Source organism: Nicotiana tabacum, chromosome 5 (genome assembly GCF_000715075.1).
Source record: "Nicotiana tabacum cultivar K326 chromosome 5, ASM71507v2, whole genome shotgun sequence".
Taxonomy (NCBI): Eukaryota; Viridiplantae; Streptophyta; class Magnoliopsida; order Solanales; family Solanaceae; genus Nicotiana; species Nicotiana tabacum.
In genome coordinates, this window is record NC_134084.1 from 146821417 (window position 1) to 146893505 (window position 72089).

General features: G+C 39.9%; 2 long non-coding RNA genes across 2 annotated transcripts; one reads left to right on the forward strand and one right to left on the reverse strand.

The window, feature by feature from the left end:
- Positions 1–8389: 8389 nt before the first annotated feature.
- LOC142181263 (uncharacterized) lies at positions 8390–18593 on the forward strand. Its single transcript, XR_012709906.1, has 3 exons — positions 8390–8913; positions 10605–10733; positions 18359–18593. It is a non-coding gene; the product is annotated as an uncharacterized LOC142181263 (long non-coding RNA).
- On the reverse strand, positions 12003–59239 carry LOC142181264 (uncharacterized). Its single transcript, XR_012709907.1, has 3 exons — positions 58600–59239; positions 33255–33340; positions 12003–12480 (listed from the first exon to the last, which is right to left on the reverse strand). It is a non-coding gene; the product is annotated as an uncharacterized LOC142181264 (long non-coding RNA).
- Between the last annotated feature and the right edge of the window lie 12850 nt (positions 59240–72089).

The following is a 72089-nucleotide window of genomic DNA, read 5'->3' on the forward strand; positions in this document are numbered from 1 at the left end:
AGCCTATTTACAATTAGCTTGGTAATCAACTTATACAAAGTATTGCATAAGCTTATAGGACGATATTGTTGAATAGTAGCAGGGTTCTTTACCTTAGGAATAAGACATATAAAGGTTTGATTTAATTCGTAAGGCATTTCCTTAGTATTAAAAATGTCTTGGCAAAATAAAGTAACCTTATTGCCTACATCTGACCAAAATTTTTGATAGAAAAAAGGATGAAGTACGTCCGGACCAGGTGATTTATAGGGTTTAAAGCTGAATAAGGCACTTTTAATCTCATGTTGTCCAAGAGGCTCCTCCAACTGTTGATTATCATGTATAGAAAGATTAAAATTGTAAGAATCGTTGTAGTTTTTATTAGAAGTTAATTGCCTAATTGTGAATATAGAGTTTGATAAAAAGCAGTAATATGCTGCTTTAGGTCATCTTGATGGAAAATCCAATTGCCCACCAAGTCTCTTAGTCCAAAAATTCTATTTCGCCTACGTTTATGAATAGTAGTCATATGAAAAAATTTTGTATTCACATCACCCTCATTTAACCAATTGATACGGGATTTTAATTTCTAAAATCTCTCTTCTAAACGTAATATTTTACTATATTGCATAGAAAGGTCTAGTTCCAAATTTTGCAGGAATATACTAGTAGGATAATGCATCGAAGCTTGAATTCCTGCTAGTCTAGCTAATAAAGTTTTTTTTTGTTGAAAAATATTCCCAAATTGTTGTTTGTTCCAAAGGGTAGCAGCAGCCTAGAATAATTTTGTAGTCTGAGGCAAAGAATAAACCCCTGACCAAATGTTACGAACTAAAGCTGGAAACTGTGGGTGAGATGCCCACATTGTTTCAAAGCGAAATATTTTTTTGTGGTATCCTGGGAGTGGGATCTAGTGTAATTAGAAGGGGGCAATGATCCGAGTAAGTTCGTGGAAGATGCTTTACCACAGCTTCTGGATACAAATTTAATCATTCATAGTTTGCTAGAAAACGATCAAGCCTCTCTAGAATTATGTTACCATATCTACGCTTATTAGTCCAAGTGAAATGGCTACCATGAAAGCCGAGGTCTAATAATTTACAGTAATTTAAGCAATTAACAAACCTATCTACTCTACCATTTCTTATAAGAAGACCACCAAATTTCCCCCTAGAGTTCATAATTTCATTAAAATCACCTCCTAATAACCATGGCATATCAAGAGTATTTTGTAAATTAATTAAACTATCCCAAAGTAAATTTCTTAAATGAGAATGGCTACTAGCATAAATAGCAGATAACAACCATGGGGGTTTATTAGAATATACCTGGACCATACAATGTATATCTTGCTCAGAAATTCTCATCTCTGTGACCTTGATGCCCTCATCATTCCATAGTACCACTAGTCCCCCTATTAGCCCGTTAGCAGCAACTTGTGACATATGAGTGAAGTTAAAGTCATCACGAAGCCTTGAGTGGTCATGCATGTACGTTTCAAGTAAGATTGCTAGAACAGGTCTGTGATTATCTAACAAAGACCTAAAGTGACGACTAAACTCAGGATTATGCGATCCCCGGCAATTCCAAACTAAGAAATTCATATAGGAACTAGGATCGGAGATATGCTCTATTGGAACTGGAGTACTCGGAGGGGCAAGAGATGTCATCCGCTCCAGACTCACTGCCTGAGAGGTCTAATGAAGTGTGGGAATAATAACCATGGCATACTCTGACCTTTGTATGTTTCCCCATGTCCGCTTGCCAGCTGGCTTCAAGATGCCAAAATTTGAAAAGTACGATGGGTATGGAGACCCGGTCGCTCACCTGAAATGATACTGTAACCAGTTGAGAGGCGCTGGTGAAAAAAAGGAGTTGTTAATGGCCTATTTTGGGGAAAGCCTCACCGGAATCACTTCTAAGTGGTATACGAATCAAGAAATTACTCATTGGCACGTATGGGACGATATGGCCCGAGATTTTGTCCGCCAGTTCCAGTATAATATGGACATCGCTCCCGACAAAAATCTTTGTCCAATTTGAAAAAGAAAACCGCGGAAAGCTTCCGCGAATATGCTATCAAATGGCGTGAGCAAGCTACCAGGGTAAAGCCTCTAATGGACGAAATTGAAATGGTCGCGGTCTTTCTACAGGCCCAAGAGGCGGACTACTTCCAGAACATGATGTCCGCTATGAGAAAGTCGTTTGCTGAGACTATCAAAATTGGAGAAATGGTTGAAAACGGTTTAAAAAAAGTGGCGAATCTTAAGTCATGCTGCCTTTAAGGACACATCACAGGCTGCTCAGAATGGTTCAGAGAGTTTGATGAATAGAAATGGGGTTGAAGAGGGAGCCATGATGGCTTCAAGCTCGAAGGGGCCCGCAGGTCATTCAGCCAATCATATGTGCCAACTATGGTCCTACCACACTATTATCCCCATCAAGATGTTGCTTATGTCGTGGCATCGCCTCTCTCTATGCAGTGATGAACGCGCAACCTTACACGCGGCCACAACATTATACACAAAACCGAGCTCCACCACCCATAAATGCTCATCCTTACCAAGCTCCATATAATCCCCAACCAAATGTTTCCCAATACAATCCGCGCCCAAGAGAGCCTTTCAGAAAGAATCAGTTCACCCATATTGGTGAATCGTATTCAAGCTTGTTCCAAAGACTAATCAGGCTAAATCTATTGCAATCAGTGGCCCCGAACCGGTCGAACCCCGAGTCCCCATCGCACCGAACTGATGCTAGATGTGAATACCACTCTGGAGCAGTGGGACACAGTATAGAGTACTGTTTGACCCACAAAAGGGCAGTTGAAGACTTGATTGAAGCTGAAAGAATTGACTTTCGAGGTGAAGAAGCTCCTGATGTGATGAACAATCTGTTGCTTGCCCACAACATCGGACCAATAGTCGGAATGATTTGTAAATATGAGGAATTTGATCCGGCACTGAAGGTCATTGCAGCCATTGCCGAGACAGAAGAAAAGCCAAAAATAGGTCGCCAAGCATGAAAGTTCCCCATCAGACAGGAGTCTTAGTAGCCAGTCTTGCTATCCTTTATGCATTTGGATTATCTCAGGGTGTGATCCAGATGTTTTACCTTATTGTATTACTTTCCGATGTAAACCCTTCTATCTTCAAAGAATTGAAAAAAAAAACAAAAACCAAAAAATCAAATGAAATTAATATTTCATTGTCGAGGAATGTCTCTTTTCTTATTCTCTGTTTAGTTCAGTTAAATGCAGATTTCAATAACATGACATGCTTGCGGACTTCATGCCCAGATCCTAAAACATTGTCAGACTTCGAAATAACGAGTCAAGAATCAAAATGCAATGAAGATAAGTTTAAGGAAATAAAGCAAAGACTCGAAATAGCTGAAGGAAAATTGGCTCTAGATTGGAAAGGTCCATACATTGCAACAAGAGTACTGCCAAAAGAGAGCGTTGTACCTGGAAAACATCGAAGGAAATGTCCCTGTAATAACTGTCAATGCAAATACATCCAAAAGGTACTATGTTTGATCCTCCAAATAGTATTAATATTCTCCGGTTGGGATGACAAAGACTTTCATTCTCGCTACCCAAACACCATTAACCCTTTTGTACACCATTTGAGCCAATTATTCTTTTTTGATTACCCTCTTTGGAACCTGAAAGTGTTATTGAAAAAAAAATTGAAAAGTGACAAAAAAATGAAAATAGAAGAAAAAAGAAAGATACCAAAAAGGGAAGAAAAGACAAAGAAAATGAATTGAAAAAAAAACAAAAAAAAGAGAGGAAAAGGAAATAGAAAACAAAACAAAACAGAAAAACAAAAGAAAATCAAAAACAAAGTTTCCTGAACTACGTTCGACTTGATTCTAAAAGGATACGTAGGCAGCCTCTCTCTGGGGTTCAGTCACACCAAAATAAAAATTCAAATTTCCCCAAAAGTTGAAACTGGGGCAGAAGTTACAATGGTTCGACGATGTTTTCGCCTGAAAGGTTCCAAAGTTGTAATTAAATCCAAATCATTTTTACCCCAAACTATGTTCAAGTCCTTCCGACCAATCGGTAAGATGTTCAAAATTAGAGGATACAACTACTTGGATCCGATGCAACCAAATGAGAGAAATAAAATGAGAGAGTCTTATTGGTGAAAACTCACACGGGCACCATGAGGCGACAGTAAGCAGAGAAACTAAAATGAGAGAATTTGTTAGTGAAAACTCGCAAAGAGCATTATAAGGCGATGGTGAGAAGATAAATGAGAGTGGCCAGCTAGTGAAAACCCACAAAGGGCGCCACTGATCGAAAAGAAGATCCTCATAGCCATCGGCATCGACAGAGTCCTGGCAAGGTTTCTCGACTTTGAGGCAAAAGTTGTAATGAATTTTCGAGAGTCGGATAGTTTACACAGATCAGGCATCTAGTCCAAAAGGCATGTCATGTTCATATGAAGTCCGCATGTACTCCAGATAAGTCCTTCTTTCCTTTTCCCCAAAGGGACACTTCTTGTTTTAAACTCATTTTCCCTGCCATTGTTTATTTTCTTTGAATCCTTTTCGGTCTAACTCTGTTTTGAAACTAAGACAAAGAAAGGATGGTAAGACCGATTTACGGGGTTCTCATTTGATACAAGCTAATATGCAAAAAGGGGAACCCAGCATCGTCAGGGACATCAAGTCGACTTCGATCGGCCATGGTGGCTGATGTTTTGAAATTGAAAACTCTTGGAAGGAGAAAATCAAATTGAAGTGCCTATAAAGGCAAATGAAGTTGAAAAGGTTGAGTCCCACATGGATAACCGTCTAGGCAAAGATTTAAAAAGCCAAGGGACCCCAAATGCTCTGAAATTGAAGTTGGAAAGAAAGTAGCCAGAAATAAAAGGCCTATAAAGGCGAAATAAAGTTGGAAAAGGTTAAATCCCATGCTACTAGCCATTGCGAAAAAGTTTGAGGAGAAAAAAGTTCCCCAATGCTCCGAAGTTAAAAAAAGAAAAAACAACAAGTCGAAAGGGAAAGGCCTGCGAAGGCAAGATAAAGTCGAAAAGGTTGAGTTCCACCGACCAACCGTCATGGAAAAGTTTGGAAAAACCAGAGGCTCTCCAGGGCCTGAAATGAAATCGGTCCTTAGGGAACAAACAGTTGCAGTTGAGATCTTCATCAAAAAAGCGGGGCCAAGATCAAGCGATTGAAAAAATCAAGTCCACAAAACCAACCACCGTTTCAAACTAACAATTGTTTTTTGTTTGAAAACATGAAACAGATGAAATCCAAAGCAACCTTGCAAGAAGCAGGTGCAACAAAAAAGAAACTGCGCAAGGGCTAGAAACAACGTTGCAGTAATAATCAATCCAAAAGGGAAGTCTCCTCCAAATTTTTTCCTGCATTTTTACTCATTTTCTTAAAATAAAAAAAATGAAATGAAAAGAAAGAAGAAAATTCAAAATCATGGTAGCATAGGGTCCCACTCCCTAGCTGATGCCAACATAACCTGATAATCTTTCCAACATAGGGTCCCAGTCCCTAGTAGATGCCAGCATAACCTGGTAGTCTTTTTTCAGTATAGGGTCCCATTCCCTAGTCGATGCCAGCATAACCTGGTAATCTTTTTCCAACAAAGGGTCTCATTCCCTAGTCGCTGCCAGCATAACCTGGTAGTCTTTTTCCAGTATAGGGTCCCATTCCCTAATCGATGCCAGCATAACCTGATAATCTTTTTCCAACAAAGGGTCTCATTCCCTAGTCGCTGCCAGCATAACTTGGTAGTCCTTTTTCAGTATAAGGTTCCACTCCCTAGTTGATCCCTCGGTATAACCCGAGGATCTTTTTCGGCATAACCTGATGACTTACCCGGTATAACCTGTGGACCTCCCCGGTATAACCCGAGGACCTTTTTCCTATATAACCCGATGACTTTTCCGGCATAACCCGTGGACCTCCCCGGTATAATCCGATGACCTTTTTCCAACATAACCCAATGACTTTTCCGGCATAACCTATGGACCTCCCCGGCATAACCCGAGGACCTTTTCCGGCAAAACCCGTGGATCTCCCCGGCATAATCCGAGGATCTTTTTCCGGCATAACCCGATGACTTTCCCGACATAACCCGTGGACCTCCCCGGCATAACCCGATGACTTTCCCGGCATAACATGTGGACCTCCCCGTCATAACCCGAGGACCTTTCCGGTATAACCCGATGACTTCTCCGGCATAACCCAGTGATTTTTTTCAGCATAACCTGGTAATCTTTTCCAATATAAGGTCCTTTTCCCTAGCTGATGCCATCATAACCTGGTAATCTTTTCCAACATAGGGTTCCACTCCCTAGCTTTGCCAGCATAACCTAGTAATCTTTTCTGGCACAAGGTCTCATTCTTTAGTTGATGCCAGCATAACCTGGTAATCTTTCCAATTTAGGACCTCCGATCCCCATTTGATTTCATTTTAGATATAGAGCTCCACTCCCTAATCTCTTTTTTCCCAAGAATACACAATACTGATTTTATTGCTTTCAATAAAGAAGTAGTTTAGATTTTTGTTGTAATAACTCATGAAATTTTCCTAGTGAAAACTGGGGCAGAAAAATTTCGTTCGTTTATTTGTTTTGGTGCCTCAATAGGTTTTTACCTTGAGGCACAAGTTTAGAGACAACCAAAAAAAGGCTCAATCCAGAATAAAAGAAAAAGAACAAAAGAAAAGAAGTGAAACAAAGTGCAAAGGCAAAAAAGATATGAACTGCTCAAGATATGATTGAAGTTGCAAGCCTTGCAAGTCCCGTTTTGTTTCAAAAACTGAAGAAGAATAAACTAGCACCTACAGCTAATGAGCATCAAGATTCATATCAGAGTCCGCATCTAGTCAAGACTTAAGATCGAGCTCCAGAAGATTTATAGATAGGAATCTTGTAACTCGTAGCTGATAGGCTAGTTTACTTTTTGATTTTCATTTTGGTGTAATAAGGAGCTCAGCAAGCAGAAACAGCAGCAACAACAGTGAAATCACAGCTTCCCGGTAATCCCAACTACCAAAACTTCCAAAACTACACCGACCTGATTCCTTTATAGCCAAGGATATGTAGGCAACCTCCGAAGCAAGGTTCGGTCAAACTTTTTCAAAATGCTTCCAAATGGAGTTTCAAACGGGCAAAAATTGCTCACTTTATCTTTGCCCGAAAACTCTTCATGTTTCCAAGCAAAGAGGGGCAGCTGTGAGCACCTAATTTTTTCCCTACTTGAAATAACTCCTAAAAATAGACCAAAAATAATTTTTATGGGATTTTAGAAGTTTTTCTTTACTTAGTTGCATTTCATGCATTTTTAATATTTTAAAATTATAAAAAAATCATAAAAAATTATAACTTTTTAATTTCATGCCATCTTAGGTTCAATTTGCATGTAGAAATTAATTTTATTAAGAAAAATCACGAAAATGGTCATTTTTACATATTTAGCTTTTAGTCATTAGAAAATAGTGTTTTTATTTAGTTTTAAGTTAATTAATTATTTTAATAAATAAACAATTTTAACTTTTATAAATTAGATTGATTTAGGATTATTTTAGGATTTTATTAGATTTTAAAATCAAAGAAAAAGAAACTGGGAAAAAAGATTTTGATTTAGTCTTATTGTATTGGGCCAAAATTAATTAGCCCAAATTCATGACCCAAATCCCTTTAAGCCCAAAGCTCAATACTCATTTCCCTTCCCTTTTAATTAAGACCAAAAGCTAGACCTAAAGACATCAGATCTTAGACAAAAAAAAAATTGGATCTCTCCTCCTCCAAAAAATCAAAAAATGGTGCTCCCCTCAACAAAAATAAGAACCCCCCCCCCCCCCCACCTTCCTTTTTAGCTTTTCCAGGTTACAAAAAGAAGCTCATTTTCCTTTTCCTGACAGTCTTTTGTCCTTTCTGTAGACATGTGATTTTTGATCCTCCCCAAGATTTCTCACATTTTTAGCGTAAAATATTTAATTTAGGTCTAATAGAGCTATTTCAACTCATTTTTACTCTTTTATTTTATTTTATTACAAGAAATCAAAATTATAAAAATAAGTTCATTAATGTTTTGTAGTCATTTTTAATATTAAAAAATACAAAAATAGTACCGTATTTTTATTTTAATATGATATTTGAAAATACCAAAAATAGGTTTGTATTAACGGTTAGTTTTATTTCAATAATTATTTTAATAGTAGGATTAATTAATAAATGAGATCGTATTTTTAATCTCGTTCGCAAGGAAAGAGTAAATCTTGGGCTCAAGCAACCCATTTATAGGCCTAATTTTGGACCTAGCCCATAATTCTCAAGCTCATAATTCCTAGGCCCATACCCCTTAACCTAAAAACTCTTCTATATAACCAAAACTAGTCTAAAAATAACTCTAGAATATACTTAGAGGATCAACCGTTTTATCAAGGGGAACAAAAAGGAAAACCTAAGGACCTCCATTTCTCCTCTTCTTTAATAAAGAGATAACCTAAAAATCCCGAAGGGAACGAAAAATTCCAAAATAACGAAAAGAGGACCTATACACCAAGAGCTGAAATCAGTTGTTTCCGTCGACCACCTCACAAACAGAAATCTTCTTTACCTCAAACCTAGGCAGCCATAACCTGCACAAAACAAAGACCAAGAAGACATGACAATCAAAAAGAAATAAACGAAGAGTAGAGGGGAACGGTAACAGAGAGATAAAGAGGTTTCAGGACAGTCCGTTTTGATGCTTGAGTTTTCTTCCGGTTCCGGCTTCCTGTTTTGTCGTTGTAATTACTTGAAGAATCCGCTTGATTCGAGGTTGTAGCTGCTGAAATTTTGTTAATCAAAGAGCTATAATTCATGTTCATCTCTTTCCCTTTAATTCCCTTCATTCTGAAAACAACGATGGATTGAAGTATGCTGGAACCGTGGGATTTGTTCATAGCATGAGGTATTTTGATCAATTTTGTTTTCCCCGTAAAATCTGAGTTGGAGTTATTTTTGATGATTTGCGTTTAAGATGGAAGATGTGTTACATAATTATTTTACAGTTTTAGCCAATATTCAGAAGTTGATTGCTGCTTCTCAATGTCAAATTTGCCTCTTCATTATTTTGTCCACTTGACATACATGATGTTTTCCCTGGAATATGGGTCTGTAAGAAATTAATTTGGAACTTTAATTGAAGGTGTTCGAGAGTAGAGGTTAGCTTTTAAAAATGTAAAGCAATTGCTTGTTTTCGCTGTACATAATCAAGAGCTTTCCATTAAGCAGATAGTTAAAAGAGGAAGAGGAAAACCTTAAGGATCATGTCGACATTATAATCCCCGCTCGAATCCGATTGATTAATGTGTTTGTTGTTCTGATTTGCTCTAATAGCTTTCTGCCAAATTTTCTATTTTATTTCTATATGTAGGTGAATGTTCCCTGGTTTTGTTTATTTATTTGAGTTGAGGCCATTTTAATTATTTACTAAATGTTAGTGCATAATCTTCTTAGTGTAATTTTGTTTAGATTCAAAGACTATATGGGCAACTGTTTGGTCTTGCATATTTTTGTAAAATTAATGAGCCGATGGACTGTGCACAATGAACATATGTAGAAATGTTTCTTTAGGCACGCATTTAATCTACCATCGTGATTGTGTATACGTTCGCGTAACATAATTATGATTCTAAAAAACAAAACCGGAGTATGCGTTCGCGCAACTTCGATCAAACCTTTTCTTAATAGTAAAATGAGTTTTAATAGGCCGCTAATTAAATTTAGTTAAATGGAATCGAGGTGTACCATGCCGAATAAAATCTTCAAATGCATGACCCTCATTTAATTAATACTTGAATTCTTAGAATTCGAGGCGCACCATTTAGTAAATTTTCATGGCCCTCGCAAAGTTGCAAACGCGTAATTTGCTTTAGTCGCGCTATTGAAAAATTACCTTCCTAAACTCGGGTGCGCATTTATGTGACCCAAATCCAAATCTCAACAATGTTAGATAAAATATGTCGAGAGCCGCGGGTGCATTGACGTTGCAATTTTTCCTTAAAAATAATTAAAAGCGGTTATAAAGTTTAAAATGACATCATAAGTTAAAACGTGTTTCTAAAATCAGATAATTAAGCCAAATACAACAGTTGAGCGACCGTGCTAGAACCACGGAATCCGGGAATGCTTAACACCTTCTCCCGGGTTAACAGAATTGTTTACCCGGATTTCAGGTTCGCAGACTGTAATACAGAGTCAATCTTTTCCTCGATTCGGGATTTGAACCGGTGACTTGGGACACCATAAATTATTCCAAGTTGTGACTCTGAATCTTTTAATAAATAAATCACGTTTCGATTGATCCCTATATACCCCTTCTCGGGGGCATAATGAAAAAGGAGGTGTGACACTTTCCCTAGGATTTTATTGGCAAAAAGAATCAAAATTCAGATACCCATTAAGCACATATACTTTCCACATTTCAATTTTCAAAACTTCCATGGAGGAACAAAAAGTTTGAATTCTTTCCTAAATCGTTGGTTTAAAATCAACAGTCTTCTTTATCAGTTTTGTATGACATTTTGAAGAAAGAAAAGGAGATGAAGATTTTCATCCTGCTGATACCCATTTGGGTTTTTACTACTCCATTGTTGTCAGCTCCAGTGGATATAGAGCTATTAAAGGACTGTTGTTGCTGAAAATCAATGTTGCTACTGCTTTGCCGGATCCCGTCGTCTTCATTTCTCCTTGATTTTTGGCCATTTCAGCTTTTGATTCAGGCATTAGGTACTCCTCTTGGCTTCCCTGCTTCGTGTAATATTTGTGGTTAATGGAAGGTCATCCGTAAGTTATAACAACATATTTGTCTTCAAATCTGAGACATCTCTGCTTCTTACCTGTTATCGTTTGGGTTCATTATTAGAATAATTTATTGCAATGTGTACGAACATATAGCTGCTGAGATTTAGTGGTAAAATCATGACTTAAAAAATTAATTAGTAAATTTGTTGATTTTAGAGATGTGATTTCGTTGTCCATTTGCAAGTGTTATTGCCGGAGATCTGGTTTCGTTTGTCCATTTGTAAATGCTATACCAACTCTTCATCTCTATACTTCCTTCCACAAATTCCATTTTCCATAACTCGTTGCCGGAGATCTGATTTCTGCATTGTTTTGTTTTTCTCCTTCTTTTGTTCTTTTATATTTCAAGCTGAGCTGCTAGCAGCTGACTTGGAATTTATGGTTTTATAAGCTTTCTAATTTCATGAACCTTATATGTTGTTTCTCCTTTAAATTTGTTGGTTTGATGTATCTATTGCTTCATAGTTAATTTGTGGAGAGAGAGAAGAGGAAAGATTAATTTTCATGCCAATATGGGTTGGTTTCTGTAAGTTTGTTAATGCAGTATGTGAGTTTCTTGCTAGTTCTTCATGCACCTTTTATTAGACCATAGGTGGAATTAAATTGCAGAATTGGAAAATGGAGTTAATAATATTTAGGAACTTGGGTTCAAAGTAGATGCATTTATTTGGTGGCGAGTACTGTGATAGGTTTTTTGTTACTGCTTTGCATCTATTCTATCATTTTAACTGCTTTGTCGGTTCCTTTGATTTGGCTTCCCTTAAAACCTGTAATTTAGGGATAGGTTTTAATATTCGGTTTATATCAATCATTGACTAGATAAAGCAAAAGTTTTTTGGAATTCATAAATAGGAAAGATATCTCGTGCAATGTAGTCTTAACAGATGTGGTATTAACGTCTCTTCTGCCTTAATTCATACGCGCCCGTAATAAAGTTTTCCTTGAACACTTAATCTCCTCAATAGTAAAAATTGAGTACCCTCGAATATCGTAGTTTGCTTTATGCGCGTAATTAAATTATTGTGATTATGGGCACGATTCTCGTGACATAGTTATAATACCTAATTCCAAAACTCAAACTCGGTTGTACATTTCATGTAACTCGATCATAACAACTTCGAACAATAATAAAATAAACATGTCGCAAATTGCGGGTGCATTTCATGTAGCGTGATTTGCGGTGTGTTCCAAAATAAACGAGTATACGACAATCGTAACTTGTTTATGTCACGACCCGGATTTCCCACCCTCGGGAGTCGTGATGGCGCCTACTCGTAAAAGCTAGGCAAGCTACTAAACATAGAAATTTTTTAACGCTTCCATTTTTAACCCTTTTTAACAATCTGATTTAACAGGTATCCAACATTTAGATATTAACGATAAATGAGATCAAGCGGAAGACTTAATCTAATATAATAACCAAGACCAGTATGATAATGACAATACACATCTCTACCCGGAATACGGTGTCACAATATCATGGACGTACTAAGATTACTACAATAAATGTCTGAAAGAAATACAATCTGTCTCGAAATCTAATGAAAACAAAGTACATAATAAAGTAGAAGAGAACGACGGGTCTGCGGATGCCTGCAGGACTATCTCGAGATCTCTGGCTGGACTGAAGGCAGGCTCCCCAAGTGCTACTGTCCAAAAGCTGCTCCGGAATCTGCACATAGTGCAGAGTGTAGCATTAGCACAACCAACCCCATGTGCTGGTAAGTGCCTGACCTAACCCCGGTGAGGTAGTGACGAGGCTAGGACCAGACTCCAGATGAACCTGTGCAGTTATATAATATACAGCGGAAAATAAACAGGAATAAACAATTAACATGGGAGGGGTACACGCTACGGGGGAAATATCGAATCCAGCAGAAACTTAAGAGAAATATGAGAGAACAATTCAAGATTTACAACAAAATCATAATAACACTATTGCGGTGCACAACCCGATCCCTATCATTTAATACTGTTGCGGCGTGCAACCCGATCCATTTATATCACTGTTGCGGCGTGCAACCCGATCCAACATAACATTGTTGCGGCGTGCAACCCGTTCCATATATAGTATTATTGCGGCGTGCAACCCAATCCAACATAACATTGTTACGGCGTGCAACCCGATCCATATATAGTATTGTTGCGGCGTATAACTCATTCCATATATAGTATTGTTGCGGCGTGCAACCCGATCCAACATAACATTTATATACCTTTAGCAACAACCATACCAAGAGTCCCGGCAAGGGACCAACAATAAGCTACACTATCCCGGCAAGGGATTCGATAGTAAAAGTAAATACGTCCCGGCAAGGGAGAAACAACTATAACCAATCTTAACCCAACTTCTACTCATGTCAGCTAACACCAATACTCAATCAGAAGTAATTTCCACGAAAACAAACTTAATCCTTGCCTAATATCGAGAATCATCAATTAAAGCATCCGTAGTACTATTTAAGAACACAAAATAAATTACAATTTAAGACTCACGGTCATGCTCGACACCAATGTATAGATACTCGTCACCATGCCTATACGTCGTACTCAACAAGAAGCAAATAGGACACAACTCCTAATCCATCAAGCTAAGGTTAGACCGAACACTTACCTCGAACTTCCACGGCCAACTCAAGCCTCAAACACCGTCTTTCCTTTTGAATTTGACTCCAAATCAATTGTATCTATGAAGCTATGGTGAAGTTCCTCTTCAAAACTCGCCCAAGAGGTGTGGAGAAGATGAAGTTTATGAAAAATGGTGGAATTCCCGTAATACATTCTGTTTTTGGAACTTAAAATAATTGGGCGAATTTGCTCTATGCGTTCGCGATGAGCTAGGCCTGAGAGGCCTTCGCGCTCACAGAAATAGGCTCGCGTTCATGGAGAACTAACTCCTCGAGCTTTCGCGTTCGCGTCCAGGTGGTCACATTCGCGTAGGTATAATACTCCCCTGCCCAGGCTCATAAGTCATCGCGTTCGCATATGCTGGGTCGCGTTCGCAAAGGGTATCCCCCCTTAGCCTCGCGTTCGCGAAGAAAAAATTTGGCACCTGGGAGATTTGCCTTACGCGTTCGCGAGTGTGCCCACGCGAACGCGAAGAGAAAAATCCTTGGGCACTGAACATCAAAAACCTGCAACTTTTATGAGTTCAAAAACCTTCTGAAACACACCCGAGCCCTCGGGGCTCCAAACCAAACATACATACTAACTCAAAAACATCATATGAACTTATCTATGCGGTCAAATCGCCAAATTAACCCCTTAAAGAACGAATTAGACCTCAAAATCAATGAAATATTTCAAAACATCTTAAAACATCAAATTTTGCACTCAAGGTCCGAATCACGTCAAACGGATTCCGTTTCTTACCAAACTTCGCAGAATTATCTTAAATCATATATAAGACATGTACCCGGCGTCGGAACCAAAATACGGGTCCGATACCAATATGTTCTAATCAAAATTCATTTCCAAATCCTTTAAACAATTTCAGAAAATAATTTTCTTTAAAAATTCATATCTCGGGCTTGGGACCTCGGAATTCGATTCCGGACATACGCCCAAGTCCCATATTTTTTCACGGACCCTCCGGGACCGTCAAATCATGGGTCTGGGTCCATTTACCCAAAACGTTGACCGAAGTCAAATTAATTCATTTTATAGTCAAAATTTATTATTTTTCACAGATTTTCACATATAAACTTTTTGGCTACGCGTTCGGACTGTGCACGCAAATCAAGGTGATGCTAAAAGAGGTTTTTAAGGCCTCGAAATGCAAAATTCATTTTAAAAACAAGTGATGACCTTTTGGGTCATTACAGTGCAAGAGATAAATTCCATAAATCCTAAAAAGCGATTTTAAATAAATAAAAGTGGTTATAAAGTTAAAAATGTACAGTAGGTTTAAAAAATATAATAAATCAGATTATAGGCAAATTATTAATAGTTAAGCGACCGTGCTCGAACCACGGAACTCGGGAATGCCTAATACCTTCTCCCGGGTTAACAGAATTCCTTACCTAGAATTTCTGGTTTCGCATATTTTAAAAAAAAGTCAAATTTTCCTTGATTTGAGATTTTAAAATAAACCGGTGACTTGGGACACCATAAATTATTCCAAGTGGCGACTCTGAAAAATAAATAAAATAATCTCATTTTGAATAATATCACTTTAATTGAAAAAACTCCCTTATATATCAGAACTTTAGAAGATCATTGAATTTAAATTTGTAACATTGCGACTTGAATTGTGAATTATTACAACAATAGCAGCAACAATACATATAATCGATTAGCTCATAGAAACCATAATCCCAGCTATAGTAAAAGAAAAAAAAGAAATATGGTAGTGGAGAAAACATGAAAAACAAAACATTAATAATAACAACAGAATTAAGATAACTAACGCAAGAAAATAGCAAATAGTAATGAAAACTACAAATAAGAAAATACAGGGGTTATACTAATACTACTGGTACAAAGAAGAAAAATGTGTGACTATCTACTAACGCACTATCTTAAGACATGTTTTCATAGCCTGTTTGGCTAAGCTTCTTATTTTGAGAAGTATTTTTCTTAAAATTACTTTTCAAAAAAACATTTTTGGTGAGAAGTAGTTTGTGTTTGACTAATTAATTTGCAAAAGACTTTTGAGCAACAATTAGTGTTTGGCCAAGCTTTTAAAATGTGCTTCTAAGGAAAAAAAATTCTCAAAAGTACTTTTCAAAAATGTGCTTATGGAGAGAAACTACTTTTTTCTGCTTCTCCAAAATTATTTCTATTTCGACTCAAAAGCACTTTTTCCCTTTAAAAAGCTTGGTCAAACACCTTAATTTAGGTAATTTGACTAAAAAAAAAGAAGAAGTACTTTTGGCCAAAAATGAAAATTGGCCAAACAGGCACTGAAGATGTGTAATATCCTTCCTAATCATCTCTTTACAATATTTTTTCTGGTCTATCTCTCCCTCTCCTTAGACCCACCATTGTCAACCTTACGCACCTCCTCACGAGGTTATTATGCATATCTTCTTCGCATGCCCGAAATACCTCAACCTCGCTTCTCGCATCTTGTCCACCATAAAGGCCACTCTTACCTTGTAACGACCCGGCCGGTCGTTTTGAGCTCCAGCGCGTCGTTCAGCAGTCTGAGGCCATGAGCAGCTTCATTTCGGGTATTATGACTTGTACGCGTGGTCGGAATTGAATTTCGGGAAGTTCAGAGTTGATTTGGAAAGAGAATTCTCATTTCAGAAGCTTTAAGTTGGAAGAATTAACTAAGATTAGATTTCAGAGTAAACGACCTCGGAATCGGGATCTGAAGGTTCCAGCAGGTTCGTTTAATGATTTCGGACTTGGGTGTATGCCCGGATCGGGTTTTGGATGGCCCGGGAGCGTTTTGGTGCCTATTGTAGAAGTTAGCATTTTGTAAGAAATTTCATAAGTTTGGCTTGAAGTGCATTTCAGTGTTATCGACATCCGTTTGGGATTCCGAGTCTGGGAGTAGCTCCGTATGGTGATTCTGGAGTTGGGAGCGCGATCGAAAGTGAATTCGGAGGTCCGTAGGTCATTTTGGAGCCATTTGACTAAAGATAGAAAATTGAAGGTTTTTGAGAAGTTTGAACGGAAGTGGACTTTTTGATATCGGGATCAGAATCTGATTCCGGAAGTTGGAGTAGTTCTGTAATGTCAAATATGACTTGTGTGCAAAATTTGGGGTCAATCGAACTTGAATTGATAGATTTAAACATCGAAAGTAGAAATTTGAAATTCTAAAGTTCATGAAGCTTGGATTGGAGGTCGGTTCGTGATTTTAGCGTTGTTTGATATGATTTGAGGCCTCGAGCAAGTTCGTAATATGTTTTGGGACTGGTTGGTATGATTGGTTGGGGTCCTAGGGGCCTCGGGTGGATTCCGGGTGGTTAACAGATTGAAAATGGAAGTTTTGGAAGGCTGAAGTTGTTGGTTGCTGTCATAACCGCACCTGTGAGAATTGGGTGGCAAATGCGGTTTGGACCAAAGTGAAGGGGACTGTAGATGCGCTGGAGAAGCCGCAGAAGTGGAACCGCACCTGCGGCGGTTGAATCGCAGAAGCGGAAGGGAGGGCCTGGTGAGATATCCGTAGAAGCGATAGAAGTGCCGCACCTGCGGAACTGCAGAAGTGGTCAAGGGTCCGCAGGTACGGAAGTCGCTGGGCAGAATGTTTTAAAAAGCGGGGTTGAGTTCATTTCACCCATTTTTCTCTACTTTGGGGCGATTTTGGAGGGCTTCAAGAGGGGATTTTCATCATCAACAATAAGGTAAGCTATCCCCACCTATCTTGAGTTAAATACATTGATTATGTACGGATTTGAGCATGAAATTTGTAGAAAACTTGGGGTTTGAGGGAAAACCTAGAAAATTTGTATTCTTGGAATTTGACCACGATTTTGGGTATGAAATTGAGAGTAAATTATATGTTTGAGTTTGTGAGGTTATGGGTAAAGTTTATCTTTGAAATTTTTTGGAATCCGGGCACGTGGGCCCGAGGGCGTATTTATCAACCTTTCGATCGGGGTTAGGGGTTGTTATAAATTGGATCATTAGGGATAATTGAGTATATATTGATGGATTGGTATTATTATTGGCTAGTTTTGGAGCGTTGTGCATCAATTTGAGTCTTCGGAAGAGCGTGGAATGCCGGTTATGGATCTTCGGAGCGAGGTGAGTCTCTTTTCTAACCTTGTAAGAGGGAATTGTCCCCATAGGTGAGTAAATTGGTTATGTGCTCCTATTTGTGGGGGCTACGTACGCACGAGGTGATGAGAGTCCGTGCGTAGCTACTATTATGCTATTGTTCGGGTAGTCTAGGACCAAAAAACATGTTATACTTGGATTATTTGTAAACTTATTGACAGCTTGAATGGCTTAAATCACATCGAATTACTGAATGAATTTCTAAACAGATTAAGCTTCATTTTTCTTAAATCATTAAAAGAGAATTGGCTTTTATTGGAATAAACATTTCCCGATAAACTCTTAATTGGCTGTTTGACTGTGTGTATCTATGTGTGCCCGCATCGCATGTATGATTCGTGAGCGGGGTATTTGTTTATTTATGCTGACCGCGTCGCATGTATGATGCACGAGCGGGGTAATAGATGCATCTATGGTTCGCTCCATTCGACCCTCGACAGTGCATATTTTACATTTTTGTTGGATCGGTCCGTACGACCTCGGCATGATTTGCGCATGCTTGTATTGCTTGCCTGGAGATTTATTAACATTGATATTTGCCCTCCCCGACTTGAGATAATTGAAAATTAATGGATTAAGAATCTAGAGACTTTTAATATAAAAAGGAACTCTCACCTGTTCGTGACTTACTTGAAATTACTGTCATTCTTAATAAATCCATGATTATTCGCATTAATAATATATCATTATTGGACCACTAGTAAGTGTCGAAGTCGACCATCTCGTCTCTACTTCTTTGTGATTAGACAGGATACTCATTGGGTACACGTTATTTTCGTACTCATACTACACTTCTGTGCATTTTTGTTGCACAGGCACATGCATCTCTAGTGGCCTAGTGAGCGTAGCAGCATGGTTGATACGAAGACTTAGATGAGCTGCATTTCTCGAGATGACCCGCAGCTAGCAAGTCCCTTTCAGATTACTGTATTTATTTTCTGTCCAATATTGTATTTCATACGGTTGTTGTATTACATTATTTCTTAGAAATTACTCATGCACTTGTGACACCAGATTCTGGAATGTCTATGGGTTTATTCAGAAATTTTAAAAGTTGTTAAATGTTTCATTATTTGTTCATAGAAAGTTACTATGTATTGTTTAAACTTATAGAAGAAGTGATTTCGGAATTATTTAAAACGAGAATGTAATTAAGTATTTTGGTTGGCTTGCCTGACAGCGGTGTCCGGCGCCATCACGACCCTTAGTTAATTTTGGGTCGTGACAACATGGTATCAGAGCACTAGGTTCCTTTGGATCACACAAGTCATGAGCAAGTCTAGTAGAGTCTCATGGATCGGTACAAAGTCATCTGTACTTATCTTCGGGAGGCTACAGGGCTGTTAGGGGTACTTCTCTTCTTGATTCCTCATCGTGCGATTTGATTCCTCGAGGCTTATGCCTTTATTTCTTTCCTACCCAATCTTATGCGATGTGAAGCGCTTGTTTAAAATCGAGAAGAAGAATCGTAATGGTACTACATATGTGGTGCGGGATGTTCTCCCGGTATAGTTAGTTGGGCTATTATCGTTGCCTTGTCGAAGGATATTCTATTATTCCAGCTCAGTAGCGGTACTTCTGAGAGCTCTGAGACTAGGCGCAAGTTGCCATGATTCCTATGAACGATTGTTCCGCGGTATTGTTATGATGGTAGGATGTTTGCCTAAGTGTCGGGGCAGTGAATGGCTTGAGGAGAGGTTTACTCAATGCATGATCTTGAGGGGAGATTTACTCAATCGGGCTAAGAATGTTCAGATTTGGGCTGGTGGGGTAATGAGGCTTGGTATTTTTGAGCGTGGCAGATGAAATGTGATATAGTGTCGTCGTCCTCAATTATATGTGTTAAGTTCGCCGATGTTATGGTTTCTGCGATTCGCCTTTGGGGTAAGACATTGTAAAATAATATTGGAGAAACAACTGTTAAATATCATGGGATGCGGTAGTTCAGATCGAATCAGTGTTTCTAATGTTGACGGCTCAAGAAAGATGATCTTCAGAAAGGTTTAAAGTTAGTAGCGATTGTGGGTCCAAGTGCTACGAAGATAGATCTTATTTAAGGCAACAACTAAGCAGCAAAGGACGAGGAAGGACATGTGGGAAGTTTTAGGTGGTGGCTAAAACTTCTAGAAGGCCAAGTATAAGAAGCGAAGGTCGAGTAGTCGATTAAAGGGATGAGTTCCGCCAAAGTCGGAGAGTGGCGGAGTTGCATATTGGCATTGTGGTAAGATGACTGTGCACCTTAAGGAAAGTTTGGAATGATTTGAGAATTTTAGAGATTAGTGATTAGGGCCCACAGGGTTAATTGGAAGCATGGCCCATTATACGGTAGAAGATTTGATATAATGGGAAGGAGTTGCTTGAAATGAAGAAGGATACAACATAATTTCGGATTGGAAGGTTGTTGCCGCATATTTAATTGATGTCCACGAGGGATGAATGGACTTGTGCAGCTAGAGAGTGAGCTCGAACTCAGGATGGGCTATTGATGTCGTAGTGATTGTACCCCGTGCAGCAACGTTGGAAGATGTCGGGAAGTGATTCCCCAGATGGGTTATTCCCTGCGAGCAGGTTAGCGGTTGCATGGTTGGCAAAACATCTGCGAAGAATTCTATTGGTTATACAACAAAGAAATTGGTCGTGCGAATGTGGTTGACGATTCAGAGCAAAAAGGGGGGGGGGGTTTACATAAGGATTCCGAGAATTTTGGCGGTTGATTGTGTAGGGTTATGTCAATAAGAGATTAAGAATCCTGGTGAATTCTAGAGTTGTGTAATAGTGGCTCCGAGCTAAGTGGGAGAGTCCTACCGCCTATGATTGGGTTGCATGGTTAACTACTTGCGAGGTTTCCGGTTATTAGCATGTTGATGGGTTATTTCAGCTATGGGACAAGAACATAAGTGGTAATTTGAGCAAATGGATTGTTAAAGGTGTGTTATGGTTGGCCTTGTTGGCTCATGTTCATATTTGGGAAAGGATTCAGGATTTGTGCTTTGTATGGATGGGGGTTCCTAGGGAAGTGATTCTGCCAGGTGTTTCGTCGAGAGGGTACTCATGTGCTAGAAGATTCATGGAGTTGATTATATTCGGGGCCAAGTCAGAGCGGGTGGCTCTCAACAACGGTCCTAGTGAATTCAAGGGTTAAAGTGTGATGCCTAATGATTTCGGGCCTATAGGTACAGTTAAGAATCAAGCTTTATAGCAGCTTACGAGAAGAGGCCCGGAATGTCCTATGATGTTTTGACTTACAGTGTAGCAATTGGGAGGAGAATGGGGAAAGACTTCGGATTCGTAAAGGGATTATCAGTATGGGCATGCTAGTTGGGGATGCAAATGTGCACGCAAGGGAAATATGGAATGGTTCGTGGGATTTGAGACAGCATGGTCTTGTGATTCAAGGTCACTCGGGATGATTGCGGATGAAGTGTGTTATGTGTTGAATGGAATTGTTATTACCTCTAAGGCAATCAAGGATAAATTGGAAGAAGATGGATTGGTTAGCCATAGTTGAATTGGCATATTGGTGGTAGCGATCAGTTCTCCAAGCGTGATCAAGTTGTGCAAGTGATTTGTGACGGTACGTGTGAGGCTTGTCGGCCGCCGTAATCGATGTTATTCAGAAGTACTCTACCGTTATAGCCTATTATGTGTAGGCGGGTCTCGGAAAGGCTATAGTGGCTTAGACCACTACTTAGAGATTTGTATATTCTACGGTTATGAGAACTCACCTGTGTGTTGCTATGGTTCTCCTGAAGTGAGCTAAGTGAAAAGTTTTATAATGAAGTGTTAATATATTAGTGGTTCCGGAGTTATGATGAAAAACGTGTTCTATCGTATATTGGCATGTTGGGTGCAGCGAGTGGTATGGAATTGGAAGCGAAGATCCAAGTTGCAGTTCGGTGTTGACAAGGATGTCACGAGCTCGGATGAGCAGGAAAAGGGGGTTTCGATGTTTAAGGTAAGTTGGTATTATCTTCAGCGTCACCTGATATCGCTGTTTTGTGAAAGCGGGCTTTGCATCCTGGTTCAGGATTCTTGATCGCTTTTCAGCGTTAGTGTGGCCGGTGGTTTGGGTGTACAGACTTGTTATCAGTTACGGAAGGTTATGGGAGCGTGCCCCACGGGAAGGTGGTATAAGTGTGGCATGTAGTCACTTGATTGGTTGATAAGTTAAAACCAAGTGCGAAGATTGTGGTGATATCGTTAAATTGAGAATTTATGCCTGGAGGGCACCGATCTATTGTGTTGTGAACTGTGGGGGATTACTCCGGTTGTGATGGGAAGTTAGTATGGACCTTTGATAGGCTATTGGCCTAGTTTGGTACGATCAGGATCGACTCGAGGTCGGTGGATGGATTTAAATGTGAATATAGGCTCTATATCAGACCAGATGTGTTCATTTCAACAAAGCGCTCCTTATGGAAGAGTAATCGGGGTGTTATTTTGTCGTTAGCTATTTCGTGTAATGATGTATTGCGCCGTACGAGTTGTGATAAGGCTTGGTGAATTTATTATGTGTTGAGGCTCCGCGTAGAGATGATGTTATACGAGCATGATGGCTTTTGAGATTCAGATCGTATATCGCACCTCTGTTGTGCTTGAGTTTTGTAGCTTATGGCGCTATATGTCTCCCCAGGGATGGAATTATGCACTTAGTTTACTTGTGACCGATATTCGGTAATTTATTGAAATGAGCGATCTAGCTCGGTGTGTATCTCCTTATGTGAGTTTTATGGGTGGATCGGGTGGCACGCCGCCATGGTTATGTTGTTTGGATTGGGTTGCGCGCTGCAACAGTGTGATGCTGAGCACAGTTCCCCGTATCTATTTTTATGTGTTTTGTTTCCTATTTTTATGAGGACAGCTCATATTAGTTGTGTGCCCGCGTCGTACATATGATTCGCGAGCGGGGTGTTTGTTTAATTATGTTGACCGTGTCGCATGTATGATTCGCGAGCGGGGTAATTGTATTTCCTTTTTGAAGTTTGCTTTCCTTTGTATCGCGTTCGACTTGGTAGCCTATTTGGCACATTGTGGCATCATATGAGACTTTTGGTTATGTTCGGGGTGGCTTATTACTTGAGCAGTTCGTACTGGGTGAGACGAGATCATTGGACTTCGGATCAGTGCAACCTGATTATATGAAGTATATTAAGGAGCTAAGACCACTATTTGGTTCAGAATAGTGTGATGATTCCTGCTAGGAGCATAGACCCAATGAATTGTTGATTCGGCAGTGGTTATGAATTTCTGCACATCTCATCCGTCATGTCGGTATTGTAAGAATTAGAGCAAGACCTATGTAGGTCATGAGGTGCAATGGGAGCATCAGATTCATGGAATTTCAATATATTCGATCATAGAATGTTATTGTGGTCCTGTGAGTAAAGTGGTGCAAGTTGTGAATTCAGCTAAGGTACGCAGTCATGTTTTGGTGTTGCGGGTAGTTATTGATACGGTGTTCGTATGTTGGAATAGGCCTGGCAGAGAATTCTGGATGTTGGAATTGGGCTCTAAGGCTTATTTGCTTGAATAAAAGGGAATATCTTCAGAATTGATCGAGCTAATGTGCTCAACTGGGTTGTAGTAGCACGGGTAAGTGCACGAGGTGTTAAACAGTGATTTCGGGCAACCCCCAGCGTAGTTCTTAGCACGTTCCAAGACGAATGTATGTTTAAGTGGGAGAGAATGTAATGACCCGACCGGTCATTTTGAGCTCCAACGCGTTGCTCAGCAGTATGAGGCCATGAGCAGCTTCATTTCAGGTATTATGACTTGTACGCATGGTCGGAATTGAATTTCGGGAAGTTCAGAGTTGATTTGGAAAGAGAATTCTAATTTCGGAAGCTTTAAGTTGGAAAAATTAACTAAGATTGGATTTCAGAGTAAACGACCTCGGAATCGTGATCTGAAGGTTCCAGCAGGTTCGTATGATGATTTCGGACTTGGGCATGTGCCCGGATCGGGTTTTGGATGAACCGGGAGCGTTTTGGCGCCTATTGTGGAAGTTAGCATTTTGTAAGAAATTTCATAAGTTTGGCTTGAAGTGCATTTCAGCGTTATCGACGTCCGTTTGGGATTCCGACTAGGGAGTAGCTCCGTATGGTGATTTTGGAGTTGGAAGCGCGATCGAAAGTGAATTCGGAGGTCCGTAGGTCATTTTGGAGCCATTTGGATAGAGATAGAAAATTGAAGGTTTTTGAGAAGTTTGACCGGAAGTGGACTTTTTAATATCGGGATCGGAATCCATTTCCGGAAGTAGGAGTAGATCCGTAACGTCAAATATGACTTGTGTGCAAAATTTTGGGGTCAATCAGACGTGAATTGATAGATTTAAACATCAAAAGTAGAAGTTTGAAATTTTAAAGTTCATGAAACTTGGATTGGAGGTCGATTCATGATTTTAGCGTTATTTGATATGATTTGAGGCCTCGAGCAAGTCCGCAATGTGTTTTGGGACTGGTTGGTATGATTGGTTGAGGTACCGGGGGCCTCGGGTGGATTCCGAGTGGTTAACGGATCGAAAATGGAATTTTTGGAAGGCTGAAGTTCTTGGTTGCTGTCATAATCGCACCTGCGAGAATTGGGCCGTAGAAGCGGCCAGAGGAGCCGCAGATGCAGTTTGGACCAAAGAGAAGGGGATCGCCAATGCGGTGGAGAAGCCGCAGAATCGGAACCGCACCTGCGGTGATTGAATCGCAGAAGCGGAAGGGAGGTCCTGGTAAGATATCCGTAAAAGCGCTAGAAGTGCCGCACATGCGGAACCGCAGAAGCGGTCAAGGGTCCGCAGGTGTGGAAGTCGCTGGGCAGAATGTTTTAAAAGCGGGGTTGAGTTCATTTCACCCATTTTTCTCTACTTTGGGGCGATTTAGGAGGGCTTCAAGAAGGGATTTTCATCATCAACGATAAGGTAAGCTATCCCTACCTATCTTGAGTTAAATACATTGATTATGTATGGATTTGAGCATGAAATTTGTAGAAAACTTGGGATTTGAGGGAAAACGTAGAAAATTTATATTCTTGGAATTTGACCACGATTTTGGGTATGAAATTGAGATTAAATTATATATTTGAGTTCGTGAGGTTATGGGTAAAGTTTATCTTCGAAAATTTTTGGAATCCGGGCACGTGGGCCCGAGGGCGTATTTGTCAACCTTTCGATCGGGGTTAGAAGTTGTTATAAATTGGATCATTAGGGATAATTGATTATATATTGATGGATTGGTATTATTATTGGCTAGTTTTGGAGCGTTGTGCATCAATTTGAGTCTTCGGAAGAGCGTGAAATGCCGGTTATGGATCTTCGAAGTGAGGTGAGTCTCCTTTCTAATCTTGTAAGAGGGAATTGCCCCATAGGTGAGTAAACTGGTTATGTGCTCCTATTTGTGGGGGGCTACGTACACACGAGGTGACGAGAGTCCGTGCGTAGCTACTATTATGCTATTGTCCGGGTAGTCTAGGACCCAAAAGCATGTTATACTTGGATTATTTGTAAACTTATTGACAGCTTGAATGGCTTAAATCACATCGAATTAGTGAATGAATTTCTAAACAGATTAAGCTTCTTTTTTCTTAAATCATTAAAAGAGAATTGGCTTTTATTGGAATAAACATTTCACGATAAACTATTAATTGGCTGTTTGACTGTGTGTATCTATGTGTGCCCGCATCGCATGTATGATTCGTGAGCGGGGTATTTGTTTATTTATGCTGACCGCGTCGCATGTATGATGCACGAGCGGGGTAATAGATGCATCTATGGTTCGCGCCGTTCGACCCTCGGCAGTGCATATTTTACATTTCTGTTGGATCGGGTCGTACGACCTCGGCATGATTTGCGTATGCTTGTATTGCTTGCCTGGAGATTTATTGACATTGATATTTGCCCTCCCCGACTTGAGATAATTGAAAACTAATGGATTATGAATCCGGAGACTTTTAATATACAAAGGAACTCTCACATGTTCGTGACTTACTTGAAATTACTGTCATTCTTAATAAATCCATGATTATTCGCATTAATAATATATCATTATTGGACCACTAGTAAGTGTCGAAGTCGATCATCTCGTCTCGACTTCTTCGAGATTAGACGGGATACTCATTGGGTACACGTTGTTTTCGTACTCATACTACACTTTTGTGGATTTTTGTTGCACAGGCACATGCGTCTCTAGTGGCCTAGTGAGCGTAGCATCATGGTTGATAGGGAGACTCAGGTGAGTTGCATTTCCCGAGACAACCCACAGCCAGCAAGTCTCTTTCAGATTACTGTATTTATTTTTTGTCCAATATTATATTTCAGACGGTTGTTGTATTACATTATTCATAGAAATTACTCATGTACTTGTGACACCGAGTTCTGGGATGTTTATGGGTTTATTCAGAAATTTTAAGAGTTGTTAAATATTTCATTATTTATTCAGAGAAATTTACTATGTATTGTTTAAACTTATAGAAGAAGTGATTTCGGAAGTATTTAAAATGAGAATTTAATTAAGTATTTTGGTTGGCTTTCCTGACAGCGGTGTCCGGCGCCATCACGACCCTTAGTGAATTTTGGGTCGTGACATACCTTGTCCCGAATATCCTTATTCCTAATTGTATCTCTTCTAGTATGCCCACACATCTATCTTAGCTTCCTTATTTTCGTTGCTTTCATCTTCTGAACATAAGAGTTCTTGACTGGCCAATAATCTGCCATATACAACATAGTCGGTCGAATCATCACTTTGTAAAATTTATCTTTAAGTCGTGGAGGCATATTCGTATCATACAAGACCCCAGATGTGAGCCTTTATTTCATTCATCCCGCTCCAACACAATATATTGCATCATCATCAATCTCTCGTTACTTTGTATTATAGACCAAAGACACTTGAAACTTCATCTCTTATGGATGACTTGTGTATCAAACCTCACTTCCACGTCGGCCTCCTGAGTTATGTTACTGAACTTGTATTCCAAGTATTCTGTCTTGCTCAACTGAAATTAGACTCCAGGGTCTATCTTCAAACCTCCAGCTTATCATTGACATTGCCTCACACCCGTCAATCAATATTGCGTCATCTGTAAATAGCTTGCACTATGGTACCTCTCCATGAATATGCCAGGTAAATTCATCTATCATCAAGGCAAATAGAAACGGGCTAAATGTTGATCGGTGGTGCAACTCCATTATAACTGTCTTCCTTAGTCTCCTCCCACCATCCTTAATCGTGTTTTGGCTCTAGCGTATATGTCCTTAATCGCCATAGTGTATGTTGATGGGTACTCTTTTAGCCTTCAGATATCTCCACATAACCTCTTTTGGGGCTTTTTCGTATCCATTTCTAGGTTAATGAACACCAAATATAAATCCTCTTTCGCTTGCTATATTGCTCCGCCAATCTCTTCATAAGACGAATGACTTCTATAGTCAAACATCTCGACATGAATCTGAACTGGTTCTCGAAAAATAGATACGTTCCTCTTCACCCTCATGTTTACCACCATTTCCCAAACTTTCATAGTATGGCTTAGCAACTTGATACCCTTATAGTTGTTACAATTTTAGATATCACCCTTGTTATTATATAACGGAATCATTGTACTCTATCTCCATTCCTCGGTAATTTTTACCTACTATAAATGACATTAAACAATCCATAAAGACACTCCAAATATGTCATGTTCGCGCTCTTCCAAAATTCTATTGGGACCTCGTTTGCCTCAATACTCTTCCGCAACTCATTCTATGCATAGTCCTCTCGACCTCCTCGACTTTTATACGCCTATAATACCTAAAATTTCGACGACTCTCGGAGTGCTCCAAATTGTCCAGCACAATATTGATGTCCGCTCTTTATTCAAGAGTTTATAAAAGTATATCTTCTTCATCTAATATATGCCTCTTCCATCAATGATTTTCCATCCTCGTCCTTAATACACTTCACTTGGTCCAGGTCTCGAGTCCTCCTTTCTCTTACATTGGCTAACTTGTACAACTTTTTATCCCCGCCTTTGCCTTCTAGTTCTATGTATATGCGTTCAAACGATGCCATTTTCGCTGTTGTAACCATTAACTTCGCCTTCTTCTTCACCATCTTATACCTCTTCGGATTCGTCTTCTTCTCCTCTTCATCCCTACTCTCCACTAACTTTGCATAAGCAACCTTCTTGGCGTCCACTTTCCCTTGAACTTCTCCATTCCACCACCAATCCCCTCGAGACCCCCCAACACCTCTGTAGATGCTTCTCTAATACAACTATTTATCGTATCCCATATATTGTTTGCATCCTCACTGCTCCCCCAAGCCCATATTGCCCTCAACTTCTCCCCCATCTCCTAGGCTCTAGCGGTAAGGCTAGCCCACTTGATCTTTGGCATGTCATACATAACCCTTTCTTTCTCCTCCTTTTAATCTCTATACCCATTGCCAACATCTTATGTTGGGTTGTAAGATTCTTACTTGGGATAATCTTGCGGTCCTTACAAAGAACTCTAACACACTTCTTATATGAAAATATTGATTACTGAATTTTGTAAGGTTCATATTTTTTTTAGACAAGCTTGCTATAGTTGCACCTTAGTTGTACCACAGTTGCGCTTGGTGAGATAGAATAGGAGTCCTACATAGATTAGTTCTCTTTTAAATCTATATAGCATCTCTTGTAGATTTGTAACTATAAATATAGGAGGTCATAGCACTCCTTATACGATCAATAAAGATCAGCTTTTCACATCCTTCACAAACTCTTTCAAATGTCATCTTGTGTAAAATAGCTAGTTCATTATAATGCCATCTTGTGTAATATAGTTAGTTCATTATGTATGGATTAAATGCTAATTTCCGGTGTAAATCCACATTCCACAATTGCAAAAAGTTCATTTGTATTTTTTTAATGTTCTTAGGTCATCTCCAACCCTTACCTCCATTTTCTTCTCCAAAATGCAGTTTTCTCCAAGAATATTCCATTTTATATTCTTCTCTCTCATCAATATTATATTATTGTGTTTTATTTAATTGTATGTTCTTATTTCTATTAATTCAATCTATTTTTTTATTTTTTACATATTCATCACATATAATTTAATATAAATAAATTTCTAAATAATAAAATTTGTAAGCAAATATTATAGATTATATATATCAACGGATACTTCAAATAAAAGTGAAATCATTGAGATACAAGATAATTCAATATATATTACATTATGATAAAATTCATATTAAATATTACATAAATATTCAACTTCTACCTCTAGTATGCTCCCATAAATGATCTATTAATGCATTATGAAGTGCAAAATGATCATCTTTGTCCTTATTTTAATTTAATGAATTTTTAATTTTCATGTATTTCCAATTTTAAAGTATTTTATTTTTAATTTTTACTTTTCAATTTTAGCAACATCTAATATTTTATATTCGCACCATTCATTTTTTGAGATGATTATATATTTTTTGTACAATTATAACTTATATTAAAATTAACTTACAATTTTACATAAAAATAATAAATGCACGAAAATTAATTTATCAAAATTATACACCAAAGTTAAGATGTAAAATTAATATTATAAAGATATTACATAAACATAATTAGGTATATATAAAGAGATAAATTAAAAGAGTTAAATAATAATAAAATATAGTTAAGATGTAAAATTAATATTATAAAGATATTACATAAACATAATTAGGTATATATAAAGAGATAAATTAAAAGAGTTAAATAATAAAATAATCATAAATAGTTACGGGGAGATGAATAGTGTACCTCCATATTTGGAGTAACACTATTTATCCCCCATTTTGGAGGCAAAAATGGGGGAGCTTTGGAGCTTCATTATGGCAAAAATTGCCCCCATTATGGAGAAATGGGAAGGGTTGGAGATGGTCTTACACTACTAACGACTGCATTATAATTTATATATATACCCTTTATGGCAACAATATTTTTATATATGATTTTCATTCTTCTGCAACACCTGTTTGACTGAAAGATATTGAAATCTTTTTAATTAAATCAATCAATGAAGATGAAGAGGTAAATCTTAGCCAAGTATAATAAAATCTAGATGAAAAGATACAAGGGATGAACAAGGTGAATAACGCTTCTTAATATGTCAAAACCGAATGATTAAGCATAAATATGATAACTTCGGTTGTAGAAAAAATATTGCAATGGATGCTCTTAGCCAAGATAAAAAATGAGGTATGGATTTTCGAACGGTAATAAACAAGAGTTGTCTTTTTCTTGTATTCACTTTTCAATCCCCTCTACAAAAATGTTCTTCCTCTATTTATAAGAGACAATTCTCTTTTAAACCCTTAAAAGATACACATAAGAAATATTCGAAAAGCATATTCCTACTGTCTCCTGCTGCGCTTACATTGCTGCGGACAACGTACGCTCGCTAATCACTGTCGGTCGTCACCCTTTACAAAGACCAAGGGATGTTACATCATAAAGACCTCGTTCTTTTCCGTACTCAGTAGTGGTCGTGGTCATCCAAATTTGAACCCATATAGTTAGTCTCTTCGTTTGTCGAGGTCGCGGCCTGATGCGTCCTTGATAAGCGGACGTCGCCTATACCTGCGGAGAAACTTGACTTGCAAATCACGACGGTTTGACAAACAACGGAAGAGTAACGCGTCTCACGATACCCTGGGTGGTGTGTCTTATTGGGGAAGTGACGTCATTTCCACGTACGTCATCATTACGCTTCTTCGTGAGACAGTTTGACGGTTTGTCGCTTCGGTTTTAGTGCCATTTGCAGCCTTCCGCTTCGATTCTGGTGCTACCCAACCCGATAAATAGGTGAAGGGTTTGTATTTTCGAAAACTCTTGGCCATTTCTTCTTTGGTTATCCCCTATCATATCTTCAGCTTTTGTTCTTACGATTTCTTTGCTTCCTCTCTTTCGTTCACCGTTCTTGACTCTTCTTTCTTCTACTAACACAGATTCTACTATAGACATTCCTAGAACACATCGATCTCATGAGGGGGTTTCTAACGCCACCCCATTATCCATGGCACCTCCCTCTGGTGGCGAGGACATGACGGTGGAGGAAAGGGACAATTTTCCCATCGTGGATGAGTTACTGCCGAGACACCCCATATCTTGAAGTGACTTCCTTGAAGAGCCTGCTCCTACTTTCGCTCCGGTGGTATCTAAAACTGAACAGGCCCATAAAGATGCCCTCTGTACTAAGTACAACATTCTTTCTCATATCGAGATGGTTCCAGCGGGGAGGGACTTCGTGGAAGTCCGTAGACCGGGGTATTGCACATTTTATGAATATCCCTTTATGATTGGTCATTCCTTCCCCCTTCTCCCATTAGCAGAAGAATTCTGTCGGTTTTATCAGGTTTTCCCGGTTCAGCTTTCTCCGTGCACGTATAAAATATTTCTAGTGTTGACAAAGTATGCGGAGTTGGGGGTGCGAAGTTGACATTCACCGCCTTTTACACTTGTTTTCCCATAGTTTTCACATGGTACTACAGTTTATTTGAGGCACCGTGGGACCAAAGGGCTGGTGGTCGGAATTGATGACCGGGAGAGCCGTAAATTTTGGCACAAGTATTTCTTTGTCAGAACTGAACACATTGTGTCGGATCCTGCTGGCTTCCCGGAGTGATAGAATAATAATCATAGGTGTCGCAACCCGTTTACTCTTTTTTTCATTATTTGACTTGACAATTATCTGCAGCTTTATTTTGCAGCTGTGGGACATACACCCCATCCCATTGTCGGTATAAGGTAGGTAGCCCATTTATTGCATCACGCAGCGAAGACTCAAGACTGGCCCGCTTTTGTGAAACATTTTTGGTCGAAGGTCTCATCTGGTAAGTGTTTTCCTATGTAATGCTCTTCGGCTATTTGCCACTATCTGTTGATATGATTCTTTGTGATGACAGGTCGTGGAACTTCTAGGCGGAGGGCCCCAGTCCCTGCATTTCGCCAAACCGTCGCCTCGACAGGAATGTAGTTTACTTTGGAGGAGTCCGTCCGAGGGGGTCGTGCTCAGCCGGTACAGGTGACAGACTCCTCTCGGGATATGGTCATGAGGGAAGAGATCTCCTATTTGCCGGTCTATCACCTCGTGGATGAGTCCTCTAATAGGGATGAACCTTCGTTGAGGAAAAAAAGGCGGGTAAAGCTCGGGAAAGACGTGGCCGTTGATATTGGTAAGAGTGGGACGGGTGCGTCAGAGACGACACCTGTGTCTGCGTTCATGGTGGATGCTATCTTGGCGAGGAGGTCTCCCAAAATAGAGGGAGTATACCTAGGGGGAGGGTCTGTGCGCTCCGCTGAGGGTGGCGCATCATCTACTGTTGGAGGGGGCTTACGCACTGGGGCGACGGCTCGGGTTCAGACATTGACCCAGGGGATGTTCACGAATATTTGGAGCATTACACTCACGTGGAGGTCAGAGCAGATGGTTCTGATTGACGCATAATCGTCCCCAGGGACTATGACTTGTTGTCGAACTGTGATTAGGTGGCGTCCATTTTTGCCCCTTTATGTGCTGCTCCTGAGAACGAGGCACTTAGAGCGATGAGTGATGCGGAGTTGTCACGGAGCATTTTCGGCATGGCTCTACAGGTAAATGCCTCTATTTTCTTCTCGTCGTTGGATCTGTTTTGCTATTCTTGGACTATCCTTTTGTTTTAACTTTGTTTTTCATATCAGACCCTCATTATGGAGATCGAGCATGAGCGTCGAAAAAGGATGAGGACGATCGTCTATGGGAAGATGTCCTCCAAGTATCAAGAATACTGCACCAAGCATCGTGCGATGGCCGGCATTTTCACTCAGGATTGCGATTTTCAGTTTTTTTGTGAGGGGCTTAAGCAGATGGAGGATCAATTGGTGCATAAGGTTGAGGAATTGGAAGAGTGGGATGAAGATTGTTGCACGTTATAGTGGGCTTGAGGCAACCCTTAAGGTCATGGAGAATGATCTTGAGCTAAATAAGGGAGTGATGGCTGAAAATGTCGACCTCCAAGAAAAGGTGGTCAATTTAACCGCCGAACTGAACATGAAGGCCGCGGAGGTCGTTGACCTTAAAAGTGAATTAAGCGCAACTGCTGATAGATTGGCCCGTGCCGAAAGGGACAGGGCAGCTGCCGTCTCTGAGGCAGCGGCTTTAGAAGACACCTTCCGTATTTGTAGATTGGAGCGGGACAAGGAGTTGGAGGCATCTGCGCATAATGTAGTGGGACTTGCGGGGCGTATTCAAGGTTTGGAGGCAGAATTGTTCGCGTTAAATGAGCAGGTAGCTTCTTTGAAAATGGAGGACGTGCGGCGTCAGTCGCAACCCTCTACATCTCATGCTTTGGCTGACCCTGTCGTGCCTCCCCATTTGTATGAGCAATGGGTTTATGTTGAAGCTTGGCTCGATGTGTATAAGGCTCTTTATGTTGATGGGAGGGCGTCTGAGACAAAGCTTCGGGATGTATATGCCAAGGCCCGTGCAGCTCATGAGGCATGCAGGTATGACATATCACGCCTGGTGGGGATGATGTGGATTCTAGTGATGCAGACAAACCTGCCTCCGATTCTTGGTACGAAGAGGTGTATGCCACGCGGAACGATGTGGCATAGTATTCGATTGTATTTACTTTTGCTTCGTTATTTTTGTGAGGGCATCTTTGAGCCCTTTGTAAAAAAACAAATACTTGAAATATATTTGTTGTAATGAAAATTATTTTAGTAGTGTACCTCTGAGTTATTTCCTTTTTCTGGTTCGTCTGTCGATGGCTTCTGCCGCAGTCATGTTATTTCGAATCTTTGCTGAAATGTTAAACCTGTTGTGTTGAGTTTAATTGAAATCTTTTCGTTAGCAACTGTGAGCACGTGATTCTTGCTTCATGAAAACTACTTCAAAAGAAATCGAAAAATAAAACAAATGTCATTTGGGTACAAGTTTAAGAATTTCGCGTGACATTTTCATAATTATTTTGTCTGTGAGTGTTTATTTTGTTTAATTATTTAAAAAATACAAAAATACATGTTGCATGCACATTTAGGATTTAATTGTGCATTTTGGAATTAATTAAACCATAGTTTGGTTTTCAAAGAAAGAAAATCACAAAAATATGTATTTGTTCTATTTTTGTCAATTAGTGTACAATTGTGTGATTTTTGTTTCTAATTGGTGTTAAATTTTGTGTGTTAATTGTAGTTAAGTGTTAATTAATATTTTGGTAGGTTAATTTTGGTTTTACAATTTATTGTAGAATTTTTTGCTAATTAGAAATTAAAAGAAAAGAAAACAAAAACAAGTGGAAATACCTACAAAATCGGAACTGGGCCGTCCAAAACAACCCAAAACCAGGCCCAATTCAACACCCCTCACCCGGTCCAATTTGGTCTGTCTCCAAGACCACCCAAACGACGTCGTTTTGATGTGCAAAATCTGAACCATTGATCTCCCAAGATCTAACGATATCAGGCTTCCCCCATAACCCGGTCCATTTCACCCCGGGCCGACCCAGTCTCGTAGCAGGCCAAACGATGTCGTTCCCTATTAGTAAAATGATCCAGGCCATTGATCGTGATTGATCCAACGACCAAGATCAAATTCCCCCTCCCGTATATAACCCTAATCTTTTACCCCACGCCTCAAACCAAACCCCCCCCCTCACCCCATTGTCTCTCTCAAGCTCAAAGACGGACCAGACCCAAACCCTAGCCGCCATTGTTACACCTCCGCCTGAAACCCGGCGGCAACAACGCCGCCGGTCACCAAATTAACACCCCTAAGCCATCTGACCACCTTCGTTACGGATCCGTTAACCGTTTGCCTCGAATCAACTTCCAGCTTCTCGAATCTTCAATCGAAGATTCGAACAGAACCTAAACCTACCCCAACCAGTCCCAAACACACACCACGACACCTCCTGACCTCCCTCGTGCCCAAAATACCTTTGGCCTGGTTCGAATCAGACCAGAACCATTCGAACCCCAAATGGAACCAAGAACCCTAGAAAACCAAAGGTTGAATCCGTCCAAATTAAAGGATGATTTGGGGTCTAACCGACCTTAGTCGAAGTGTTCTCAGTTGAGAACACTCGATTAAGGTCCGTTCGACCTCAAAGAGTTCGAGTCTGAGTTCGAATCAGGGTCGTCTAGTTTTCGAGTTCTTGAGGTATTTTTCCTTTCCTGTTTGTTCCATTTTGTGTTTGTTTATATCTGTTTATTTGTTTAGTGTAGTTTTATTGATTTTTCAATTTTTTGTCGATTTATTTTGTCCTTCTTCAAAGACCTTTTATTTGGTGGAACTTTTTCTGGTCATGGTCGAGTATATAATAAACTATATAATCGATTCGAATGAGCTCCGTCGACTAGTTAAGTTTCATTATAAATCCATGTTTCTATCAATATGACTCGAATCACCTCTGTGCCTATTCGATTCTGATTATTTGCTATTGATTGTATGTGTTCGTGTAGTCGATTCGATAAGTGTCGCCGATTAGTTTTACAGTCTTGAATGTTAGAATAACCTGATAATAATTTAATTCATACTGCTTAAATTTTGATTGAGTCATTGTTTGAATTTAGTTGTGAATTGGTTATAGTTGTAGTACTTTAGTGATCAGTTAGAAATCAGTTATTAGGTTTATAACTTAGAAATCAGATTAGGAGGTTTAGGACAGGGCAGTAGTTCATATTCCCAGGGGGGTAATTTGGGCTTGAAACCTGAAAATGACTTAGTGTTCTGTCAGTAACATTAAAGTACCATTAAACTAATGAAATAGTTTAAAATAGTAGTGGGGGGTTGATGACTGTGTAAGGGATCATGGGCACTATTTCACAAGGTTTAAAGGATTTGAATAGAAAAATAGGTTGCCCATACCCGCGTGGGATTAATAAATAAAAAGAAGTTTAGTGGGGAACAAAACATATTCTAGTGGAATTGAAAAAGAGATCATGGGCAGAATTAGTTTAAAAAAATTCTGCCTGAGTGCTTTTGAGAGGGGGGGCAAGGTCAAGTGTTGGATATAAATAGGGGTCTGGACAGAATTAGAGGAAGGGCTTTTGAATCTAAAAAAAAAAGATCACTGTTTGAGAGTTTAAAAAGTGTTGGCTTTTGAAAACACCACTCTTTCAAGAAGTCACACGTTTGAAAATCAATGGAAAATGGTCCTAAAATCAGTCTAGGATAGATGTTAAGTTAGTTCTTGTTTCTTCTTTAGCTCGGGAGAATCAGTTTAAAAGGAAAAAGGGTTAGGCATTCATGGAGTTTGTTACTGTGCCATTGGGGTCCAGAGTTGTTGCTGATTTGATTTTGAGTAAGCTGGGTCTGTTGTAGCTGTTTGGTTTCCTTCCTGAAGTTGAAACTAGTGTGTTGTCTAATTAAAGTTGACTCTTGGACTACTTTCTGCTACTCTTTTGGTTTGAAGTTGGTTTCAAGTTAGGTTTATTTTGGGTGTTGTTATTGCTGTGTTGGTTTGTTTGTGTTGCTATTTGGTATAGCTGGGGAATTTTTAACTGGTTTTCCTGAGTTGCTGCTGGATATCTGTTATTGTTGTTGTTGTGCTACGCTATCTGTTGTGCTGATCATTCCTTATTCTTCTCCATTGTATTCTATTTCCAGGTACACATTCTAAAAAACATGTGTTGATGTAAGCTCGAATTTGAAGTTGAAGTTGAGATGAAATGGAAATGCTGCTGTTAGTTCTATTTGACATGACTGTATAAATAAACTGAAACTGTTTCTTTATTAGCTAGATTATCACTCGATACGTCTTGAATGTATGATCTCGAGCAGTGGTTGTATTTAGTTTTATGTTAGGTTAATAGGATAGTTAGATTAATTTCAGTTTTGGTAATTTGTTTCGTGAAGTCATTTGAAAGCGATTCACGTTGCAATAAACCTTTAGTAATGGTCGTCATGTGTTTTGTACTAAAGTAGGACTGTTTATTTGCTACATCATGACATGTTAAAATTGGCCCATAAAGAGTGTTGTGGTTATTTTGTTCAAGTTGTTCCAAGTAGAACGGCGTACTGCTTCCACTATAAAATCAGGATGCTTACATAATGACATGCAAATGAATAAGTAAATGCTTGACTTCAGGGACTCGATCTCTCCTACGCAGTTTGGCACGCCCCATTCGGTTTTGGGCTTGCCTCAAGGCCCACCTGTTGTTGTTCGTTCACAAGTAGAATTAGTTGGCCCATTTAATTTGGGCCTGATTTAAAGGTTTCAGTATATAGTTAACACAATATAAGTTTGGGGGTTTGAGTTAGGTAGCGGGTTTAAATTAAAAGGACCGTCCTTTTGTTTGGACTCGAACTTGAACTCGAAGCCCGCTTTTATAATATTAACTAATTAGGACTTCTTCTCTTTTATTTTAGAGACGAACTTAATACAAAATGTAGTCATTTTAGGATTGTCCTTTTAAAATAAACGAGATGAGCCTCGCTTAGTAAAACGCACAGATTGCGGGGCCCTCACAAATGTATGTATTAATTACTTAGAACTTGGGATCGGCCGCTTAGCGAACTTTACGGCCTTTTTCCCAAATTAACCACGCGTTAATCTCTTTAGGCGCGTACTTTAAATAACATTACCTTCTCAAATTCTGGTGCACATTTATGTGACCCAAATCCAAATCCCAACGGAGTCGAAATGTGTCGCTAATCACGGGTACATTGATTATGATGTGGTTCGAGATGCATTTCCACGACGTTGCAAATTCCTTTAAAAATAATAAATGAGACGAGCCTCGACAAACAAAAGTACACAAGCTACGGGGCCCTCTATACGTGTTGGTAAAATTACTTAGATTTCGGATGGGCCGTTTAGAAAAATTTCACGGCTTTACCCAAAATAATAATACGCTAGTCGCTTTAGGCGCGCCTTTAATAACATTATTTCCCTAAACTCGGGTGCGTATTTATGCGACCCAAATCCAAATCTCAACGATGTTAAAACGTGTCCAAAATCATGGGTGCATTGATGTGACGTGGTTCAAAACGTGTTTTAATAACATTGCAATTCTCTTTTAAAATAATAATAATAAAAGCGGTAAAAAGTTAAAATTTGCACATAGGTTCAACATGTATTAAAATCAGATAAATAAGCCGAATATGACAGTTGAGCGACCGTGCTAGAACCACGGAACTCGGGAATGCCTAACACCTTCTCCCGGGTTAACAGAATTCCTTATCCGGATTTCTGGTTCGCGGACTGTAATACAGAGTCTATATTCTCCTCGATTCGGGATTCAACTGGTGACTTGGGACACCATAAATCTCCCAAGTGGCGACTCTGAATTAAATAATAAATCCCGTTTCGATTGTCCTTTAATTGAAAAAACTCCCCTAATCCCTATGCGCCCCTGCGAGCGCGGGGCAAAAGGAGGTGTGATAGCTCTGGCGACTCCGTTGGGGACATAACCCAGAATCTCTGGTTCAGGGTTCAGAATTCGAGCTTAGATGAATTGTTATATTTGGCTTTATTTATTATCTGATTTTATTACATGTTTTGTCCTAATGTGCTAAAATGTTGCTTTTACCGCTTTGATATTATCTGAATTGTATATATAAACTGCTACGAAATCCCTCTCTTCTCTCTCTTGAGGAGTGCACGCAGGTCGTGACTTCTTTCTGTTAGTTTCATATCCCAAAATAGAACGAGGATTCGGAGGAGTTGCAAAACCGGATGATCTTTTGGTTACCGGTACGCAGTGCCCATCCTCGGCTCGAATGGTCCACTCGGGTAAGCCAGATCTAGAACAAACACCCAGGATAAACCTAGTATAACAAAACCTCATGCCAGATCCCTAGTAGGAATGCTTATTTACATCATGTGCACTTGACTTAGGGGACTCAACACAGGGGTTGGGTCCGTCTAGGACAAGCGACCTAAAATGAAAAAGACCATCCTGCTGCATCCTATTTGTTTTACGCATTTATTTGTTGCAGACTTGCATGCTGACCGGCTTCTGAAAATACTGGAATATCGGAAAAGGGGAAAAAAAGAAAAAAATGAAAAAAAAATGAAAAAATGTTTTTTAGTGTAATTTATTTAAACAAGTCTTGTTTTTAGAATTAGGTTATTTTCGTTGTCCGAACTGCGCTGGTTTGATTCTCACCGGATGTGAGATATGTAGGCAGCCCTCATCGGGTCCAACCTCCCTTTTTGCCAAAATAGCCAAAAATGTCAAAATTTCAAATCTGTCGTCATAAATAAGTCGGGTGATTCCATTCGTGTAATAAAATAGCCGAATGTCCCTGAAAAGACGCCGGAAGGCTGTTTTTGCGAGAACAGCCATTGTTGGTCATTTTCAAGATTTTTGTCCGGTTGGTAAAACACAGCCTTTAAATCTTCTTCGAAGTGCTGAAAGGCCGTATTGACAAGATCGGAGTTTTATTTAAATGTGTGTCAATTTTAGTTTATTCTTTCTTTGAGTCCAATGAGTCTTAATCACCCCAAACAAACATGCAGAATGAGCATGGGTCCAAGTTTGCCGGTAACAGTTAGGAGCAAGACCCCTTTGGAGTTGCGCTTGTGGTGGGAGGAGTTGGAAAAGTCATAGCGAGATAAGATCAAACCACATCTGGGAGGTCTCACCAGTTTGTTGAACGTCAGACCCAGATGTTACATCATAAAAGCTTTGGTTACATTTTAAGACCCGGCCCATAGCGTATATCTGATTGGTCCAAGAGCCGTCAATTCGCACAAGTTCATGGATCTACTGAAGATAAGCAAGGGAGTCCCGTACTCTGAGTTGGATAGGGGTTTTTCTATTCTGCAGTTCATATACCAGAGGTATGGGCACATAGGAGGGTTCGACGATCTGGAAAGCGGGGTTTGCAGCAGAGGGAATTGGACGAAATAGGATGAACATAGGCGGTTCGCCTTCATGGTAGCGTTCTTGGGCATTGTGGTGTTTCCTCAGAAAGACAGAAATATTGATTTGAAGGTGGCTGGAGTCGTCAAGGTCCTGATTACCAACAACAAAAGCACGTTTGCCCCTGTGATAGTGTCCGAGATATACCGAGCTCTCACAGCCTGTAAAGCCGGGGCAGATTTTTTTGAAGGATGCAATTTGTTATTGCAGATGTGGATGATCGAGCATTTGTGTCATCATCCTCAGTATATGAGCTATAGGTCTACAAACGAAGGCTACATTGAAGGATATAACACGAGGGTTTCAGGGCTCAAATTGCCAGAAGGGTCTGAAGATTGGGTATCTTGCCTTTGCGCCATCACTGCAGCACAAATAGGGTGGACCTTGGGTTGGCTTCCTGTTGAAGAAATTGTGTATATGCCCGCCACAGGGCCTTACTTCCTCTTAATGGGACTCCGAGGTATTCAACCTTATGCGCCCTACTGGGTGATGAGACAGTTAGGAAGGTGTCAGGTGGTACACCCAGATGAAGATCTCAGTGTTTATACAGTCGAGATAAGCACCGACGGCCAATTTCATGAATAAATCATTCGTTATATATGGAATAAATGCCAGTATTTAACGGTAAACACTTGAGTGCGCGACCTATCCAGAGGCGAAGTCTCACCGGCTTATCTCGCCTGGTACAGAAAGAAGGGCATTATAATAGACGAACCAGAATGGCCAACCAAAAAACCTCACATTCAAGAGTTCGTTGAGGCGTCACAAGAACTGTGGGAGTGGTTGGCCAAAGAGCGTGAATACCGGGCTGAAGTAGGCAAGGTGAGGCAACAGATTAGAGACCTGGAATTTGAAAATAGTCTGTAAGTTGATGCCGATCGGGGAGAAAAGAGCAAATTGGCCCAAGAAAATGAGGCACTGAAAGCCCAAGTCCGATAAATGAGGAGAGATGCTGACAAACAACAAAGGAGTCAGTCGGATGAGTGGTTAATAAAAGGGTTGAAAAAGGAAATCAGTGAGTGCCGGGATGATTTGAAGAAATCTAAGGATACCATAGCACAACTCCGGGCACAATGGAAAAAGAGAACGAAAGAGCGCACATAGTACTTACAGCAGGCAAGGAAAGATCATGAAAAGACCATTGTTAGTCTAAAAAGGAAGGTGACCACCCTAGAGTGCGAGGCGGCTAAACAAACCAAGGCTTTTGAACTGAGAGTAAACACTACTATAATCTGATGGCCTCGATGGAAGATGAAATACAGCAGTTACGGAAACAACATCTGCATGATTATTGGGTTTTGAAGGCTAGAGGGGATCAGATAGAACACCTACTCCTAGGGAAACGCTGAACCAGGAACAAGATTCTGACTATTGCTCATGCTATTACCAGGAAATGTCGGGAGTGTGAAAACATGACCCGTACTACCTTCTTCTCGGTGGTGATGATATTTGTGAAGCAAATCATGTATGAATTGGAATAGCTGGAAAGGAACCTTACACCTAAACCCGCGGCGAGGCCGAATGACGCCCCGCGGGCACCCAAATTTAAAACTTTAATGTGTTCATTGTTTGAATCTTCATTTTCTTTTTCTTAGAGTCTGTTGCCTGTTAAAGTCTGTCTTTATTCTGCATCAAAGTATGTTAGTAGTTATTGAGTTCGTACTTGGTTTGGTTTCGAGTCTGTTATTTTCCTTTCCAAAAAGCGTCTGGTTTGTAATAGAATGTTTATTAATGAAAAATCGAAAATTTCCAAAAATTATCTTTTTGCTTTTCGCACTTATAGGGCAGAACTACGCGCTGTCTGATTCATGTGGGGACATGATACGTAGGCAATCCACATAAGATTCGACCACCACTAAAAAGAAAAAAAGAAAAGGCAAAGTGAATAAAAGAAAGGAAAAGAAGGAAATAAAAAGAGAGATAAAGAAAGTTTCAGAAACACTTAAACGAGGCACAAACAAAGTAAGCCGGAATGACGCATGCGATCGAAGCAAAGACATGTTAGAAATGGTTAAACTGCCTAGGAACATTGCATCCCCCAACGTGAAATTGCAATATGTGTTAAACTCTAACGCTAACAAGTTTGTTGTCCTTCCAAAGATTTCGAACCAGTTAGTTTGTTAGAACGTTCTGGCAGATTACCATTACCAAACAAGATCCAAAGGGCCCATACTAAAAAGCATGACTAGTTCAGACCAAAGTGTCGAGGATGAAAGAATGGAGAATCAAATGCTGAAGGAGGAAATGGATAAGATGAGACAGGAGATGAAAGAAATGCAGCCGACCTTAGCTAGGGGACAAAAAGTGCCTAACCCTCCAGTTACTCCCACTCTCCCACCAGGACACTCGCCGAAATACCCTCCCCCCGACACTTCGACAAGCTTCCCCAGTCACCAATACTATCAGGGAAGAAATGCCTATGATCCCCAAGCTTTACAACCCAATCAGAACCCTCCTCCACCAAATGTTCATGTTTTCGTGGCACCCCCACCAGCCACGCTGCAAAGATCATCCAGTGAGCCGTTGTTTCAGGCTCACGATAACCAATATCACCCCCCTGAACCAACCTTCAAAGCACCCGAGCCTCATACTTATAATACTTACTTCGAGATCTCGGTAGAGACTGAAAAGCCAGCTAAGAGCCCAGAGCAAGACGAAGTGCTTCGAAAGTTTAAAAGCCTGGAGCAGTCCTTCAGGAATATCCATGGGTTAGGTAACCAAGTCAGTGTGGCCTACAAAGATCTATGCCCATTCCCCGACATTCAATTGCTGGTAGGATTCAAGATGCCAAAGTTTGATCTATACGAGGGGCACGGTGATCCAATGGCACATCTGCGTGGTTTTTGTAGTAAGATGAGAGGGGCCGGGGAAAAACACGAGCTGTTGATAGCTCATTTTGGTCAAAGTCTAAGCGGGTCTGCACTGGAATGGTACACAAGACAGGATCCTAGCAGGTGGTACACCTAGGACAATCTGGCACAAGCCTTTGCAGGCCACTTCCAGTACAACCTTGAGATCGGCCCTGACCGTCTGACATTGCTGAAACTTGAGAAGAAGCCCGAGGAAAGCTTCCGAGAATTTGGGTTCCGTTGGAGAGAGCAGGCGGCAAGAGTTGATCCTCCGATGAGAGAGGGGGAAATGGTGGACTATTTTCTGCAGACTCTGGAGCCAACTTACTTCGGTCACTTGGTGACGTTAGTTGGCAAATCTTTCAACGAAGTAGTAAAAATGGGCGGTATGATTGAAGAGGGACTTAAGTCCAGTAAAATCCTGAGCTATTCGGAGATTAAAGCAACCACTCAGGCCATCCAGAGCAGCACGGGAGGTGCGCTCGGAAAGAAGAAAAGGGAAGATATCGCAACAGTCGAGGCAGGTACTTGGTTAAGATCCAGAGCCCCCCCCTTACTACCAACCTAGACCCCATCACTCAAATTACCCACACATTCCATACGTCCCTCCACAGCCCTACTACCCACTACAAGAGCCACATTTCTCTGTCCATCATGCCCAAACTTACACCCAGCCTCCGGCTCGCCCGCAATGGCATGCGCTGGCTCCCCAGAATACATATCCACCTCCACAAAATATATATCCACCTCCACAAAACACATATCCACCTCCACAAAACATATATCCACCACCAAGGGCCTACAGGAATCCTTCGAGACCAGGTATCTGTGGGAATCAGACTTTTAGGAATGAAAGGGTGCAGAGGCAGAGAACATTCACTCTGCTGGGAGAAACCTATACTACTTTGTTCCACAAATTGAGGCAATTTGGCCTATTGAGTCCTGTGGAGCCCAAATTGCCAAATCCCCTTCCCAAAAATCTGGACCACTCAGTAAGCTGTAAATATTGTTCGGAGGCTCCCGGGCATGATACTGAGAAGTGTTGGAAGTTGAAAACTGCTGTACAAGATCTTATTGACACAAATAGGATCGAGGTCCAGGAGCTAGAGGCACCTAACATCAATCAGAACCCGTTGTCGGCACACCATGAAGCCCATATGATCGAACTAGTGCACGAAGGAGGGAAGCTCAAGAAGCCCTCACAAACGGTAATGATGATTCGTGCCAGTCCGAAAGAAAAGGCGATCTGTGGAAAAGCGGTAGTGCAGTCGGAAAGGGTAGAAGGCAAGCCAGTGGTGGTGATGGGGAAGAGTTCGTCTGATGTTGCCAAGAATCCAGAGCCGGTCAAAGTAACGGTGAAAGGGATATCAAGCAAGCCAGTAGTCGTGAAGGGGGCATGCACAGGACCAGTTGTTATCAGGCCAGTAATGCAGTTGCCAATAATCAGCGAGAAAGCTATGCCATGGAGCTATAGTCAAGTAATGGTAATGCATAAGGGGAAGGAAGTTGTGGAGGAAATATGTGAGGCACAGGGGTTAACTCGTTCGGGAAGGTGTTTTGCTCCTGTAGAGTTAAGAAGGGCCAATCCAGTAGCGACAAAGAATCCAGTTACCGAGGAAGAGGCGAAAGAATTTTTAAAGAAAATGAAGGCGCAAGATTACTCCATTGTGGAGCAGTTGAGGAAGACCCCGGCACAGATCTCATTGTTATCATTGTTGATCCATTCAGACGAGCACCACTGAGTATTGATGAAAATTCTGAATAAAGCCCATGTTCCGGATAAGATTTTTGTGAACCATTTGGAGAAAATAGCAAACAAGATTTTCGAGGTCAACAAGGTCACTTTTTCAGACGATGAGTTGCCCGTGGAGGGTACAAAACATAATAGAGCCCTTTATTTGACTGTGAAGTGTGAAGACTCGGTAGTCACTTGCGTACTGATTGATAATGGGTCCAGTGCCAATATCTGTCCTTTGGCCATATTGAACAAACTGAAGGATGATGGTGACAGGATTCACAAGAACAGCATCTATGTTCGAGGGTTTGATGGTGGTGGTACAGACACAGTGGGTGACATCATACTTGAATTAACAATTGGTCCAGTCGAGTTCACCATGGAGTTTCAAGTGTTAGACGTGGCAGTGTCATATAATCTTCTGTTGGGGCGACCCTGGATCCACGCAGCCAAAGCAGTGCCTTCTACATTACATCAGATGGTCAAATTCGAGTGGGATAGGCAAGAGATCGTAGTACATGGGGAAGACAATGCAAGCGCCGTAAGTGATGCCATCGTACCCTTCATAGAGACTGATGATGATAAAGGACTGTGGGTTTACCAGGTTTTCGATATTGTTTTAGTGGACAAAGTTCCCGAAGGTGAAAGCATCCCACTTCTCAAAATAGCAGTTGCAACTGTCATGGTAGCCTCGGAGATGTTGAAGAACGGGTTTGTGTCAGGCAAAGGTTTAGGGGTTGATCTTCAGGGTATTGTTCAGCTAGTTTCTTTGCCCAAAAATCTGGATACCTTTGGGTTGGGGTTCAAACCTACAGCGGCGGATGTGAGACGGGCCCGCAAGTTGAAGAAAAGAGTCTGGGTCCTTCCCAAGCCAATCCCGCGCCTATCCAGATCATTTGTCAGAGCAGGTATCAGAAAGTTGTCGGTCCCGAAAGTTCTCGGACCACTGATTGGGCCAGATGGAAATTTGAATGAGGGTTTTGAAAGGTTGTTCGCCGATGTCAACATGATAGAAGCTGGAGAAGGGTCCAGTAGGTTAGATGTACAGTTTGTGGGGCCTAGGGAAAATATCAACAATTGGATGGCTACTCCCCTTCCTACCCGGAGGGAGTCTTGGTAGTGGGCTCTGATTTTTCTTTCTTGTCTTTTTGGATTATTCCAGGGTTGTAATCCTGTTTTGTTTTGTATTCGGCAAAGTGTGAAACTCTGTTATCCCGTATTTTAATAAAGTGAAAGATTTTTTCTTCTTATTTTGTTCTAATTTTGTTTTCTTCTTTTCTCTTTCTGAACAGTTCTCTTTATATTGGTTCCAATGACATGACATGCACAACGGATCTTCAACCCAGTCTAAAAAATCAATCTGATTCCGAACTAATTGTACAAGAGGTCGATTGTGATGATTAATCGGAATACGATGAGGACGAAGCCTTCGAAGAAATAAATAGAGAGTTAAGCCAGTTTGAAGAGAAATCCAATCCCAACTTAAATGACACAGAAGCCATCAATTTAGGGGATGCAGATGATATCAGGGAAACTAAAATAAGCATCCACATTGCACCGAATATCAGGGAAGAACTAATCAAAACACTTATTGAGTTCAAAGACGTTTTTGCATGGTCGTATGATGACATGCCGGGGTTAAGCACGGATTTAGTGGTTCACAAATTGCCCATTAACCCGGTATGCCCTCCCGTCAAGCAGAAATTGAGGAAGTTCAAAACAGACATGAGTGTGAAGATTAAAGAGGAAGTAACCAAGCAGCTGCAAGTAAAGGTTATTCGGGTCACTCGATATCCTGATTGGTTGGCTAATTTGGTGCCAGTGCCGAAGAAAGATGGGAAGATCAGGGTGTGTGTCGATTATCGCAATCTGAATAGGGCAATCCCAAAGGATAACTTTTCATTACCCAACATCCATATCTTGATCGATAATTGTGTCGGACGTGAGATCGGGTCTTTTGTGGATTGCTATGCTGGGTATCATCAGATTTTGATGGATGAAGAAGATGCGGAAAAGACGGCTTTCATTACGCCGTGGGGGACTTATTGCTACCGGGTAATGCCATTTGGTTTGAAGAATGCTGGGGCAACGTACATGAGAGCAATGACTACTATGTTTCATGACCTGATACACAAAGAGATTGAGGTATACGTGGACGACATGATCATAAAATCCAAGTATCAGGAAGACCTCGTAACAGACCTAAGGAAGTTTTTCCAAAGACTTCGAAGGTATGATATTAAGCTCAACCCGACCAAATGTGCATTTGGTGTTCCATCTGGAAAGCTGTTGGGATTCATCGTCAGTCGGCTAGGCATTGAGTTGGACCCGTCAAAGATCAAATCCATCCACGATTTGTCACCGCCGAAGAACAAGACATAAGTAATGAGTCTGTTAGGAAGGTTGAATTATATCAGCAGGTTTATTGCTCAACTCACAGCTTGTGAACCCATTTTTTGGCTACTGAAGAAAGATGTTGTGGTAGAATGGACGGCAGAATGTCAGGAAGTATTTGACCAAATCAAAGGATATTTATCAAATCCACATGTGTTAGTTCCACCTGAGTCGGGAAGACCGTTAATTCTTTATCTAACGGTCATGGAGAATTCGTTTGGCTGCGTATTGGGGCAACACGACATTATAGGAAGGAAGGAGCAAGCCATCTATTATCTCAGCAAGAAGTTTACAGGCTATGAGGTTAAGTACACTCAACTCGAGAAGACATGTTGCGCCCTAACTTGGGTGGCCCAGAAATTGAAGCATTATCTGTCATCATATACTACTTATCTCATTTCACGCTTGAATCCACTAAAGTATATTTTCCAGAAGCCTATGCCCACAGGGAGATTGGCGAAATGGCAAATATTACTCACAGAATTCGACATCGTCTATGTGACGAGGACGGCCATGAAGGCCCAAGCATTGGCTGATCACTTGGCTGAGAATCCTGTTGATGAAGAATACGAGCCCTTGAGGACGTATTTTCCTGATGAAGAAGTAATGCATATAGATGAGTTGGAAATGACCAAGGAACCAGGATAGAAGCTTTTTTTCGATGGAGCCGCAAATGCGAAGGGAGTTGGAATAGGAGCGGTACTTATTTCTGAAACAGGACATCATTATCCTATTACAGCTCAGCTGCGGTTCTATTGTACCAACAACATGGCTGAGTATGAGGCATGCATTTTGGGTCTACGGCTAGCTGTAGACATGGATGTCCAGGACATTTTGGTCTTAGAAGACTCCGACCTCCTGGTGCATCAGATTCAGGGTGAATGGGAAACAAGGGATTTAAAGCTCATACCATATCGATAATGTTTGCACGATCTGAGCAAGCGATTTCGATCAGTGGAGTTTAGACACATCCCAAGAGTTCATAATGAGATTGCTAATGTTTTGGCCACCTTAGCATCAATGTTGCACCACCCAGACAAAATTCATGTTGACCTGTTGCATATTCAGGTTCGTGATCAGCATGCTTATTGCAACATGTTAGAGGAAGAGCTAGATGGCGAACCATGGTTCTATGATATCAAGGAATACCTCAGGATGGGGATATACCTGGAGTAGGCCACCGGAGATCAAAAGAGAGCCATTCGGCGACTGGCAAATGGATTTTTCCTCAGTGGAGGAGTGTTGTATAAAAGAACACCAGATTTGGGATTGCTGAGATGTATAGATGTTAGTCAATCCACGACAGTTATGACAGAGGTACATGCTGGAGTTTGTGGGCCACATATGAGCGGATATGTATTGGCGAAGAAGATTCTTCGAGCAGGGTACTATTGGCTCACTATGGAGCATGATTGTATCAGTTTCGCGTGGAAGTGCCATCAGTGTCAGATACACCGAGATATGATTCATTCTCCGCCGACAGAATTGCATACAATGTCAACACCATGGCCATTTGTTGCCTGGGGCATGGATGTCATTGGACCTATCGAGCCGGCAGCTACCAACGGTCATAGGTTCTTTTTGGTGACTATCGATTATTTCACTAAGTGGGTTGAAGCTAAAACTTTCAAGTCGGTAACCAAGAAGGCAGTGGTAGATTTTGTTCAGTACCATATCATCTGTAGATTTGGGATCCCAAAAGTGATCATCACAGACAATGGTGCTAATATTAACAGCGGTTTGATGAAAGAAGTATGTCAGCAGTTCAAGATTACACCCTGCAATTCCACCCCATATCGTCCCAAGGCGAATGGAGCAGTTGAGGCAGCCAACAAAAACCTAAAGAAGATATTCGGAAAATGGTAGAAGGTTCGAGGCAATGACATGAAAAATTTCCATTTGCGTTGTTGTGTTATCGCACCACTGTTCGTACTTCAGTAGGTGCAACTCCTTATTTGTTGGTATACAGAACCGAAGCAGTGATACCGGCGGAAGTTGAAATTCCATCCCTTCAGATTGTCGCTGAGTCTGAGATTGATGATGACGAGTGGGTCAAAACCCGTTTAGAGCAATTGAACTTGATCGATAAAAAGAGATTGGCAGCTGTGTGTCATGGCCAGTTATATCAAAAGAGAATAGCAAGAGCATATAACAAAAAGGTGCATCCCCAGAATTTTGACAGCAGGTGCTGAAACGCATCCTCCCGCATCAGGCTGAGGCAAAGGGCAAGTTCGCCCCGAATTGGCAAGGGCCATTCATTGTAACCAGAGTGTTGTCCAATGGCGCTTTATGTTTAATAGATATCGAAGGGAAATGCGTCGACATGGCTATCAATTCTGACGCAGTTAAGAGATATTATGTATGATTTCTTTTGATTGTAATTGTTGTTTGTTTGCATTTGGCATGGTATCGGAGAATGAAATGACGGAGGCAATTTGTTCTTCCATCCAAACACTTCAACCTTTGCTTCCCCTTTTGAGCCTTATTTATTCTTTCGTACCCCTCTTTTGGAATCAGTAATGAAAATAAAAGAAAAAAAGAAGAGAAAAATAATGATAATAAAGACAAAAGAAAAGTCACAAGAAAAACAAAAGAATTGAGAACTACGTTTGACCTGATTCCTCAAAAAGGATACGTAGGCGCCTCACGGCTCGGTCATAGTGTAAAAAAATAAAAATCCCCAAGCAAGAAACTGGGGCAGAAGTTGTGTTTATAATTTTGGGAAGGAAGTTTGATTCCAAGAGTTGTAATGTTTTACACATCAAAATTATTTTGAACCTTTTGATACCCGTTTTCTTTTAGCCATACATAAAAACCCATATTTATGTCCAAAAAAGACCTCCCGATCAGTATCCGAGAAGTGCCAAGTCATGCAAATGGAAGTTGGGAATAACACTATGATCCCCAGCAGAGAAGAGGATCATAAGCTGGAAATGAATTGATAGCCGAAAGAATCCCCAGTAGAGAGAGTCATATCGATAAAACTCCAATCCCCAGCTAAAAAAATAAATAAAATGAGAGAGTCTTATCGGTGAAAACCTCTACAAGCATCATAAGGCGACGTAAGTTGAGAAAAATAAAACGAGAGTCTTATCGGTGAAAATCTTCACAGGCACCATAAGGAGACGGGAGTTGAGGGAAATGAGAGAGTCTTATTAGTGAAAACCCCTCGAAGGGCACTATGAGGCGACAAGGGGTCAAAAGAGGCAAACAAGATAAGATTGACGGAAAGGATCCGTCGAGGCATCAAGCAGTGCAAAGATGTTGAGTCGACAAAAGAATTAGGCGCTTACATATCCCCAACAAAGTAAGGCCATCAGAAAGATTGATTGATATAAATAGACTGGGTTGGTTAATCCAAAATGCACGACGTGATCATTGGGATCGGTTGTACCGTTCAGATAAGTTCTTTTCTTTTTTTTCTCCCCAACATTTTTTCAGAAAACTACTCTTCTCTTATTTTCTTGAATTCATCATTTTTTTTATTTGTAAAGACTTTATCTCCCCAACAGTTTGTTTTTGAAAAGGATTTTCAGAGCTTATTACCAGTTGCCAAGATGGTGCAAAAACACAATGTGGATAGGACGGGCCAAAGATAATGCAATGGAACGAGAAAGACGTTCGTTGCAAGACCAAATGATGGATTGGTCTAGGATTTCGGTGAGAGTATGGAGAAAAGTGGGAAGCAATAATTGGTGAATAAAGAATCGTCAAGAAACAAGAGCATCCCTGGTAGATTATCGACCAAGTTCCAAGAGGGTCGGACAACACAGAGCAGGGAAAGAAGAGGGGGAAAACCATCCCCAGCAGGAATATGATCGCCAGCAGGAATATCATCCCCAACAAAATAATCTCATCCCCAGCAAGCTTTGGTAATGTAATGGAACACAAAGCTGGGAAAGGAGAAAGAGAAAACCATCCCCAGCAGGAGTGACACGACCACTCACCACGTTTTAAACTAACAAAATTTTTTGTCTTTGATTTGAGGCAGGGACAGGAAATGTTATAGATAATGAAAAGACATCATGATATAAGAAAGATTGTCAAACTGGGGCAGAAAATTTTCTTTCATTTTGAAATTTTCTGGAAGTCCGGTACCCACTTAGGTAAGAAGCAAGATAACACAAGTTTGGGGAAAGATGGTATCCCCGGCAGTTTTCGGAAGAAGGCCAAACAAGTTTTAAAGGAAGCAATTTCGGAAGGAAGATTACACAAGTCTTAAGGGAAGTAGTTCCAGTGGAAGGAAAACACCAGCTTTAAGGGAAGTAGTTTTTGAAGGAGGAAAATAACATATTTTTTAACAAAACACCGGTATTATCCCCAGCGATTTTTAGAGGAATGAAATACCAGTTTTGAGGGAAGCAGTTTTGGAAGAAGATAATTTCGAGTTAGAAGGAAAATGGTCCAGGAGGCAGGAAGGAGCAACAGCAATAAAACGCATTTTTTAAGAAGTTGTTGAAGTCAGAAGCCCGCCTGGAGAATGGAGGTGTTATGTTTTTAAGAAATAGTCAAAGTTAGGAGCCCGCCTGAAAAATGGAGGTGTTATATTTTTGAGTTGTAGTCGAAGTCAGGAGCCCGCCTGGAGAATGGGGGTGTGATGTTTTAAGAAGTAATTGAAGTCAGGAGCCCGCCTGGAGAATGGAGGTGTTATATCTTTAAGTTGTTGTCGAAGTCAGGAACCCGCCTGGAGAATGGAGGTGTTATATATTTATAGTTGAAGTCAGGAGCCCACCTGGAGAATGGAGGTATTATGTTTTAAGAAGTAATTGAAGTCAGGAGCCCGCCTGAAGAATGGAGGTATTATATTTTCAAGTTGTAGTTGAAGTCAGGAGCCCGCCTGGAGAATGGAGGTATTATATTTTAAGAAATAGTTGAAGTCAGGAGCCCGCCTGGAGAATGGAGGTATTATATTTTTAAGAAGTAGTTGAAATCAGGAGCCCGCCTGGAGAATGGAGGTATTATATTTTAAGAAATAGTTGAAGTCAGGAGCCCGCCTGGAGAATGGAGGTATTATATTTTTAAGAAGTAGTTGAAGTCAGGAGCCCGCCTGGAGAATGGAGGTATTATATTTTTAAGAAGTAGTTGAAGTCAGGAGCCCGCCTGGAGAACGGAGGTGTTACATTTTAAGGAATTGTAGAAGTCAGGAGCCCGCCTGGAGAATAGTGGTGTTATATTTTTAGGAAGTTGTTGAAGTCAGGAGCCCGCCTGAAGAATGAAGGTGTTATATTTTTAAGAAGTTGTTAAAGTCAGGAGCCCGCCTGGAGAATAGAGGTGTTATATTTTTAGGAAGTTGTTGAAGTCAGGAGCCCGCCTGGAGAACGGAGGTGTTATGTTTTCAAGAAATTGTTGAGGTCAGGAGCCCGCCTGGAGAACGGAGGTTTTATGTTTTCAAGAAATTGTTGAGGTCAGGAGTCCGCCTGTACATTTCAAGAAATTGTTGAGGAGGAGTACATTTCAAAACAAGTCAGGAGCCCGCCTGTAGAACAGAGGACTACACTAAATTTCAAGTTCGAAGTTAGGAGCCCGCCTGTAGAACAGAGGACTACACTCAATTTCAAGTCAGAAGTCAGTAAAGCGGAGGGTTACAACAAAATATCCCCAGCATAAATTCCGCTGCAGAAATCAGAAGGAAGACTACAAGAGCAAGTTTGAAGATAGATAAGATGTTGTAATCCCTAGTTTAGTCTAGCTTCTTGTTTTCTTTTAGCACGGTGTAATAAGGAGGTCGGAAAGCAGTAGTAACAGTAGTAACATCAAAATTGCAGTCCCATGGTAGTCCCAGCTACCAAAACTTCCCGAACTACATTAACCTGATTCCCTTTTAGCAGGGATATGTAGGAAACCTGTGAAGCAAAGGTTCGGTTAAATCTTTTCAAAAATGCTTCACACGGAGTATTCCAACGGGCAAAAATCGCTCGTATCCGCTCACTTTGTCTTTGCATGAAAACTCTTTGTGTTTTCGGACAAAGAGGGGCAGCTGTGAGCACGTGATTTTTGCTTCACGAAAACTACTCCAAAAGAAATCGAAAAATAAAACAAATGTCATTTGGGTACAAGTTTAAGAATTTCGCGTGACATTTTCGTAATTATTTTGTCTGTGAGTGTTTATTTTGTTTAATTAATTAAAAAAATACAAAAATACTTGTTGCATGCACATTTAGGATTTAATTGTGTATTTTGGAATTAATTAAACCATAGTTTGGTTTTAAAAGAAAGAAAATCACAAAAATATGTATTTGTTCTATTTTTGTCAATTAGTGTACAATTGTGTGATTTTTGGTTCTAATTGGTGTTAAATTTTGTGTGTTAATTGTAGTTAAGTGTTAATTAATATTTTGGTAGGTTAATTTTGGTTTTACAATTTATTGTAGAAGTTTTTGCTAATTAGAAATTAAAAGAAAAGAAAAGAAAAACAAGTGGAAATACCTACAAAATCGGAACTGGGCCGTCCAAAACAACCCAAAACCAGGCCCAATTCAACACCCCTCACTCGGTCCAATTTGGTCTGTCACCAAGACCACCCAAACGACATCGTTTTGATGCGCAAAATCTGAACCATCCGTCTCTTTTGATCTAATGATCCCAGGCTTCCCCCATAACCCGGTCCATTTCACCCCGGGCCGACCCAGTCTCGTAGCAGGCCAAACGATGTCATTCCCTATTAGTAAAATGATCCAGGCCGTTGATCATGATTGATCCAACGGCCAAAATCAAACTCCCCTTCTCCGTATATAACCCTAATCCCTTACCCCACGCCCCAAACCAAACCCCCCCTCACCCTATCGTCTCTCTCAAGCTCAGAGATGGACCAGACCCAAACCCTAGCCGCCATTGTTACACCTCCGCCTGAAACCCGGCGGCAACAACGCCGCCGGTCACCCAATTAATGCCCCTAAGCCATCTGACCACCCTTGTTACGGATTCGTTAACCGTTTGCCTCGAATCAACCTCCAGCTTCTCAGTTGAGAACACTCGATTAAGGTCCGTTCGACCTCAAAGAGTTTGAGTCTGAATTCGAATCAGGGTCGTCCAGTTTCCGAGTTCTTGAGGTATTTTTCCTTTCCTGTTTGTTCCATTTTGTGTTTGTTTATATCTGTTTATTTGTTTAGTGTAGTTTTATTGATTTTTCAATTTTTGGTCGATTGATTCTGTCCTTCTTCAAAGACCTTTTATTTGGTCGAACTTTTTCTGGTCATGGTCGAGTATATAATAAACTATATAATCGATTCGAATGAGCTTCGTTGACTAGTTAAGTTTCATTATAAATCCATGTTTCTATCAATATGACTCGAATCACCTCTGTGCCTGTTCGATTCTGATTATTTGCTATTGATTGTATGTGTTCGTGTAGTCGATTCGATAAGTGTCGCCGATTAGTTTTACAGTCTTGAATGTTAGAATAACCTTATAATAATTTGATTCATACTGCTTAAATTTTGATTGAGTCATCGTTTGAATTTAGTTGTGAATTGGTTATAGCTGTAGTACTTTAGTGATCAGTAAGAAATTAGTTATTAGGTTTATAACTTAGAAATCAGATTAGGAGGTTTAGGACAGGGCAGTAGTTCATATTCCCAGGGGGTAATTTAGGCTAGAAACCTGAAAATGACTTAGTGTTCTGTCAGTAACATTAAAGTACCATTAAACTAATAAAATAGTTTAAAACAGTAGTGGGGGTTGATGACTGTGTAAGGGATCATGGGCACCATTTCACAAGGTTTAAGAGATTTGAATAGAAAAATAGGCTGCCCATACCCGCGTGGGATTAATAAATAAAAAGAAGTTTAGTGGGGAACAAAACATATTCTAGTGGAATTGAAAAAGAGATCGTGGGCAGAATTAGTTTAAAAAAATTCTGCCTGAATGCTTTTGAGGGGGGGCAAGGTCAAGTGTTGGATATAAATAGGGGCCTGGACAGAATTAGAGGAGGGGCTTTTGAATCTGGAAAAAAAAATCATTGTTTGAGAGTTTAAAAAGGGTTGGCTTTTGAAAACACCACTCTTTCAAGAAGTCACACGTTTGAAAATCAATGAAAAAGGGTCCTAAAATCAGTCTAGGATAGATGTTAAGTTAGTTCTTGTTTCTTCTTTAGCTCGGGAGAATCAGTTTAAAAGGAAAAAGGGTTAGGCATTCATGGAGTTTGTTATTGTGCCATTGGGGTCCAGAGTTGTTGCTGATTTGATTTTGAGTAAGTTGGGTCTGTTGTAGCTGTTTGGTTTCCTTCCTGAAGTTGAAACTAGTATGTTGTCTAGTTAATGTTGACTCTTGGACTGCTTTCTACTAGTCTTTTGGTTTGAAGTTGGTTTCAACTTAGGTTTATTTTGGGTGTTGTTATTGCTGTGTTGGTTTGTTTGTGTTGCTGTTTGGTATAGCTGGGGAATTTTTAACTGGTTTTCCTGAGTTGCTGCTGGATATCTGTTACTGTTGCTGTTGTGTTGTGCTATCTGTTGTGCTGATCATTCCTTCTTCTTCTCCATTGTATTCCATTTTCAGGTACACATTCTAAAAAACTTGTGTTGATGTAAGCTCGAATTTGAAGTTGAAGTTGAGATGAAATGGAAATGCAGCTGTTAGTTCTATTTGACATGACTGTATAAATAAACTGAAACTGTTTCTTTATTAGCTAGATTATCACTCGATATGTCTTGAATGTATGATCTCGAGCAGTGGTTGTATTTAGTTTTATGTTAGGTTAATAGGATAGTTAGATTAATTTCAGTTTTGGTAATTTGTTTCGTGAAGTCAATTGAAAGCGATTCACGTTGCAATAAACCTTTAGTAATGGTCGTCATGTGTTTTGTACTAAAATACATCTGTTTATTTGCTACATCATGGCAAATAAAACGCATAGATTGTGGGGGCCTCACAAATGTATGTATTAATTACTTAGAACTCGGGATCGGCCGCTTAGCGAACTTCACGGCCTTTTCCCAAATTAACCACGCGTTAATCTCTTTAGGCGCGTACTTTAAATAACATTACCTTCTCAAATTCGGGTGCACATTTATGTGACCCAAATCCAAATCCCAACGGAGTTGAAATGTGTCGCTAATCACGGGTACATTGATTGTGACGTGGTTCGAGATGCATTTCCACGACGTTGCAAATTCCTTTAAAAATAATGAATGAGACGAGCATCGACAAACAAAAGTACACAAGCTACGGGCCCTATATACGTGTTGGTAAAATTACTTAGATTTCGGATGGGCCGTTTAGCAAAATTTCACAGCTTTACCCAAAATAATAATACACTAGTCGCTTTAGGCGCGCCTTTAATAACATTATTTCCCTAAACTCGGGTGCGCATTTATGCGACCCAAATCCAAATCTCAACGATGTTAAAACATGTACAAAATCATGGGTGCATTGATGTGACGTGGTTCAAAACGTGTTTTAATAACGTTGCAATTCTCTTTTAAAATAATAATAATAATAATAAAAGTGGTAAAAAGTTAAATTTGCATATAGGTTCAACATGTATTAAAATCAGATAAATAAGCCGAATATGACGGTTGAGCGACCGTGCTAGAACCACGGAACTCGGGAATGCCTAACACATTCTCCCGGGTTAACAGAATTCCTTATCCGGATTTCTAGTTCGCGGACTGTAATACAGAGTCAATATTCTCCTCAATTCGGGATTCAACCGGTGGCTTGGGACACTATAAATCTCCCAAGTGACGACTCTGAATTAAATAATAAATCCCGTTTCGATTGTCCTTTAATTGGAAAAACTCCCCTAATCTCTCTGTGCCCATGCGGGCACGGGCCAAAAGGAGGTGTGACAGCAACGACCTTGGCCTTATGGGTATTACTTTCGAGCTGGTGCCGAAGTAGTATCCCATCGTGGTTCGAGTGAAGTTGAACTCTTTCCTTCGATGATGGCCTTAGCCATTGGGATGCTACTTTCGAGCTTGTGCCGAAGTAGTATTACGTCGTGGTCCGATTGAAGTCGAACTCTTTACTTTGATGATGGCCTTAGCCATTGGGATGTTACTTTCGAGCTGGTGCCAAAGTAGTATCTCGTCGTGGTTCGAGTGAAGTCAAACTCTTTACTTCGATGATGGCCTTAGCCATTGGGATGTTACTTTCGAGCTGGTGCCAAAGTAGTATCCCGTCGTGGTTCGAGTGAAGTCGAACTCTTTAATTCGATGATGGCCTTAGCCATTGGGATGTTACTTTCGAGCTAGTGCCGAAGTAGTATCCCGTCGTGAGGGTAGCGTTCTATTTTATTTGCTGGAGTGTTGTATATGTCGGTTTTATTCATACATTGGAGACGCATGTTGATTTCGTATACATAATGGAGTGATTTTGCTCATATGTCATAGATACATGTCGACTTCGCTCGTACAATGGCGATATCTGTCGATTTTCATACATACAATGGAGATTCTTTATATCTAGCCCCTTCATTGCTCGGCCTAGAGATGTAATCAGTAGGCGGGGCAATGAACAATACTTCAAACCTCGAGACGTCCCCCTTGTCACCTCACAAAAAACCTCCCAAAGAAAACCCGACTGGGACAAAACCCGGGCAGGGGAAAAAGAGTACGACTTAGGCGACATCTCTTTTCAGAGTTGGAAGTATTTGAGGTGGGCAACATTCCAGTTATTTTGTAGTAGTTTTCCTTCCATTGTTTCTAATTGGAATGCTCTTTTGCTCGTTGCTGCTGTGATTTTATATGGCTCATCCCAGTTCGTTCCCAATTTCTCTTTCGCTGCTTGTGTTTTGGCTTTTAGCACGTAGTCCCCGACTCTAAGTGGTCGTACTTTGGCCTTCTTGTTATAGTACCTTTCTGCTTGTTGTTTTTGGATCACCATCCTTATGTGTGTCATATCCCTTCATTCTTCAACCTCATCCAGGTCTCGTAATCTGCATTCATCATTGCTTGGTCCACTCTCATTGGAATATCTCAAGATAAGTTCCCCGACCTCAACGAGAATGACTGCGTTGTCACACCTCCTTTTTACTACCCCTGGAGGGGGTATAAGGGAGTTTTTCCAATTAAAGTGACAATCGAAACGGGATTATTTATATTAAGAAATCAGAGTCACCACTTGGGATAATTTATGGTGTCCTAAGTCATCGGTTTAAATCCCGAATCGAGGAAAGATTGACTCTGTTTTACAGTCCGCGAACACAGAAATCTAGGTAAGGAATTCTGTTAACCCAGGAGAAGGTGTTAGGCGTTCCGAGGTTCCGTGGTTTTAGCACGATCGTTCAACTGTTATTATTGGCCTATTTATCTGATTTTAAAACACTTTTAAACCTATGTGCATTGTTTAACTTTTAAACCGTTTTTATTTATTTAAGGAAAATCCAAGGTTATTTAAAATACATCGCAAACCACGCTACATGAAATGCACCCGTGAGTCACGATACGTTCTACTTAACCTTGTTGGAAGTTAGAACCAGGCCACATGAAATGTACCCTCGGATTTTAGTAATTGAAAGAAAATCAATCTAAAGAACGCGCCTAAAGCAACTACGAAGGTTCAAATTAATAACAACGTTTGCGAGGGCCATGGAAAATTCAATTGATGGCACACCTCGATTTTTTTATAAAAGCTAGCTAGTTTTATGAGGGCCAGGGACTTAAGAATTTTATTTGGCATAGCACACCTCAAACTTTTTCCTATAAATGTTAGTTCTTGAATCTAATCTTATGAGGGCCATGGATTATAAATTTTGTTTGGCATGGCACGCCTCAATTTTATTAAGACGAAGGTACTCAACTACATGAACTACGAATATTCCTATTTAAAACTAATTTTGAAATTAAGTATCACAACCACGTCATGGGAACCATACCCGTAGTCACGAGGATTTATTATTAATTGCGCCGAAAAGCAAACTACTAGTATATATAAATATTGATTTATTTCCTACTAACAAGAAAAATCTATTTAACTTATAATTAACAAATCAAACAATAATTTCACTTTAATAATTACACCCTATCCAGGTCCATTTAATTCCTATTAATAAAATTTTGAGAGATTCCACTTTTACTGCCCAATTGCATTACAGCATAAGTCAAAGAACTTTCACAATAGGGATTGAAATACTAATTAAGTTTTGCATCCAAAATCCAAGAAAGAACATACACCAAAACTTTAGGAAATCTTGCCTAGTTTCTGAAGTTTCCTTTCTCTCTTCTTCCACAAGAACCAAAACAGAGACAGAAATACTAATAGAAAAAAATAGCAGGTACTTGATAATTACCTGATTAAAGAATTGAAAACAATGAATCAATCTGTTTCTCGTCGACTTGTCGAACCGGACTTCGACGAACTCGAAACTTCAATACTTGCCTCCGAACAGATCTCACAAACGAGCTCCAAAAATGGACTCAACCTCAAACGAGACCTCGAGCGGATGGTGGTTTTAGTCGAGCTTGAAACAGCGAAAACTCAAACGAATTCCATAATAAAACGGAAATAGAAATCGAAAAGAAGATGATTGAAACTTATGTTTCGTTTCGATTTTCTAGTGTTTTACACACTCTGATTCGTTTTTTCTTGTGTTCTTTTGTTCTTGTATGTGTGTGTGTTAATGGGAGGTGAGGGAACTAAGCCACTGATCCGTTTGGATTGGTTGCTAGCGGCAGCGTGACAGTGAATAGAATGGTGGAGCTACTGTTTGAAGGTCAGTGAAAAGGGAGGAGAAGAAGTAACATCGACTGGAGGGGATGAAGAAGACGGGATTCAGGGGGTGGGTCCTTGTATTGCGGTGCTTGCCAGCTTTTTTCCTTAGGTCTTTTTTTGTTTTTTCCTATGTAGGTCTAGGGTCTAGGCTTATATAGGGTTTTTTTTAGGTTAAGGGGTATGAGCCTTGGATTATGGGCTTGAGAATTATGGGCTAAGTCCAAAATTAGACCTAAAAATGGGTTGCTCGAGCCCAAGTTTATTCTTTCTCCGCGAACGAGACTAAAATATGACCTCATTTATTAATTAGTTCTACTTAAGTAAAATAACTATTAAAATAAGATTGACCGTTAACACAAAACTATTTTTGGTATTTTTCAAGATTAAAAATGACTACAGAATATTAATGAAATTATTTTTTTGTAATTTTTATTTTCTTGTAATAAAATAAAGTAGAAGAGTCAAAATTAGTTGAAATAATGATATTAGGCCTAAACTAAATATTTACATGCTAAAATATAAAAAATCTCAGGGAGGGTCGAAAATCACATATCTACATGCGTCAGTGCCGTAGACTAGTGAATACAGCGTCTCACCCGTGCTGGTTTTGGCGTTGTGCGGTAGACCCATAACACCTCTAGTAGCAGTTCCGGTCATAGCCCTTTTGCGTCCTCTAGCTTTTTCTTCAATATGTTCAATATTGTTTTATTGGAGGATTTCGCTTGACTGTTGCCGGCAGGGTGATATGGCGTGGAGAGTATCTGCTTGATGTGCCATTTTTCGAATAACTCAGTCATCTTTTTCCTGATGAACTAGGGTCCGTTGTCGCAACTGATTTCTTTGGGGATGCCGAAGCGGCATATGATGTTTTTCCAGATGAACGCGATGACTTCTTGTTTGCGTATTTGAGCGAACGCACTTGCTTCCACCCATTTGGAAAAGTAATCAGTTAAAACCCAAAGGAAGTGTATCTTACCTCGCCCTACTGGGAGGGGTCCAACGATATCCATCCCCTATTTTATAAACGGCCATGGAGAAGTGACGGAATGTAGGAGTTCCCCCGCCTGGTGTATCATAGGGGCGTATTTCTGGCATTGCTAACATTCTTGATGTAATCCGCAGCCTCTTTTTCATAATGGTCCAGTAGTATCTTGCACGAATAAGAAACCTAACGAGGGCCCGGTTTCCTGTATGGGCACCGCAGTGGCCTTCGTGTACCTCTTCGAGCACACGCCTTGTCTGATTTGGTCCAAGGCATTTGGCTAAAGGGCCACCGAACATCCTTTTATAAAGGTCGTGGTTTACAATGTTGTATCTGGCCACTTGTATTCAGAGCTTTTTGGCTTCTTTTTTATCTTGTGGGAGTGTTCCCTCCTACAGATATGATATGACGCGATTACACCAGTCCCAAGTTAAATTTATAGAATGTACCTCGACTTGGTCTATTGATGAGTGGAGAAGGGTGACCACATTCTCCTTAGTGATATTTTTAGTTGCTACTACCAGCTTGGCAAGACCGTCTGCTTCGATGTTTTGTGCTCGGGGTATTTTCTCAAGTCGGTATTCGTCGAATTGTGGTAGCAACTTGTGGATTTTGGTCTGGTATTTCTACAACCTCTACTCTTTAATCTGGAAAGTCCCAGTAACTTGGTTTACGACAAGTTGAGAGTCGCAGCGGAGGATGACTCGCCGAGCGCCATACTTGAGGGCCAATTTCAATCCTGCAATTACGGCCTCATACTCAGCCTCATTGTTAGTCATTTTAGGGCATCGTATAGATTGGCAAATTACTTCGCCCGTCGGGACTTCGAGTACGAGTCCCAGTCCCGATCCCGACGCGTTGGATGCACCGTCGGTGTAGAGGATCCAGAGGTCGGGTCGTTTAGGTGAAGTGTGAAGCGCTTCTTGCTCGACTTCGGGCAGTATTTCTGCACTGAAGTCGGTGATGAAATCGGCGAGCACTTGCGACTTTATTGCAGTTCACGTCTGGTATGTTATATCGTGCTCGCTCAATTCTATGACCCATTTGTCCAACCTGCCCGATAATTCGGGTTTGTGCAGGATGCTCCTGAGAGGAAAGGTTGTCACCACCTTTATGGGGTGACACTGAAAATATGGTCTAAGATTTCGTGAAGCTATGACTAATGCTAGAGCCAGTTTTTCAAGGTGGGGATACCATATTTCGGCATCGATTAGGGTTTTGCTGATATAGTAAATTGGAGATCGCGTACCTTTATTTTGTCGGACTAGAACTGCACTTACCGCGATTTCGAATATAGCTAGGTAGACTATGAGGCACTCGCCTAGATCTGCCTTGGCGAGTAAGGGTGGAGAGGACAAGTATGCTTTCAGTTTTCTTAGGGCGTTGACATATTCTGAATTCCAACGAAGTCTGTTGTCTTTCCTTAACACATTGAAAAACTTATGACATCTGTCCAATGACCGTGATATGAACCTCGACATGGCAGCTATATGTCCTGTCAATTTTTTAACCTACTTTTTGCTGGTCAATATTTTGGTTATTCCTTCGATGGCCTTAATCTGATCTGTGTTGACCTCGATGCCTCTTTGAGATACCAAGAAACTGATGAACTTACCCGAGGTCACGCCAAAGGCGCATTTTTCAGGGTTTAGTTTCATGTCGTACCGTCTCAATATATCGAAGGCTTCTTTAAGATGATCGATACGATTTTCTTTCCTTTTCGACTTAACCAGCATGTCGTCAATGTAGACCTCCATTGTTCTACAGAGTTGATCTTTGAACATCTTGGTGACCAACCTCTGGTCATGTGGTACCATATGAACTTAATGCATACATTATTATTTTATTAAAATGTCCATGTAAAAATGCATATATTTTCTCAATTTCTAATTTTTCTAATCTCATATAAAGAGTAAAGAGTACAAACTTTTGTACACTTAATTCTTAAAATAGTAAAAAAAAGTAACCTTTTTTTCATGTGAAAAAATAATTTTTATCTTTACATTAAAGAAATTCTCATAAACTATATCATCTTATGTGTATAATTTAAAACATATTCGAAAGTAGTAATATTAATAACTATATACAATCACATTTTTCAAACCACTTTTTTTAATTTATAAAAATGTTCTAGTTAAAATACCATATCAAATATATATATATAACGGCATCAAGATCATTAAACTTACGGGTGTAACATCCTTCCCCCTTTTAGATAACTCTTAGAGATTTGCAAAAAATTTACTAGGGTCTCCTCTGTAAATTAAACTTAAAACCCAAACTCTATGTTATTTCTGGACTATTCACAACCTTTTGTATCGGGTACCTCGTATCATCTTATCTTTACCTTACCTTTCAATCTCGCATCGTATCTTATGTTTCTTTCATAACCTCCCTTCCATATAGGTGAAAATTACGCCTTAAAGCTCTACTGTAATACATTCACCTCTGGTGCATACAAAATTTAGTGAAAGCTTCATACTGACTTCTTACGACTCAGCTCTATGGCACGATCTGAAAACAAAATGAGGGTAACATTTTCTAAATTCCCTATAGCCTCTCAATTATAAATGTGGCGCAAAACATACCCATAAGTGAGACTCTATTAGACACAACTTTGTAGACTCCCTAGAACACGAATTGCTCTGATACCACTTTGTCACGCCCCAAACCCGGGGAGGCGTGGCTGGCACTCGGTGCCGCACTGGCCCGAGCGCCTCTGCAACTCTTTTTTTTCTTTGTAACTATCATGGGCCAACATGGTCATAACTCGTAATGTATAACTATAAGTTAACAACACAGTATCAATAAACTATTGTTCTTAAAATATGAATATATATGGGCCGTCAAAGCCTCTGACATACTGTACAAAATAAACCTCTGTCTACAAAGCCTCTAAGATTATTTGATATCAAATAGGACAGGGTATCGACCTACCCATAAGTTTGTAACAAACTCTGACACGATGACTTATAGACTCGGCTGCACTCCGAATGGGGTGGAGTCTTACCGATCCTTCGCTGAATGTTGATCTTGTCTATTATGAAGGCTCGTCAAATTTATAATCTATACCTGCAGGCATGAATGCAGCGTCCCCAACAAAAGGACATCAGTACGAATAATGTACTGAGTATGTAAGGCATGTAAATAAGTATATAAAGGACATGGAAGAAACATGGAGTAAATGACTCATCCTGTAAATCTGGATAACTGTGTAAATCAGGAAATACTTATAGTGTCATGCATATGCGTATGAATGTCATGTCGTGCATAGGTACATGTGCTCATAAAATTATCAAGCCTCTGCGGGCATCCTATCATATCGTCTCGGCCACTGTGGGCAACATCATTAACATATACCAGTTGATCAGGTGGTGGTGTGTATATAATGTCGTAACCTTTTCCCATATCCCATATACATATATTTACATATATACGTGTATATAACGCCATCTGGTCATGGGTCAATGCACATGTATAAATGAGTGAAATGCATAAAAATACGTAATAATCTCAATATTCCTTCCGGATACACTTTTTGAACTGTGTATTATGTGTATATAACGTCATCTGGTCGTGGGTCAATATGCATGTATAAATGCATGAAATGCATATAAAATACGTTAATAAAATATCTTGGTACGTCATAGTATAGTTATTCTTTCTCAATCTATGAAACTCTGAATGCATATACGCTTTCTGTCAATCTAACTTCTAAGGATATTTTCCTCTGTATAAGACTTTGAATCACATATTGTAAACTAAGGAATTTATGGAGAAAGTGCGAATGCCCAATGACAATAATAGAGTTCAAAGTGCAAGTATAATTATTGTACAAAGGTGAAGGATTATAGAAAGGAATGCAACTACGACCTAAAAACTCCAGACACATCAATGTAGGATGAAAAGTGATAGATTTTGTCCTATTAACAAGGTTCAAATGCAACATATCAGAAATTATTGAGTACTTGTTATTTTTCATTTGTAAAGTTTTATGTCACAAATAACTTTTTAAGAACGTACCACTTAAATTTTACACTAATTTATTTAACTTTGTTCTTAAATTAGACTTCTATTGGAAGACAATTTGCCCTAGAGTGAAAGAAGGAAAAATTTCTACACAACCTGAGTAAGGTCGGGGCTTAATTCCGGAGTACGAACTTCTCTTTATGCCTCGTTATCAAATACATGCAATTACGAGATCATGTCAAATAAAGGAAGGGCTTAGCCTTAACACACCTGAGGTGAAATACACTGAAATATTTTATTTGTATCAACCAAAATGCCACAAGCAGAGTAAAAATCCACCAATGCATTAGCTAAAAACCCAGCAAAAGGATTCAAGTTTTAATACTGTGCATACTGGTTTTGAGTGGAGAGAACTCTGCTGCAAGTGGAACGGATGGTCTCTGAAACGACCTAATAAGCAAAGACTCCATTTTTTTGATTTCTCAAAGGTACTCTAACTTTAACTACCTAATCCTAGCTATCTTTAGCTTATTAGAAATCAAATTAATTTGAACTAGAACCTAGCCACCACGTTCTCTCTAGTGAAGTTAATGCATGTATTCTGCTAGTTTATTTCGGTATAGGAACCTTGTGAAAACAATAAGATTTGACGTTCAAAATAGTTGAAATGATGAAATCTGTTTTCTTTTATATTCACATAAGAGAAGCATCTGACCAATGCATAAAAATGGATTGAATCAACTAAGATTTTTTTACCACCTTCATAGAACTTACAGAATACATGTTAATATTTTTTGATTTTTTTTAAATTAAGGTGTTTTTTAGAATGGTGGCTTAAGATATATATATATATATATATACATAGGTGGTTGCTGCCACGTGGGGGTGGGGTGGGGATTTTAATGTTATACTATAATTAATTAATTAATTAATTAATTAGGTAATATTTCGCTACCCGATAATTAACCAATTATTCGCATAATTAAAAATTATACCAACTTACTTAAAATTCTACTTATTTTTAATATACTTTATATAACTTGCTATAATACACTTTACTATCATGGTCATGTGGTACCATATGAACTTAATACATACACTATTATTTTATTAAAATGTCCATGTAAAAACGCATATATTTTCTCAATTTCTAATTTTCCTAATTTCATATAAAGAGTGAAGAGTACAAACTTTTATACACTTAATTCTTAAAATAGTAAAAAGGTAACCTTCTTTTCATGTGAGAAAATAATTTTTATCTTTACAATAAAGAAATTTTCGTAAGCTATATCATCTTATGTGTATAATTTAAAACATATTCGAAAGTAGTAATATTAATAATTATATACAATCATATTTTTCAAACCACCCTTTTTTTATTTACAAAAATGTCCTACTTAAAATGCCATATCAAATATATATATATATATATATATAACAACATCAAGGTCGTTAAACTTACGGGACGTAACAGCGATAGCATTCTTGTGCGGTGTGGTGCTCGCCTCGGATGCTAAATACCCCTCTTGGAGTAGGAAACTTGATCACTTGATAGAGACTGGACGGGCCCGCTCGCATGGCATGTATCCACGGGCGCCCTATGATGGCGTTGTAGGCTATTTCTTGGTCCATGACGTGAAACGTCGTTTCTAGGGTGACTCCTCCGGCTAGGACGGGTATCATTATCTCTCCGGAAGTCCGCTCGACTGCATTATTAAAATCCGTTAGCGTTATGCAGCGCGATATTATTTTGTCTTCGAGTCTCATCTGTATGAGGACTCGAGGATGGATAATACACGCGTCGCTCCCGTCATCTACCATTATTCTTTTTACATCAGTATCCGCAATATGTAAAGTGATAACAAGAGCATCATAGTGAGGGAAAGACAAACCGTTGGCATATGACTTATCGAAAATGATACTGTCTTCGAGATCATCATACCGTTCATGTGTGATTGATCATTTGAGCTACTATGTGGTGGTGAACTTGACATGATTGATTGTTGTGCCATCGCCCCCACCAATGATCATCTGTATGGTGCGAGTGGGAGAAGACGATTTTGGAGGTCTACGGGGTTGTTCGCGTTCGCGGGTGAAGTTAGCCCGCCCTCGATCGCTTAACAACTATTTCAGGTGTCCCTGGCTTAGCATTCGCACTACCTTTTATCGTAGTCCTATGCAATCTTCGGTTTTGTGACCCCTTTTTTGGTGAAATTCGCAGAAAGCATTCGACTTCCGAGTGTTGGGGCATGACCTCATCTTTTGCGGCCATTGCACCTTTATACCGAGTTTCTCTAGTGCGTATACTATTTCTGAAGGAGAAACACAAAAATTGTGAGCAGATAGGAGCGGAGGCATACCTTTCTCATGTCGATATGGCGTTGTATATCGAGGAAGAGCATCCATGTGTCGTGGTGGGGGAGGGACAGACGTCCTGACGTAAGGCTGATGCCTTTCTCGGCCGAGGCGAGGCCCCGACTGATCTCTTCGACCGTCGTTATGATGATCTTTCCTTGCTTCGGGTTGAACTAATGTCAACTGTTGGGTTGGACTATTGAGGTCATCCTCGTCGGCTCTTACCTCGGCGCAGTAGGCATTATGGATTTCTTCCCAAATGGTTGGAGGGTATTTCATGAGCCTGCTTAGCAATTTTCTAGTCGCTCTCGATCCGTTCCTGTTTTGTCCATTCTAGAAGGCTGCTATTGCCATTTCCTCTAACACATTCGGCGAGCTCATTCTCACCCTGTTGAATCGAGCTAAGAAGTCCCTGAGTCCCTCACTATGCATCTGTCTTACGGCAAATATATCGTTTACCCTGGCTTCTGCCTTTTTGGCTCATGCATGGGCGGTGACGAATTTGTCTGCCATTTCCTCAAACGTTGCTATCGAATGTGCCGATAGTTGAGAGTACCATGTCAGGGCTCCCCCTGTTAGGGTTTTGCCAAACTTTTTCAATAGCACCGACGGTACTTGCTCTTTTGAAAGATCGTTACCTTTTACGGCTCTAACGTAGTGGATGATGTGATCCTCTGGATTGGTAGTACCATCATATATCTTTAGGTAGGGCAGCATTTTGAAGGTTTTTGGAATGGCACAGGGGGCCGCTTCTTCATTGTATAGCTACTCAATAAATCGACCAACGTCACGCTTTGGCAGCAATTTTAGGGCGCCTGGTATTTTATCAACTCTCTATTGGTGTTCCTTCATTTGGTCACGGAGTGCTTTATTCTCATTTTCCATATCCTCTATTTTCTTTAAAATGGCTGCAAGTGCATCATTACCTACGTCATTAACAACATGAGTGTTACCTATACGAGGGGCGTCTTGCTGCATGTGCAACGCTCCTGTTATCCCTTTGAGCGGGTTTATCGAGCATGTTGTTCAGAGTACTTGTCAGCCATTCTTCCAGCAGTTTTCTTACTGCCGGTGGTGCTTCTCCTATTGTAGATGTGGAGGCTTCCTTCTCGCGCGAAGCAGTTACGCTTTCATGCGGGGGAGGTGAAGCGTCTCCTCTGGGTGTGATGTTCGGTGTCTCGTTTTCGTTATCTTCCCTGCTGTCTTCGTTGATGGTGTTCAGGAGGTTGGTTGTGACGCCTACTATTGCCTTTTGCCTTGCATCTCCTTTTCCTGCCATTGTTAATTTGTGCAAAGCTAGGAAGAGGCGATTATCCTTTTTAAGGGTCGTGATGAGACTAAAAACTTAAAGAAATTCCCACAGACGGCGCCAAAAAGTTTTAACCGAAAGATATTGAAACCTTTTTTTATTAAACCAATCAATAAAGATGGAGAGGTAAATCTCAGCCAAGTATAATAAAATCTAGATGAAAAGATACAAGGGATGAACAAGGTGAATAATGCTTCTTAATATGTCGAAACAGAATGATTAAGCGTAAATATGATAACTTCGGTTGTAGAAAAAATACTGCAATTGATGCTCTTGGCCAAGATAAAAAATGAGGTATGGATCTCCAAACGGTAATAAACAAGAGTTGACTTTTTTTGTATTCACTTTTCGATACCCTCTACAAAAATGTTCTTCCTCTATTTATAAGAGACAACCCCTTTTTAAGCCCTAAAAAGGTACAACATAAGGAATATTCGAAAAGCACATTCCTATTGTCTCTTATTGCGCTGACATTGCTGCGGACGACGTACGCTCGCTAACCACTGTCGGTCGTCACCCTTTACAACAACCAAAGGATGCTATGCCATAAGGACCTCGTTCTTTGTCGTACTCAGTAGTGGTCGTGGTCGTCCAAATTTGGATCCATACAACACCTACCAAAGGATTTTTAAGCTACACTCCATTTTTCTTCCTACTCACTATTGATTTTCATCCATCTTCTTAATACGTTATAGGACTATCAGGTCACATAAATTCAAAATTATAAATAGTGTTTCAAAGTTACGGATAAAATTGTGGAGAGAACTTTTGAATAGATTTCGAAATATAGATTTAGGGTTGATTTAAGTCTTATTTGGCATATATTCGGGGGGTAAGAAAGGGGTGTGCCGTGCAGGCTAGGGCGACCGTACGGGCAAGTTGCCGAGCAGGAATTCTTCCAATGAAGAATCTTATCGTTATTCGTTAGTAAGTATTTTGTTGATTGCTTAGATTGTATTTGCTAAACTGCATTGGAGTGAGCTGTGAGAGCATGTGACACCCACATGGTTTCTGAGTATTCTAATCAACACAATACTCATATGATTCTGTTCTGTTCAGTTGCTTGTGAGTCGTGAGTTGTGAGCTTTTTGACCAGTCTTGTACCTTCAAAAAGAGTAATTTGATGTACAAAATATTTTGTGTTAAGAGTAGGGTCCGGAAAATAGTTGCAGGTCAAAGGGTGTGATCCCTATTTTAATTAAGGATTTATAATTGTATTGACAGCTTGAACTCATGACTTATAAAGTCACACATAAATAATTTTATCGTTATTCCGAGACTCCTTTCAACCGGTCTTGTACCTTCGTCAAGCCAAATGGAAAGTAGTAGATGATATATTGAAGGTTGGAGAAAGGAAAGACTTATTAAATACACTTTCCAGAAAGATTATTAAATGCACATCTAGGGACCGTTAAGATTAAAGAGAAACAAAAAAGGTTTTCTGATAACATATACCACAGCACGTAGTATTACTTAAAAACTAACTGAAAATAATTTTCTAATAGAGTTTTCCAAGACTAAAGCCAAATACAGATGCCACCTTAGTTTAGCAAGTCTATGTCAATTTTCAGAAAGTAAAACCGACCCCTGATATCAGTTGTCCTTATATCATTTATTTTTGTCTCTTCGAAAAACAAGACTCTACTTGCCTCTGGTTTTTCTAAAAAGAAAAAAAGAGGGAAAAAAAAAGAAACTATACCCGTCTCTTTCCTACTTAAATTATAAAGATTTCATTTTTTTTTTGGGTTAAATAAATCAATACGGAGAATTCCTGTTATCAATAGGGACAATGAAATCTTGTTAATTGGACAACTTACACTCAATGTCCTTTTTGTCTTATCTTTTCTTCTTTCACCCCATCTGTCGATTCATATGCTTCATTTTGATTATACAACGGCTCATTAAAACTCCATTAGTGGAGTCTAGAGGGTAGAGTGTACGCATACTTTACCCCTATCCCGAGAGAGAGTAAAGAGGTTACTTCCGAAAGACCCTCGACTCAAGAGGACGAAAATAGACAATATCAGTACCACCAACAGATACCACAGGAATAATAACAACATCTTAAAGACCAGTAAATAAATGAAAAGCAAAAGCGATAGCCAATAAATAGACCTGGCACTATGAAAAACGAAAGAGTAATAAGACACAACACTAATCACTAGTAGTCTAAGACAAAAATCCTATCACACTGGCCTCACAGAGGTGCGAACTAGGAAAAGACTCAAGTACCTCATAACCTACTACCCTAATACTCGACCTTCACAGCTTCCTATTAAGGGTCATTTCCTCGGAAATCTGAAGTCTCGACATTCCTACCTAATCACCTCTCCCCAATACTTCTTAGGCCGCCCTCTACCTCTTCTCGTGCCTTCTAAAGCCAGCCGCTCACACCTTCTTACCCGAACATTTAGGCTTCTCGTCTGTACCTGCCGAATCATTTGAGTCTCGCTTCCCACATCTTGTCATCAATGGGAGTCACGCCCACCTTTTCTCGAATATCACCATTCCAAATCTTATACATCCTAGTGAGCTCGCACATCCACCTCAACATCCTCATTTCTGCTACTTTCATCTTCTGGATATGTGAGTTCTTAACATGCCAACACTCAGTCCCATATATCATGGCTGGTCTAACTACCGGTCTATAAAATTTACCTTTGAGTATCGGTGGTACTCTTTTGTCACACATGACTCCAGATGCTAACCTCCGCTTCATTCACCCTACCCTAATACGGTGTTTGACATCCTCATCGATCTCTCCCCTGGATAACTTACCCAATATACTTGAAACTGCCTCTATTTGAAATGACCTGTGATTCAAGCCTCACATCCACGCTCGCGTCCCTTGGCTCATTGCTGAACTTCTACTCCAGGTATTCCGTCTTAGTCCTGCTCGGCTTGAAACCCTTAGACTCAAGAGTCTGTCTCCAAACCTCTAGTCTATCGTTAACACCGGCTCGCGTCTCGTCAATCAGAATTATATCGTCAGCGAATAACATACACCACAGCACCTCCCATTGAATATGGTATGTTAGTGCGTCCATGACCAGGGAAAATAAGAACGGGTTGAGCGCAGAACCTTGGTATTACCCCATAACAACCGGATAATGCTGTGAGTCGCCTCCTACTGACCTAACCCGAGTCTTAGCTCCATCATACATGTCCTTAATCACCCTAATGTAGGAAACTAACACACATTTTGCCTCCAAGCATCTCTAGAGAACCTCTCTAGGAACCTTGATATATGTTTTCTCCAGATTAATAAACACCATGTGCAGATCCTTCTTCCTCTCCCTATACTGTTCCACCAACCTCCTAATAAGGTGTATAGCTTTCGTAGTATAACGACATAGCATGAACCGAATTAATTGTCGAATATAAAAACCATCCTCTTCACCCTCACTTCAGCCACCCTCTCCCAAACTTTCATGGTATGACTCAGTAATTTGATTCATTTTGAAATGTTCAAAATAATGATATCATTCACCACTTACACTAGAATCCTTTGGCTCATAAACAATATATATAAATTAATTTTATATATTACAATTAGTATATAACGTATAATTTAAAATATTTGTCTATTTTTCCAATAAAAATAATTTTTTCCTTACTATTATGGGAATTACTTTTGTTATTTTGGTTATTAATTAATATATTATTAATAGTCAATTATTGTTTCCCATTTTATCTTGCGTAATTAAATACAAAGATTTCTACAAAACTTATGCTTATGTTATTTATGAGGAAAACAAAAATTGGAGTATCCCAACAGTGTGGAGTCTATGGTAGGTAATGTGTACAAAAATCTTATCCTTACCTTGTAGAGGTGTAGGAATATTTCTGGTAAACCTTCGACCCAAGAAAAGCATTTCTCAGCATGTTTGAACAAGAAAATAGTAATGAAGAAGTCATGTTGAAAATGTAGACAAGAACAGTAATAACAATAAAATAACAAAGAAGTAAGAAAATCGAAGGAAGGGAAACAACATATAGTAATAGAGATTGAAGAAGAAGAAAATACGAAAATGATAACAATAATATCATACGAAAAAGACGAAACATATACAATGTCCTAAACTCGACTACCCCTATCCTGCTATTTAGCGTCATGTCTTCAGTAAACTGAAGATGTGTCATGTCATGTCAAATTACTTCTCCTCGACACTTTTTCAACCTACCTCTACCTCTGCTTGGACCCACAATTGCCAACCTTTCACATCTTCTCATAGCATATGTGTAACTCCTTTTTACATGTCTGAACCATATTAGTCTTGCTTCCCTCATCTTGTCGACCACAAATGTCACTCTCACTTTGTGCTAAATATCTTCCTAATCATATTTCTTTGAGTAAAACTTCAAAATAGTGGGCGTTTGGACATAAGACTTGTAAAATTCTAAAAAAAAAAAAAATTATAGTGAAAATGTTATTTGAAAATTAGAGTTGTGT